Source organism: Conger conger, chromosome 5, assembly GCF_963514075.1.
Source record: "Conger conger chromosome 5, fConCon1.1, whole genome shotgun sequence".
NCBI lineage: Eukaryota > Metazoa > Chordata > Actinopteri > Anguilliformes > Congridae > Conger > Conger conger.
Window position 1 is genome coordinate 14,618,855 of NC_083764.1, and position 67,012 is coordinate 14,685,866.

The 67,012-nt window shown below is 38.1% G+C and overlaps 10 protein-coding genes across 10 annotated transcripts; all 10 read left to right on the forward strand.

The window, feature by feature from the left end:
• The first annotated feature begins 780 nt into the window (after nt 1–780).
• LOC133129381 (trace amine-associated receptor 1-like) lies at nt 781–1,803 on the forward strand. Its single transcript, XM_061243428.1, has one exon. The coding sequence runs from the start codon at nt 865–867 to the stop codon at nt 1,801–1,803; it is 939 nt and encodes a 312-aa protein (XP_061099412.1). The 5' UTR covers nt 781–864.
• A 4,372-nt stretch (nt 1,804–6,175) lies between these two features.
• On the forward strand, nt 6,176–7,207 carry LOC133128269 (trace amine-associated receptor 4-like). Its single transcript, XM_061241651.1, has one exon. It carries the CDS (start codon nt 6,269–6,271, stop codon nt 7,205–7,207), a length of 939 nt encoding a protein of 312 aa, XP_061097635.1. The 5' UTR covers nt 6,176–6,268.
• Nucleotides 7,208–10,993: 3,786 nt separating this feature from the next.
• LOC133128271 (trace amine-associated receptor 4-like) lies at nt 10,994–11,980 on the forward strand. The gene has a single exon (XM_061241652.1). It carries the CDS (start codon nt 11,045–11,047, stop codon nt 11,978–11,980), a length of 936 nt encoding a protein of 311 aa, XP_061097636.1. The 5' UTR covers nt 10,994–11,044.
• A 5,261-nt stretch (nt 11,981–17,241) lies between these two features.
• LOC133128272 (trace amine-associated receptor 4-like) lies at nt 17,242–18,237 on the forward strand. The gene has a single exon (XM_061241653.1). The coding sequence runs from the start codon at nt 17,299–17,301 to the stop codon at nt 18,235–18,237; it is 939 nt and encodes a 312-aa protein (XP_061097637.1). The 5' UTR covers nt 17,242–17,298.
• Nucleotides 18,238–26,314: 8,077 nt separating this feature from the next.
• LOC133129041 (trace amine-associated receptor 13c-like) lies at nt 26,315–27,352 on the forward strand. The gene has a single exon (XM_061242854.1). It carries the CDS (start codon nt 26,315–26,317, stop codon nt 27,350–27,352), a length of 1,038 nt encoding a protein of 345 aa, XP_061098838.1.
• Nucleotides 27,353–34,661: 7,309 nt separating this feature from the next.
• Nucleotides 34,662–35,702, forward strand: LOC133128275 (trace amine-associated receptor 13c-like). The gene is made up of 2 exons (XM_061241662.1): nt 34,662–34,730; nt 34,842–35,702. The coding sequence occupies exons 1-2, from the start codon at nt 34,662–34,664 to the stop codon at nt 35,700–35,702; spliced, it is 930 nt and encodes a 309-aa protein (XP_061097646.1).
• Nucleotides 35,703–41,235: 5,533 nt separating this feature from the next.
• Nucleotides 41,236–42,276, forward strand: LOC133128276 (trace amine-associated receptor 13c-like). The gene has a single exon (XM_061241663.1). The coding sequence runs from the start codon at nt 41,236–41,238 to the stop codon at nt 42,274–42,276; it is 1,041 nt and encodes a 346-aa protein (XP_061097647.1).
• A 5,988-nt stretch (nt 42,277–48,264) lies between these two features.
• On the forward strand, nt 48,265–49,305 carry LOC133128277 (trace amine-associated receptor 13c-like). The gene has a single exon (XM_061241664.1). The coding sequence runs from the start codon at nt 48,265–48,267 to the stop codon at nt 49,303–49,305; it is 1,041 nt and encodes a 346-aa protein (XP_061097648.1).
• Nucleotides 49,306–57,094: 7,789 nt separating this feature from the next.
• LOC133128278 (trace amine-associated receptor 13c-like) lies at nt 57,095–58,135 on the forward strand. Its single transcript, XM_061241666.1, has one exon. It carries the CDS (start codon nt 57,095–57,097, stop codon nt 58,133–58,135), a length of 1,041 nt encoding a protein of 346 aa, XP_061097650.1.
• A 4,591-nt stretch (nt 58,136–62,726) lies between these two features.
• Nucleotides 62,727–63,767, forward strand: LOC133128279 (trace amine-associated receptor 13c-like). The gene has a single exon (XM_061241667.1). The coding sequence runs from the start codon at nt 62,727–62,729 to the stop codon at nt 63,765–63,767; it is 1,041 nt and encodes a 346-aa protein (XP_061097651.1).
• The last annotated feature ends 3,245 nt before the right edge of the window (nt 63,768–67,012 follow it).

A 67,012-nucleotide genomic window follows, 5' to 3' on the forward strand; every position in this document is an offset into this window, starting at 1 on the left:
GACCTGAAGTATGTTAACCTTATATTTTATTATTTTATCAAAATCAAATTATGATTCCCAAATTCACAGTCAACAACAGTTCCCAGTTGACCAAATTATGCCAGTGATGTGGGTGTTACCTTTCACAGACAACTCAGAGATATAAGATGCAAGTTAGTAGGTCCTTTATACACATTATAGTTAACCTGAAATAATGGCATTTCATGTATTTCAAGTTATATAAGGTGATAGTGTGATTGGCAATAAAACAATTCTGTAGTGAACATATAAGTTACATATCTTATTTCATATATCATATTTCTACTCGCTGTGCCAGCTTATCAGGTTTGTATTAAATCATAGCATTAAAGGTAGTATCTGGTGAATAGGTTTATCAAGGTAATGTGACAAGTCTTTGTGCATGGAAATTCTTGCAATTGTGACCAGTGATATTACATGATACTGAAAAAATAGTAATTTGCTGTTAAACATGAAATCAAATGCCATTCAAAAAGTGCACCAGTCTCTGTTGGTAACTAAATCTGCTTTGTGATGTATAGTCTTGTTCTTTTCAAGTACTAAAACTGAAAGTAAGATGACATTATAAATATTGACAAAAGTGATAAAAGTGAGTTCAGGCAGGTGCTGCCACTTTTGAAATGTAATTGAGGGTGTCTTAAATATGGTGTGAAATTCAATTAATCTGTCTTAGTGTGAAATGTTTGGAAATGTTGACAATAAATGTTTATTTATTTATCTCCCTTGTTTTTCCTTCAGCCGTTGAGGATGAGTTTCTCAAACATCTCCAGCAACAGCATTGTTTCCACAGAAGCACATTTTTGCTATGAGTCCCTGAGTGGATCTTGTGGCAGGATAGTTCTACCCATGAGTCTCCAGTGTCTCATGGTCCTGTTCATGGGCTTGACCATAGTAGTAACAATGAGTGGGAACCTTCTGGTCATTAGCTCAATAGCACACTTTGAGCAGCTGCACACCTCCACAAACTACCTCATCCTCTCACTGGCGATGTGTGACTTCCTGCTGGGGGCATTTGTGATGCCCTGCAGTGCCGTACGGTCTGTCACAGGTTGTTGGTACATGGGTGACTTCCTGTGTAAACTCCACACCAGCACAGACATCATGCTGAGCACCTCCTCTATTTTCCATCTTTCATTCATCTCAGTCGACCGATACTTTGCCGTCTGTGACCCACTAATGTACAGGACCCTCATCAACTCTGCTGCGGTCCTAATCATGCTCACCATCAGTTGGCTGGTCCCAGCTATGTTTGCTTACGGGCTGATCTTCTCTGGGCTCAATGTAAAAGGCAGTGAGGACTTCTTTGAAGCACATGTGCACTGTTTTGGAGGCTGTCCAGTGTTTTTTAGCCGCGCTTCAGCAGTAGTCGCCTCTACATTCTCCTTTTTCATTCCCGGCCTGATCATACTTAGTATCTACTTGAAAATCTACGTGGTTGCCAGACATCAGGCAAGGTCTATTAAAGATATGACACGGAAGTTTCAGGCGGAGGGGGAAAATGCATCTAGGCAACGAGAAAGAAAAGGAGCAAAAACCCTTGCCATAGTGGTTGGAGTCTTCCTCATCTGCTGGGCCCCCTTTTTCCTGTGCAACATCATTGACCCCTTCATCGGTTATTCTATCCCCCCAGTGTTGGTTGATGCCCTGGTCTGGTTCGGTTACTTGAATTCAGCTTTTAACCCTGTGGTTTATGCTTTCTTTTACACCTGGTTCAGAAAAGCTCTTAAAATAATCATTTTTGGGAGATCAAAACGTAATACTCGGCAGATGCAGCTGTACTCTTAAGAGTCTTTATTGTTTTGCAATCACCTTAATCTAAGAACATTAGTGTAGCCTACATTTTAAATATAATAAACCCCAAATATCATTGACCATCAAAACTTAAAAAGCATCAAATAACCACCATGAACATTTCAACATAATCATTTCAACATATGTTTAACTTGTCTTGGTAGAGTGTGAAAGCAACATTACACAGATATAAGGGCACTACCACACATGTTTATCAACAAGTGCCTATATTACAGCAGATGAGCTTAGGCTGTGTTCAGACACATAGTTACATTCCAACTGGAATCTTCTAGAATTTGGAAGCTGGCCCAGTAGGCATCTACGCTTATTTTACGTATTTAATATCACACAAAATGTGGTATTTCACGTTTCTAACAAGTCAAGTTAAATACCTATTTTCTCAAGGTTTAACAATAAAAACTCAGTTTTTTGTGAGTGAAACATTTATTATGAATACATATTAAGTATGAAGTATGTATTGTGTATATCAGCAGTGTATGTACATTTACTATATATGTACAATAAATATAACAGTAATAAAACCAGGCTCTAATCATTTTTGAGGAAAAAAGCAAATACTATGAAATAGTTTTGCAATAAAATAACATTTCTCTTTGCTGACATTATATATATGGTATGGGCACCATATGGTTTTGCACAATTAGGCTTGATAATCTCAGTGATGTTTTACTCAACTGGAAAGTGTATTCAGCAGGGAGATTATTGGTGAAAAGAATGTTTTAAGCAGTGGCAGGAAACATTGACAGAATATAACGTATTTATAACTGTCAACTATCCGCAAACCTGGTACATATTGCTGCAGCATCTCAGGGTTAGGTCTGCAGTAGGTATTAGCATCCAAACAACAGATTCCCCTCTCCACACTCCTCAGTTTGACCTAAGACACTGGTTCAGCCTGCCACATTATAAAGAGAAAAACAATCTAGGAAACTCCATATCCATGTTACTAGGCAGCAAGAGATTTAGCTTCTTAGGTATAAATTGATTTCATAGTTAACTAACAGCAAGTTGAAGTTGAAAATTGATCGGGCATTACACTTAATACAGTGGATTTCTTTGTGACTCTCGTTGAAGTAAAGCATACGGAAACCTGAACCTGCTAATCTAGGTTTAAAGTATTCAGTTCCTCCTGCCACACAGAAGGGGTGATAAAAGCTTAAAACCTGCTTGACTGGGGTCAAGGACATTTTCTAGGGCCTGCAGTACCAACTAGAAAATCTTATAATGAAGACAAGTCTGAGAAGCCTGAGCAGCCTTACAGTCTGATGCAGCTGACTTTTGACCATGGCATCTAATGGCAAAAAGACCATTACATTTCACAGATTAATTTTAACTTGTTGATGTGGACAACTCTTTGTTCTTTCTGCCGGTACTCAAAGTACATTCATAAGTTCTGCACATCGTAAGAAAGCAAGGACACAAAAACACATATAAAATAGTATAAAGACTTAAAGATGAACCCTCAATCACTCCCCTCAAGGGAAGACATTTGCAGGAGAGCAAATGATTGCATCACTTAATGGGACTGATGCCTTAGATTAGCGGGATGCCATTGAGAGTATCATCATTAAAAGGCTAACCTCACATAGAGGTGATAACAGAGTCCCATGGTTCCTCCATTTTATGCAGGAAACATATTTGCCAAAATAGCACCTTAATTTGGCCGTCTGTGGTGCTGTCTCAGCAGATAAATAAAAATAGGTCTCATTGACATAATGAAGTAAATTGGTCTTGGAAAACATGCTGTTGTTTTTCGTTGAGGGACATGCTGGGAACTATTAATGGTCCTGCAGTGTAAAGCAAACTGTCTGCCTCCTGCATTCATATTGGCTTGCCCTTGCATTAAATATTTGTTTTTGGAAATAAGAAAAATATTAAGAAAAACATGATCACACTGAAATTGTTGACATTAAGAAAATACAGACACTGTAATTGTGCCATCATCCTAAAATTAATCAACGATCAACAACCATATAGATTGTTGCATCATGCCTTGAGCTTTGCAAGGATGATGCAAAACCTTTTACTTTTTAAGCAAATGTATAAGGAATGAAGAGTGTTTTGGTAATTTTTGGATTTTGGATTTTCATTCAGTAGCTCTGCTAGATTGTTTCCCCTCCGAGTAGGAATAACAGATTTTGCCTCGTTATGTAGGACTCCTTTAAAACAGATACACTTGACTGAGTATGCCATTGTTTACAATATTCGCTTCTGAACATTAGTCGATGTGCAGGTTAACTCTTCTTGAATGATTTTACACACTCATTTTTGGCAGTTGGCTCAAACTGTCAGAATTCCAAATGATAGTTAGGTCACTAGACAAGAAAACAGGGGAGGGGTCGGGTACATGCAAGTGTGATAGGTACAGAGGGGTGGGTGGTTGAGTGTATGTGGACCCTCATTGCCACAGTTGATACATGATATAAGTTGCATGTTGTCTTTAGTTTTACTGTAGTGGCCTGCAGTTATAATACACTTGAGGAGTGTAGGCCCTTCCCACGCAGTGCTCCTTCTGTATACAGTACATGACAAAATACACATATATAATTCTAATGATTATTGACACAAGTTAACTATGTGTGGCCCTCTGAGTGAGAACGTATTGTTTAAATGGAGAAATTACCACCAAATGGATGATAATATGGGAATTACAACAGGACAAAGCTTAAACTGAAATGCAGAGGGGAGGCTGCTTTCTGTTTTTATGCAACACACTTATGGAACTTCTTATCACAGTATATAGGCCTAATACCTAATTGTTGATCATGGTATTTAGTTAATTGTATAGTTGTTCAATAATGTGTTAGATTGCTATTCATCAATACAGCATTTACCTTTATTTTACATTCTTTGTTTCTCTTTTTTATGTTAAAATATTTTACATTATTGTATCAATGTTGATTAAACTGATAGTTCATAGTTATGTTGTTTACTCTTATGTTCTGTGAAGCACTTTGTGATGCATCCAATGTATAAAAGGTGTTATATACGTAAAGTTATTATTATGATTATACATATTATTATTAATTGCGACCATCAAAAAATATATTTATTTTCCAAACACATGGAGAGGGAGGAACGTAAACATGGGGGAATATCATGCAAAAAATGTCAGACTGGGTGCACAAGTTCCTGCCTGCCACATTGCACAGAGACAGATTTTATATATTCTCCAAAGCTTGCCATGTGTCCATACATAGACACACAAAACAATGGATTGACTGACAATTACTATAAAAAATGCCAATTATGGTCTTGTAGTATGGTAACAACAAGGGGGAATCATCAGGCTCAAGATGGGAACATAGATGTCATTTGTGATTTGGCTGATGGACTATTTTCAGTTCATCTGGTTCAGTTTGTTATTCCCATTTCCCACTAATTACTTGTTATGAATTCATCATTTTTGACAGGTGATGTAACTGTATAAATGTATAAAATACACAGATTGAAAAACATCAATACGGTCTAAAAATATGCATATGCCGCATATCTGTGGTAAAAAAAATAACTACACCTAATGCATCATCATCAACTAGAATCAAGACTAGATACTAGCAGGTCTTATAGCTGCACTAAGGAAGCACTCGAACAAAACTGACAAATCAGATATTTTTTCGTCCTGGAATGGTGGGGCTGAATGTATAAAAAGTGCTGTAATTTCTAGATGGTGAAAAATGTATAAAAATAAATGCTACTTATTTTATTAGACATTGATTACAGATGTAAAATTGAGGAATACAGAGCCAGGAAATGTATGTATGACACACTGCACATATCTGTATCTGTATTTTATTAATATAAGGAAACAAATTTAAGTAGAACAAAACTTTTTTAGAGGTGAGCAATATGCTGTTCCACATATAAACAACATCTAAATACGTCATACTTGTTATGTTATGTGGGTGTCGCCTTTTTTCATTTGGGGATATAAGCTATCAAAACAGGAAATACTGGTCATTGATGCACAGACAGATATTGTGGATGGCTCAAAATGATGGTGTAATCTTCATGAACATTAATGGTAATAATCAATTGCATCAATGTTTTTGTTTAACTGTACAGGAATAAAAATCACTTAAAGTACAGATCAATCATATTAACTGGAAACATTTATCAGGTAAGAATTCAAACACATTAACTCTATTGCATTAATTTATTGTTAATGCATTTTTAGAAAAAAATGCCCTGATAAATACCTTACTTTGTTATTTGGAATATAATGTTATTTGATGAAATTGATAAAACATGTTCTTATAAAATGTAAAAATTTGTAATACATATATTTATGTGGTGTAGGAAAAAATTGGAAGTGTCACCAGAGATGGAGAGCCTTGGTCTTAACTCGACAGGAGATTCAGCAGAAACACAATACTGTTTCCCACACCTGAAAGGATCCTGTCCACAAAGTCAAACACTGATCCTTATCAAAATAGCCATGTACATGTTCATGGTGTTCACCATTCTGATGACTGTCTGTGGAAACCTGCTGGTCATCATCTCCATCTCTCATTTCACACAACTCCATTCTCCAACAAACCTCCTCATCCTCTCTTTAGCATGCATTGACTGTTGCTTGGGGTCTTTTGTTATGCCATATAGTATGATCAGATCTGTGGAAAGCTGTTGGTATTTTGGAGAAATTGCATGCAAGATGCACTCTGCCTTTGACATGACATTGTCCATTGCGTCCATATTGCACCTCAGTCTCATTTCTGTTGACAGGTATTGTGCCATCTGTAAGCCTCTTTGGTACAGAAGCGCAGTAACCATGCTCAAGGTGGCCTGTCTTATTGCCATCACCTGGTTGTTTTCCTTTGGATTCAGTTTCGGAGTGGTTTTTTCAATGATTAATTTAGTCGGTATGGAGGAGTTAATTGCAGCAAACTCCTGTGAGGGGACCTGTCTTCTCATTTTCAATAAAGAATGGGGAGTCATTGCAGCTTTAGTGGCCTTCTTCATTCCAGGAACAGTCATGACATTACTGTATCTAAAAATTTTCTATGTTGCAAGAAGTCATGCCAGAAAGATCAATGACAGCCTAGCAGCACCAAGAGCAGTAAACGACAAAAAAACCCATTCATCTGAGCAAAGAGAGAAAAAAGCCGCAAAGACCCTTGCCTTCGTGATGGGGGTCTTTGTGCTGTGTTGGCTACCATTTTTTATAGCCCTTATTGTTGATCCTTTCATTAATTTTTCTACTCCTCTGAGTGTAGTCGATGCTCTTACATGGTTTGGGTACTTTAACTCTACTTGTAACCCGCTCATTTATGGATTTTTCTATCCCTGGTTCCAGAGGGTATTTAAAATTATTATATCAGGACAAGTTTTTAAAAATGGCTCTTCATTGATAAACCTTTATACAGAAAATGTGTAAAATTGGTGACTATGCCCTTTAAATTATTTATTTACTGCGATTCAGCTATTTCATTTGAAATGTGTTATTTCAGTCAGTAAATTAACACAATTAATGAATGTATTCATTTTTAATTAAATTAACTCACCAATCTTACGGAACTGAGGATCTCAAGCATAAAATGTTTTTAATTTTGTGATATTTAATAAACTGACCAGAATAAATTATATTTAATACAACATAGCATATGTGAACAAATTGAGAAAATGATATGATAGTCCCCTAACTGAATTCGTTGTAAACTGTAGACTGTAGACTGAGCTTATAACATCAAATGTCAAAAAACATTCAAAAAACCATATAGAACACCAAGCTAAAGTATTGGCCCTTGGTTCAGTGACTTGCTGCTAAGATTGCAATCAAAACCAGCCATTATTCCGGCTGGGGGCTCCAGGGTGAATTGCACAATTTCCTAGTGTTGCAAAGGGGAGGACAGTTTGAGTCAGCAAGTTATTTAGCAGCTCCTCAGGTAATATTTAGCTGCTCCCCCCAGACAATTGCAGTTCTCAGGGTCTATGGATTTCAACCCCCCAATTTTCCAACTAAAAGTTACTCCCTTGGAAACTCCATTGGAAACAAGTGTGACTCCTTAGGAGCACTGTCACACTTGTTTCAGTTGAGCTTATTTTTGAGCGTCAGTGTAGCCGTTTCCAAAATATGGGGCAAAACTTCTCAAAACAAACACATCCAGTGACATCACTGGACATGTTTGGCTTGAATCTCCAGCCTGTGTTTCCAAGAAGGTAATGGGAGGATTCATTGGAAGTATCCACAACCAACATTTTGATACAGCTTGTTAGCTAGATAGAGACTTACTCATCGCTTAGTTGCCCTCCTGGACCCCTTGGTTATGGATAACTCTTCCAATTAATCCTCCTATAGCTGCAGAAGAAGTTGGTAAGTACTGCAGGATGCAGCTTTGAACGCTTGTTACATCCTGTTGTACTTACCAACTTCTTCTGCAGCAAAACGTTTCACGTTGTCTTCGTAAATCTAGCTTTGTATGATTTTGTACAAATTTATATATAGCTAGCTAACTGATTGTACTGCATAGCTAGCATAAATCATCCAATAATAATAGCAATAATGATTACATTTACTTACATGAGCGTGAAGGCCATGGCATTGCAGTCTTGTCATTTTGCAACATGACAAACAGCGATCAAGCTTATCCCAGCAGCATTGTCAATTTGACCAGTCATGGTCCAAGTAAGTATATATATAGGTAGCCAATACCTACAGCACCCCTGGTTTAATACATGTCAAAGATGACAGCCATGAGTCGTTTATGAATAATTTGTGATATGGTTAGAGAACACATTTGGAGGGTTTTTCTTTACCATTCCTCCATGTAGAACTTTTCACAATCATTGATATCCATGTGATATCACCCTCTTCAGTTCAGACCACAGGTTTGTCATGGGATTTATGTCTCGAGAGTGAAATGACCATTGCAGAACATGGTTGTTTTTACTCTGCTGAACAATCTACCTACGACCAAGACTCAGCTTCCTCGCAGAGTCAACCAGAGTTTCTGCCAAAATGGTAAATGGTGCCCATGGACCACTTGCAACAAAACATCTCCAAAACATCAATGATTGACTGCCATACTTCACAGTAGGTATGAAGGGCTTCTCCTTGTATGCATTCTATTTTGAGGCTAAACATATTGATGGTGTGTGTGGTCAAAACGTTACATGTTGCTCTCATCTGACCAAAGCATTCTCTTCCAGTCATAATTCTAACGAGGTTTGGGAAACTCAAGATGCTTGTTTTTGTGCTCAATAAGGACCGTCTTTGTGCCACCTTCCCAAAGATTTTGCAGGTATGGAGCTGCCATTGCATGTTTTATTTAGACGTGGTGACCCCCAAGACACAACCAATCTCTGCAATGCTTAAACTGCGATCCTTGGGTTACTTATCGCCTCCCTACTGTCTTCCTTACTATTTGTGGAGATAATATGCACTTGCATCCTCTTCCTGGCAAGTTTGCAACCATTCCATATGTTTTTGACTTGTGATGGTCAATTACCATCCATCCATCCATCCATCCATTATCTGAACCCGCTTATCCTGATCAGGGTCGCAGGGGGGCTGGAGCCTATCCCAGCATACATTGGGCGAAAGGCAGGAATACACCCTGGACAGGTCGCCAGTCCATCGCAGGGCACACACACCATTCACTCACACACTCACACACTCATACCTACGGGCAATTTAGACTCTCCAATCAGCCTAACGTGCATGTCTTTGGACTGTGGGAGGAAACCGGAGTACCCGGAGGAAACCCACGCAGACACGGGGAGAACATGCAAACTCCGCACAGAGAGGCCCCGGCCGACGGGGATTCAAACCCAGGACCTCCTTGCTGTGAGGCGGCAGTGCTACCCACTGCACCATCCGTGCCGCCCCTCAATTACCATCTATCTTATGAATTGAAAGATTCATTTAGTTTTCCCCATGCTTTTTATACTTTCATGGCTGTAGAATGTTTTGCTGTAGAATAGTCCATAGACCCAACCTGGCGTGACATAATGCTAAATCAGGCTAGGTTCTCCCAGTTAGAATAATTCCAACTGTCAAGGAGACCGGCAGCAGATATGCACAGTAGTAGCCAGTCAGTCACACACACTGACTCAGTCTGAATGGCTAGCAGTCAATTAATGATAATGTCTTGGATCCAGTAAGGCAAGAGCAAAACCATGTAGCTAGCCAGGTTTAATTTTAGGTACTGTATTGTTTTATCTGTTCACTAGATAATTACAGCTGACATGATTAACATTATCTTTCTAGCTAATTCTGGCTCATTCTCATGTCTAGCTAGCTAGCTAAATGTCACTAATTTGGTATGGCTAGCACTAACGATGGATGTTAGTGGTGCATGGTTTGCTTTGTGTAATTATGATTTCAACATTTCATGCACAACTATACAATCTAAGACTTGTTTCAGGATGATATTTTGAATTATTTAGAAGAATAAGATCTAAATCATGAAATTTTACAAGCATATTTACAAGCACAATTATGGTCACATTTTTATTTCAATAAATGTACAATCACAGCTTTTATTACAAAATTGTATTTGCTTGTGGCGTCCAATAAAAACGAAAACACTCACTCAACAACTCTCCATATCATCTTCTTGGTGGCCCATGCCATACTTTCATTCAAGTCAGGAAGTGTAACAACCAAAAGAGATCCCTTCCACAGACCAAAACATTACATCACTTTCTCAATACATTATTCATGTCATGATGTGGGTGGCACCTTTGGATAAAGGATATAAACAGTCAGAACATAAAATATGTCCATACAGTAGCATCAAAGTAATCCTACCCATTGTAAACCATAAGCATAACAAGACTTCTTAATGTAAAAGAGGGGGAAAAAGTATCACTCAGTTTGACAGGTAAGTAGTAGAAATAAAAATTATTATTATTATTATTATTATTATTATTATTATTATTATTATTATTATTATTATTATTAGTAATAGTTTTCATTAGTATGTTGTGAGCCAATGCATTTGATTATTTTATTTAAGGTTTTATTTCATGCTGAAGTGGTATGAAATGAATACCAAAAAATGTCAGAAAGTAAAAAAGAATCAGTAATGTTCATTTCTGCAACTACAACATTATTTATTTTAATAATTTCTGTGATGTACAGGAGGAAGATGAAGAGATGAAGAGCCTGGGTATTAACTTGACAGGAGATTCTGCAGAAACGCAGTACTGTGTCCCACACCTGAAGGAATCCTGCCCACGAAGTCAAACATTGATCATTATTAAAGTGGCCATGTACATGTTCATGGTGTTCACCATTCTAATGACTGTCTGTGGAAACCTGCTGGTCATCATCTCCATCTCTCATTTCAGACAGCTCCATTCTCCAACAAACCTTCTCATCCTCTCTTTAGCATGCATTGACTGCTGCTTGGGGTCTTTTATTATGCCCTATAGCATGATCAGATCTGTGGAAAACTGTTGGTATTTTGGAGAAACTACATGCAAAATGCACTCCAGTCTTGACATGATGCTGTCCATTGCATCCATTTTGCATCTCTGTCTAATTTCTGTTGACAGATATTGGGCCATCTGTAAGCCTCTTCAGTACAGAGGCTTGGTATCCATGCAAAAGGTGGCCTATATCATTGCCATCACCTGGATTTTCTCTTTTGGATTTGGGTTTGGTGTGATTCTCTCAAAGATTCATTTAGTTGGCATGGAGGAGTTCATCATGATGAACTCCTGTACAGAGACCTGTCTTCTGATTCTCAACAAAGAATGGGGAGTTGTAGCAGCTTTAGTGGCCTTTTTCATTCCAGGAACAGTCATGACATCACTCTATCTAAAGGTTTTCTATGTTGCCAGAAGCCATGCCAGAAAAATCAATGACAGCTTGGCAGTGACAGGAGCAATAAATAACCACAAGAACCGCTTGTCTGAGCAACGAGAGAGAAAGGCTGCAAAGACACTTGGCTTCGTAATGGGAGTCTTTCTGTTGTGTTGGCTACCATTTTTTATAACCATTGTTATAGATCCTTTCATTAATTTTTCAACTCCTATTAGTGTATTTGATGGTTTTATGTGGCTGGGCTATTTTAATTCTACTTGTAACCCTCTCATTTATGGATTTTTCTATCCATGGTTCCAGAAAGTGTTTAAAATGATTATATCAGGACAGGTTTTTCAGAGTGGTTCTTCTTCATTTAATATTTGTTCAGAGAAATAACCTTTAATCACAGAATGGCAATTAAGAGGTTTTTGTAAGAAAAAAACAACACAACATATTAATTGAAACAATGAATTAATAAGTAAGGGATAATACCCTATGAATTAGTCAGTTATGAGGAAATAACTGCCCAACAGGGTTGTGCTATGTTTACCACCCTGAAGGAAAGTAATTTCCTCATAACTGACTCATTCATAGGGTATTATCCCTTACTTATACCACAGCTAGCATGCCAAAGTGATGTAGCTTTGGACAATTTATTTTTAGTTTAGAAACACATTTATTAATTGAAACACAATGGTACGGGAGAAAAAATTGTCCCTATTGCTGAGAATAAATAGCTTACAAAGCCTAAAGTTGTCTGCTGCAACTAAAAGCTAACTGCATCATTGCTGAGAAATGTTCACTTGCTCACCATCAGCAAAAGGAAATATAACGTTACTAACTAATGTTAGCTTGCAAAATAATGCCAAGCAATTTATGGAAATACATTGTATTCCAGACTTCAGCACCATGCAACTAAACAAAGTAGGCCATGGCTGGCCCTTCCCATTTTGAACTAAAGCATAGGAAGATCAGTATTTTGTTTTGCAAAACTGTAGCTGTCAAAATCAGCTGCCATGTCTCGTTCATGGAGCCAGTTCCGCAAAATGGCAATGACCCATGTCGTTTTTTCTTTTGTGTGTCTGCCATTTTCTATTTGGTGCCTGTTCTGTTGTTTGTGCTTCTTTCCACCTTATTTTAGTTTTTCGACTGTCTTGCCATTCTGCTGCGACCCATGCATCACAATTGCCATAATGTCCAAAAATATGACACTATTACGGACTTCATTCTATATGTAGTTTCTAGAGACTATCACTGTACTGGATATATTTTAGCCTCTCTGGGAATTCCGTGTGTAAGTATATTTGTCTGCGCTCGCAGCACTGTCTGTTGTTTTCCAAGTGATCACAGCCAGTAAAAGTCAGAGCATTCTCTCCTCACCCACCCATGTTGTGAGTTATTTTATTATTACTGCCTATGTTACAAAACTCGGTGACATTATGTTATTCTCCCATGGTTATCTTTGCAATTTCACTCAATGCAACGTAGTCTACAGTAACATATTTTTGTCACCAGGTAGGCTTGATATCCGGGCTACTTGCATCAATTAGAAATGCATTGTAGTGTATGTTTCTCGCATTGATATCTGTTGGATATTTTAGCTGCAAAAAAACACATACATACCTGTTTGTTCTGTTCTCATTAGCAAGGTTATACAAAATGAATCACCGCCCACGTGACACATCTCAGCCAATCAGAATGCTGTTTTTACCCTAGGTGGTCGGTTATTTTTCAGTGCCGTGGTATATTATCCATCCATCCATCCATCCATTATCTTAACCCGCTTATCCTGAACAGGGTCACAGGGGGCTGGAGCCTATCCCAGCATACATTGGGCGAAAGGCAGGAATACACCCTGGACAGGTCGCCAGTCCATCGCAGGGCACACACACCATTCACTCACACACTCATACCCACGGGCAATTTAGACTCTCCAATCAGCCTAACCTGCATGTCTTTGGACTGTGGGAGGAAACCGGAGTACCCGGAGGAAACCCACGCAGACACGGGGAGAACATGCAAACTCCGCACAGAGAGGCCCCGGCCGACGGGGATTCGAACCCAGGACCTCCTTGCTGTGAGGCGGCAGTGCTACCCACTGCACCATCCGTGCCGCCCGCCGTGGTATATTAGAATTATTTAATTATTTGATAATATAGAAAGAAATTTCTTTCAGTGTGCATGAATTCACATATAAGATATACACATTTCTGAGAAATATTTACTGTTGCTGGATATTGCAAAACATGAATATTAAAGATCAAAGTGACTTTTTTCATTTAAAAAAATTGTCGTACATATACATGTACTTTTTGTATCATTCTCCATTTGTGGGTGGTTTAAAAAACTGTCATCTTGGAGAAAAGCAAGATTCTGTGGCAGAGGCAAACTTAAATTGACTGTAAGGTGGCTTAAAATTTTTGAAATGGCCACAAATTATCATTGATGGATGTTTCCACTACACATCCACCAAATATCTATTCAATGTAATGTAAATAACTCTAATAACACACATTCCAAATCAGACATAAAATCTGTAATGAAAACAATTCTGGATTGTAGGGCCGTGGAGGTATGGAGACCACTCCACCTTCTTCCTCAATTCCTCCAAAAATGTACCACCCACAAATAAATTGTATTGGAGAAGGAGGGAGACTGGGAGAGGGATAGGGTTGGTAGAAAAAAATAGCAAAATGCAAACTCCAGTCAGGAATCAAACCAAGGATATTGTTGTGAGGTGAAGGTGTTATCCACTGCACCACTGTGCCACCACACAGCTCATGCTACAAATTTCTAGATACAAATCTCATGAAACCATGGGAGGAGAAATAGAATCAGACTAAAAAATGTATTGGCCATTAGGTAAGGGAATTCTTGAGGTCATGAAGGACCCTGACCAATTAGCTCAGAGTCTGGTAATAAATAGCACTGCACATGCCACACATACAGTACTGTGCAGAAGTCTTAGGTACCCTAGAATTTATTATTCATTCATTCATTCATTCATTCATTATCCTATTGACAATTGACTACTTTTTACATAAAAAACTTGCTCAAGGCTGTCTGAGATCAGGAGCAATAAGCCAACCAAAGTCTGCAGAAGAACTGTGGCAAGTTCTCCAACATGCTTGGAACAACCGCCCTGCTGATCGTCTTATAGAACTGCAGGACAGCGTTGGCTATCTCAGAGAAGTGATGCAGTTTTAACAGCAAAGGGTGGTCACAAAAAATATTGATTAGATTCCGTTTTTAACTATTCTGCCAAATTACTAAAATGTAATGTACAATGTATAGTACCATTATTTAGGACCTTTCACTGAATTCTTTTTGAAAGAATTGTATCTGTCCAGAATGTTATACAGACTTTTGCACAGTACTGTATATTTCACAAAATATTGTCTGTTTCATCACCAGCAGTCATAGACTGCCAGCTGAAAACACATAAAGAGCACTGATAATACACTGTACTACTTCAGAAACATGCTTACAAAAATGCTATCATTAGGATAGGCACTTCAAGCCATTCAATTGATAAAGATGATTGTTCAAGAAATGAAAGTGAATTACGCCACAATTTGTAATAGAAAAAAATAAAATAAAAATCACATGTGCTTAAAGTGCACATTGTCAGATTTTCGATTTCAGATTTGTTGCATATCCTTTGCATGTCATGACTTATTGATGCCTGTTCCATCCTACCTACCATCAGAGTTTGGATATCTTATGTTCAGGTTGCCCTACAAGCGATACTAAAACTCATTGCATTTCCATGGATCTCTATGGGAAATGGGGGGTGGGACTAGATTCAGCCTTAAATTATGCTGATACAGTATGGAACACATTTGTTGGCTAAATAGCTTTAAGTCATCAAGGGACCAAGGAATCAAATGAGCCTCAATCCACAGTGCTGCTGCCAGATATGCAGTAGATACAAAAGTGATTGTTTCTCCTGACAAATTTTTCTGTTTAACTCAATGAAAAAAATATTCAGGAGAAACAATTTATGCATCTAATGCATATCTGGCAGCAGCACAAAATGGGGGTTATGTATAAACAAAGTTGATGAAACTAAAATGTATAAAAAACCTGAAATCCCATTCTTATAATCTGAGCACTTTAACCTGCAGTTTCTGCAGAAACACATGGTTAGAATGTTAGTATTACCCAATCCTGATCTAAAGTTAGTACATTAGTAAGAAGACAAGGGAAATTGAAACAATTAGTAATGAATAATGAACGGAACATTACATGAAACAACATAAATCGTGACATAAGTTGATGACATGAATAAACTACATAACGTGGCAAGACAAGACTAACAATTAAATCATAACAACTAAACAAGAAACGTAACATGACATTAAAATGAAATGTAACAAGAAATAAAGCATAACAACATGGCGAGACTAGACTAACATAATACGTGACATGACAATAACGTAACTAAGACAATGACTAAACATGAAACATGACGTGACAAACATGAAACGTGACAATGTCTTTTTTATTACAAATCTTTTATTACAAATTGTCAAAGACAGGGCCAGGGCCTACACATGAAGCGACTAAAACCCTGTTAACATTGATTGACTGGCATTTGGCGGGTAAAATGGCAAAATTATTTCTCAGACTCACATTTCTGTCTTTATTCCACTAAAATGAGAAGTTAAGCAGTCATGTGCTTCTGTGGATGTGTCACTCAGAAATGCAATGGCAATGATTGAACCATGAGACATGAATGTTTTGGGCCAGTGGGCCAATTTATTGACAGAAATTTTAATGCTGCAACTTTAATTATGGATTCTTTTTACCACATTGTTTTATAATCTGCTGGTATTGATAATGCAAAAATGCATTGGAGTCATTCTTTTTTCTAGAATATGTTTTACTACCATAAATCACATTTTTACAATAAATATACCATACATATAAACTATATTGTACAATTACAGCTTTCATCTGTAGTTCATAATAGATTTGCAAATAATATAAAAATGAATGAGAACCAAATTGTATTTGCTTCTGACATCATACTTAATCCAATAAAAACAATTACACACAGAAAAAAAAAAAACTCAACAAATACACAACCAGAAGAGATAGCTTCCTCAAATTAACATATTACATCACTTTTCCTATACATTATTCATGCAAGTGAGGTGGGTCTCATCTTTGGTTGGTTCGAGGATATAAACAGTCAGAACATAAAATAGATCCATAGCATCAAAGAAATCATACCCATTCTAAATAATTCCAAGATAACTGAAGCATAATAAGTTAACGGAAGAGGCAGACTCATTAGCAAGTTGTTTTCTGGTGGTGGTAGTGAAAAAATACTTTCACTACCAGTCACTCCATTTGACAGGTAAGTAGTAAAAATGAGGCAGTGTAAATTTTTTTTTTTGAGGGAATGTATTTTCTTATTTAAAGTTTTGTCTAATACTGAAATAGGTTATATTTGTAAATAATACCAAAACTTCCTTTTGTAATTGATAATGATTCATATAATGCAAATAATGCAATAATGCAGGTGCTTATTTCTGCAAGAAGTGAATTTTAATATAATATCTATGATGTACAGGAGGAAGCATTTTAAAGTGTCTCCAGAGATGGGTATTAACTTGACAGGAGATTCTGCAGAAACACAGTACTGTTTCCCACACCTGAAAGAATCCTGCCCACGAAGTCAAACACAGATCATTATTAAAGTAGCCATGTACATGTTCATGGTGTTCACCATTCTGATGACTGTCTGTGGAAACCTGCTGGTCATCATCTCCATCTCTCATTTCAGACAGCTCCATTCTCCAACAAACCTCCTCGTCCTCTCTTTAGCATGCACTGACTGGTTCTTGGGGTCTTTCATTATGCCCTATAGTATGATCAGATCTGTGGAAAACTGTTGGTATTTTGGAGAAACTACATGCAAAATGCACTCTAGTTTTGACATGATGATGACCATTACATCCATTTTGCATCTCTGTCTAATTTCTGTTGACAGATATTGGGCCATCTGTAAGCCTCTTCAGTACAAAACCTTGGTATCCATGCAAAAGGTGGCCTGCCTCATTGTCATCACATGGATTTTCTCATTTGGATTTGTTTTTGGCGTGGTTCTCTCAAAGGTTCATTCGGTCGGCATGGAGGAGTTCATCATGATGAACTCCTGTGCAGGCACCTGTCTTCTGATTCTCAACAAAGAATGGGGAGTTGTAGCAGCTTTAGTGGCCTTTTTCATTCCAGGAACAGTAATGACATCACTCTATCTTAAGGTTTTCTATGTTGCCAGAAGCCATGCCAGAAAGATCAATGACAGCTTGGCAGTGACGGGAGAAATAAATAACCACAAGAACCGCTTGTCTGAGCAACGAGAGAAAAAGGCTGCAAAGACACTTGGCTTTGTGATGGGAGTCTTTCTGTTGTGTTGGCTACCATTTTTTATCACCATTGTTGTAGATCCTTTCATTAATTTTTCAACTCCGAGTAGTGTATTTGATGGTCTTATGTGGTTGGGGTATGTTAATTCTACTTGTAACCCTCTCATTTATGGATTTTTCTATCCCTGGTTTCAGAAAGTGTTTAAAATGATTATAACGGGGAAGGTTTTTCACAGTGGTTCTTCATCACTAAATATTTATTCATCGAAAATATAAGAAGTAATATTTTAACTGCAATTTAGATTTTTATTCCAAGAAATATGTGACATACTTAAAAAATTTGGTTTGTCAAACAATGAATTGATTCCTAAATGAAATGTCATATGTTCACACATAGATTAACAGAAGCTACAAATCAGAGAAATCTTGACATAAAATAACCATTGGGTGTTAACCATGTGTGGTTTTACTTGATGGGATGAATGAATATGATAATAAAATTGTAGTTAAGTAAATTTTTTCACTGGAGAGTCAAATACGTACATCTGAGCGCTTACTTGCAGAATTGCAATTACGTTCTCACGGGTATACTTTGCATGAGTTTCTAAATCAAATGTCCACTATGGGTGCTAAAGGGAAGCTTTAGACATAAAATTGGATGGGCTTGATGGTGCTCAATGTAGTAATTAGCATCAGTTTCTCTCTTTTGCGATCTGCATTTGAAAACCAATTTTTTTCAATAACATATCAAACTGCTTGGTGTAAATACAAGGAACAACATTAGATTGAAAGTAATCTAGCAGGAGGGTCTGGTGGATTTGAGGAAAGCAAATCGTAATAAAAATTAATTAATGTTAAAGTTAAGTCCAATAACGTAAAGAACAGTACAGTAAGACTCTGCTATAACACAATAAGTTGTATCTAAAAAATCTAATCTTGTAACCTGCAGGGTCACATTTGTGTGTAAATGACAAAATAATATTTAGTTTACCTTTTCAAACTCTACCTTAGTACCTTTTCAAACTCTACCTTAGTCCTCCCTCCTGATTTCCCCCGCCCCTCCTTTCTGATATCCCTATCCTTATCTAACCCCCCGCAAAAAAAAAAAAATGATGAAAAAAAACTTATGATGACGACTATATGTTTAGAACAGCATTCCATGTGTATTTTCCTAGTTCTGGATGTGATGCTTTGACTTGTGGTAGAACCTATGCACTTGTAAGTCGCTTTGGATTAAAAGCGTCTGCCAAATGACTAAAATGTAAAATGTAAAATGTTGTCACTCACTTAACCCCTTCGTGCAACCCAGCAACCTTCATCCATTTTTCTGTGTTCTACTTCGAGGCTTTATAACTTTAGAGTTGAGCATCACTGGTGTAATGTAAATAAAATAAAATAAAAATACATTTTGCAAAAAAATACTAAGAATCAGATACACTATGAAGCAAAATGTAAGCAGTGTACCCTGGTGTCCCGTAGTGTCTCCGAATCTATCCAAATAGATTATTTTATGATTTACCGAAATGCATAATTTAACATATGTTACAACAATTTTTTGTAGATAGTGCTATCTACAAACATGAATGGAGAAAAAGCAGGAAGTAAGAAAAGCGAGACCGGGAAGGAATCATGGGAAACCAGTAAATTCCAAAAACACCCGAATAGTGAATCACGCAGACAGGGTAGAGCTAAGAGCTACATAGAGACACAGACATCACAGGGGTAGACAAATGCAATAACTATAAATGTAAACAGAAAGAATATGGAAAAAATATTTTTTTTACAAGAATACAAAATTAACTTACAGACAGAATCCAGGTTCATAACATTTAGAAGACAATGTTCTGTTACCACCTCCTATAGTGTGGGCAAGGGGCATACATTTAATAGTGAAAGGTGAAAAAATACTCTAAAATTGTGAAAACTATTTACATAAGACACTGGGCTGCATGCTCAGTCCTTCACCCTGTTCATCTCCTCTGAATGTCATGCAACTCTGAAGCAGATGAGGGACATCGTAAGGACAACACCATTGCCACCTCCTCATCTTCCCCCTGCTAATGAACAAACACGGAACAAATTACATTATTCAAAAGCATAACACACCTTGGTATACACACCAACATATGTAATCATGGGCTCTGGTACTTTAATAAAACACCACTTTTGTGTTGTACTTTTCATGTATGTAATATTTTGTTCCGTTATTTTGACCGGGGCTTGTTGGTGCCAGACGGGTTGATTTGAGTGTTTTTGTAACTGCTGATCTTCTGGGATTTTTTTTTTTCCACACACAATTGCTCTAGACTAGTAGTATTGTGTTCGGAAATGAAAAAACAAAGTTGTAAAGCTTGTATTTGTGCTTTTATTATTCAATTCATTAATATTTTATTTTGATTTAATAAAGAGTGGCAAAATTATTGTCACTAATAAGATAATTGAATATTATAATTGTTCATCCCATAGAAAAATCTTAACTGGATTACTGCATTCACATGAGGAACTATGGGAGGATTTCCCATTGGCCATGTTCATGCCTAGCACATTGGTTAAGGTGGTTGATTGGGTCCTCAGCATTGTGTCAGCATTGTGTGTCAGCATCTATCAACACTGACACACAACAGGGAAAATGAATAAAGATATGCTTGATCTGATATATGACGTTTTACTTGTTGCATAGTGTGTGGAAATTGGAGAAAGAGTTTATAAGAGCTAAGCTATTTCTTGCCGGGCCTGGCTCTAGTCTTCCCCAACTCTGACAACCTACAGCTTGCACTATGGAATAAACTTATTTCGTATTTTTCCAGCTCTCTCTTTAAATAGCCTGCAATGATTGATACCATATATGGCATTTAGGGGCGTCAATCTATGCTAATCACAAATGATGTGCACACCCCTTTGGTTCATGATTACTTGGGATTTATCAACAACACCTGCTAATACAAAAAAAAAGGGTGTGTATACACGCGTTTGATAAATCCAGCGGAATTTGTTAGTACATATATTCAGAAATCAGGCCCATTGTATTTATTTAATTATACATTTGCCAACAAAGGGTGGTAATTTTAGTTTACTATGTTCACTCACTGACAAATGTTACAATAGCACCACGGTGTCTCAGCCACAACTAGGCCACACGACTGAAATTGGGCTGACAAGTCTAACCCAGGCATGTTGGGCCTCCCACTTTCCCTCTCCGGTACCCCAATCTCTCTCCCCCATTGTCTTGTTAGCTTGAAGGAATGAAGATGTGGAACTTTGGGGATGAAAATATGCAGTTGAAACATACTAGGCTGAACAGACAACAGGCACTCACAGAAATCAATGTGGGGTCAAAAGTCTTACTCAAAGGCCAAACGCTTCATGGATCTTATTGTGGCTACACCGGGACTTGATTGACCTTCCGTGTCCCAGTCATGGACCTCAACCACTAGGCTACAGGTCGCCCCATAGTTTATCAATTAAGGAACATGGAATAATAGATTTCATTATTTTTTTCATTTTTGATTTTATTTAGTATGAATCAGCATGTTTGGAATCTATTCACTTTCGTGTATTTTAGAAAACTAAGCCAGAAAACTGGTCTTTCAAAGACAATTACCTTTATTTATACCAAATACTTACAGTATACCTCATGTGACCAGTTGTTAAGGAAGCCAAGCTGTCTCACGGGGATATTCCCTATAAATAAAGTAATTCTCCTACAAGAAATACATTTGGTGGTCTAGCAAAGGAAGCTGTATTGGCAATGTACAATTGAACAGACTGATTTTTAATTGGTGCTTTCCTTCATTATACATTGAGTTACTTTGATTTCAGGAGTTTGAGGTGATGATAAGAGCTGGGTGAAAGAAAACAATGGATATTTTGAAACATCAAGAATTGGATCCACCACAATTCTGTTATCCATCAGCTAATGGATCTTGTATTAAACCCAATCAGACTTGGGCAGCTCAAGTTATATTGTATGTATTCTTTGTGACAGGAATTATCGTGACAATTCTTCAATTCTGGATTGTAGGGCTGTGGAGGTGTGGAGACCACTCAACCTTCCTCCTCAATTCCTCCAAAAATGTACCCCCCACAAATAAATTGTATTGGAGAAGGAGGGAGACTGGGAGAGATAGGGTTGGTAGAGGGATTAAGAAAAAATGGCAAAATGCAAACTCCAGTCAGGAATCAAACCAAGGATATTGTTGTGAGGTGAAGGTGTTATCCACTGCACCACTGTGCCACCACACAGCTCATGCTACTCATTTCTATATACAAATCTCATGAAACCTTGAGAGGAGAAATAGAATCAGACTAAAAAATGTATTGGCCATTAGGTCAGGGAATTCTTGAGGTCATGAAGGACCCTGACCAATTAGCTCAGAATCTGGGAATAAATAGCACTGCACATGCCACACATACAATACTGTGCAGAAGTCTTAGGTACCCTTGAATTTATTATTCTATAACCAAGGCTGTCTGAGATCAGAAGCAAGAAGCCAACCAAAGTCTGCAGAAGAACTGTGGCAAGTTCTCCAACAACCGCCCTGCTGATCGTTTTATAGAACTGCAGGACAGCGTTGGCTATCTCAGAGAAGTGATGCAGTTTTAACATCAAAGGGTGGTCACAAAAAATATTGATTAGATTCAGTTTTTAACTATTCTGCCAAATTACTAAAATGTAATGTACAATGTATCGTACGATTATTTAGGACCTTTCACTGAATTATTTTTGAAAGAATCGTATCTGTCCAGAATGTTATGCAGGTGCCTAAGACTTTTGCACAGTACTGTATATTTCACAAAATATTGTCTGTTTCATCACCAGCAGTCATAGACTGCCAGCTGAAAACACATAAAGAGCACTGATAATACATTGTACTACTTCAGGAACATGCTTCCAAGAATGCTATCATTAGGATAGGCACTTCAGGCCATTCAATTGATAAAGATGATTGTTCAAGAAATGAAAGTGAATTACTCTACAATTTGTAATAGAAAAAAATAAAATAAAAATCACATGTTCTTAAAGTGCACATTGGCAGATTTTCGATTTCAGATTTGTTGCATATCCTTTGCATGTCATGACTTATTGATGCCTGTTCCATCCTACCTACCATCAGAGTTTGGATATCTTATGTTCAGGTTGCCCTACAAGCGATACTAAAACTCATTTTATTTCCATGGATCTCTATGGGAATTGGGGGTGGGACTAGATTCAGCCTTAAATTATGCTGATACAGTATGGAACACATTTGTTGGCTAAATAGCTTTAAGTCATCAAGGGATCAAGGAATCAAATGAGCCTCAATCCACAGTGCTGCTGCCAGATATGCAGTAGATACAAAAGTGATTGTTTCTCCTGACAAATTTTTCTGTTTAACTCAATGGAAAAAATATTCAGGAGAAACAATTTATGCATCTACTGCATATCTGGCAGCAGCACAAAATGGGGGTTATGTATAAACAATGTTGATGAAACTAAAATGTATAAGAAACCTGAAATCCCTTTCTTAAAATCTGAGAATGTGCACTTTAACCTGCAGTTTCTGCAGAAACACATGGTTAGAAAGTTAGTATTACCCAATCCTGATCTAAAGTTAGTAGATTAGTAAGAAGACAAGGGAAATTGAAACAATTAGGGACGCGTGAGTGACAGAAAGGGAGAGAGAGAAAAAGCATGAATGCAAGGTTTACAGAAAGACATGAAAAAGTGTATGCTAAATAATGAACGGAACATAACATGAAACAACATAAATCGTGACATAACAAGTTTGCGAAATGTGACATGAATAAACTACATAACGTGGCAAGACAAGACTAACAATTAAATCATAACAACTGAACATGAAATGTAACATGACATGAAAACTAAATGTAAGAAGAAATAAAGCATAACAACTTGGCGAGACTAGACTAATATAATACGTGACATGACAATAAAGTAACTAAGACAATGACTAAACATGAAACATGACGTGACAAACATGAAATGTGACAATGTTTTTTTTTATTACAAATCTTTGATTACAAATTGTGGAGCACAGAGTGAAAGACAGGGCCATGGCCTTTAGTCGCTTCACGTGTAGTTAAACTGACCCAGTCATGTGTTTCTGTGGATGTGTCACTCAGAAATGTAATGGCAACGATTGAACCATGAGACATGAATTTTTTGGGCCAGTGGGCCAATTTATTGACAGAAATTTTAATGCTGCAACTTTAATTATGGATTCTTTTTACCACATTCATTTATAATCTGCTGGTATTGATAATGCAAAAATGCATTGGAGTCATTATTTTTTCTAGAATATGTTTTACTACCATAAATCATATTTTTACAATAAATATACCATACATATAAACTATATTGTACAATTACAGCTTTCATCTGTAGTTCATAATAGATTTGCAAATAATATAAAAATGAATGAGAACCAAATTGTATTTGCTTCTGACATCATACTTAGTCCAATAAAAACAATTACACACAGAAAAAGAAAAAAAACTCAACAAATACACAACCAGAAGAGATAGCTTCCTCAAATTAAAATATTACATCACTTTTCCTATACATTATTCATGCAAGTGAGGTGGGTCACCTTCTTTGGTTGGTTCGAGGATATAAACAGTCAGAACATAAAATAGATCCATAGCATCAAAGAAATCATACCCATTGTAAATAATTTCAAGATACCTGAAGCATAATAAGTTAACGGAAGAGACATACTCATTAGCAAGTTGTTTTGTGGTGGTGGTAGTGAAAAAATACTTTCACTACCAGTCACTCCATTTGACAGGTGTATTTGTGCTTTTATTATTCAATTCATTAATATTTTATTTTATTTTGATTTAATAAAGAGTGGCAAAATTATTGTCACTAATAAGCCAATTGAATATTATAATTGTTCATGCCATAGAAAAATCTTAACTGGATTACTGCATTCACTTCAGGAACTATGGGAGGATTTCCCATTGGTCATGTTCATGCCTAGCACATTGGTTAAGGTGGATTTGATTGGGTTCTAAAACAGTTGTGTGTCAGCATCTATCAACACTGACACACAACAGGGAAAATGAATAAAGATATGCTTGATCTGATATATGACGTTTTACTTGTTGCATAGTGTGTGGAAATTGGAGAAAGAGTTTATAAGAGCTAAGCTATTTCTTGCCGGGCCTGGCTCTAGTCTTCCCCAACTCTGACAACCTACAGCTTGCACTATGGAATAAAATCAGTTTTTCATTGTTCTTCCATGAACTTCAATCTACACCTCAGATAAGTGTTTTTCTTTCGTATTTTTCCAGCTCTCTCTTTAAATAGCCTGCAATGATTGATACCATATATAGCATTTTAGGGACGTCAATCTATGCTAATCACAAATGATGTGCACACCCCTTTGGTTCATGATTACTTGGGATTTATCAACAACACCTGCTAATACAAAAAAAAAGGGTGTGTATACACGCGTTTGATAAATCCAGCGGAATATGTTAGTACATATATTCAGAAATCAGGCCCATTGTATTTATTTAATTATACATTTGCCAACAAAGGGTGGTAATCTTAGTTTCCTATGTTCACTCACTGACAAATGTTACAATAGCACCACGGTGTCTCAGCCACAACGAGGCCACACAACTGAAATTGGGCTGACAAGTCTAAACCAGGCATGTTGGGCCTCCCACTTTCCCTCTCCGGTACCCCAATCTCTCTCCCCCATTGTCTTGTTAGCTTGAAGGAATGAAGATGTGGAACTTTGGGGATGAAAATATGCAGTTGAAACATACTAGGCTGAACAGACAACAGGCACTCACAGAAATCAATGTGGGGTCAAAAGTCTTACTCAAAGGCCAAACGCTTCATGGATCTTATTGTGGCTACACCGGGACTTGATTGACCTTCCGTGTCCCAGTCATGGACCTCAACCACTAGGCTACAGGTCGCCCCATAGTTTATCAATTAAGGAGCATGGAATAATAGATTTCATTATTTTTTTCATTTTTGATTTTATTTAGTATGAATCAGAATGTTTGGAATCTATTCACTTTCGTGTATTTTAGAAAACTAAGCCAGAAAACTGGTCTTTCAAAGACAATTACCTTTATTTGTACCAAATACTTACAGTATACCTCATGTGACCAGTTGTTAAGGAAGCCAAGCTGTCTCACGGGGATATTCCCTTATAAATAAAGTAATTCTCCTACAAGAAATACATTTGGTGGTCTAGCATGCAAAGGAAGCTGTATTGGCAATGTACAATTGAACACACTGATTTTTAATTGGTACTTTCCTTCATTATACATTGAGTTACTTTGATTTCAGGAGTTTGAGGTGATGATAAGAGCTGGGTGAAAGAAAACAATGGATATTTTGAAACATCAAGAATTGGATCCACCACAATTTTGTTATCCATCAGCTAATGGATCCTGTATTAAACTCAATCAGACTTGGGCAGCTCAGGTTATCTTGTATATATTCTTTGTGACAGGAATGATCGTGACAATTCTTGGGAACTTGGTTGTTATCATCTCCATTGCGCACTTTAAACAGCTCCATACACCAACAAATGTACTGTTGAGATCTTTGGCAGTGGCAGATCTGCTACTTGGAATGATTGTGATGCCCTTCAGCATGATTAGATCTGTCGAGGGCTGCTGGTACTTTGGGGATGTTTTCTGTTTATTGCACTCAAGTTTTGACATGTTCCTCACCTGTGTATCAATTTTTCATCTTATTTTCATTGCCATAGACCGCTATCAGGCAGTGTGCAATCCACTCCATTATTCCAGAAGAATAACCATCCCTGTTGCATGGCTTATGAGTGCTCTGAGTTGGGTCGTTGCAGGTATATACTCGTATGGTCTTATTTATTCAAAAGCTAATATAAAGGGGCTGGAGGAATACATTGCATCTATATATTGTTTGGGTAGTTGTATTCTGCTGTTTAATTCTTTGTGGGGTGTCCTGGACACTTTAATTGCATTTTTTCTGCCTTGCTCTATTATGATTGGATTTTATGCCAAAATATTTGTTGTGGCTAGGGAGCATGTAAGAAGGATTGGAGAAATGAATCAGAAACATTTGAATGAAGAAAATAAGAACAAACTGTCTCAAAGTTCTGAGCGCAAGGCAGCAAAGACACTGGGCATTGTGGTGGGGGTCTTCATTCTTTGCTGGATGCCTTTCTTTGTGAACATGATTATTGATCCCTACACTAACTTTTCCACTCCTTTAATCATCTTTGATGTGCTTGTTTGGCTAGGTTACTTTAATTCTACTTTAAATCCAATAATCTATGGTTTATTTTATCCTTGGTTTCAAAAAACATTTAAACTTATTGTCTCTTTGAAAATATTCACTCCACATTCTTCAAATATAAATATATTTAATGAAAGATAATTTTATAAAAGCTTCATGTCTTGAATTTTTTTTTATTAGTTTGATTACGATTGTGAATCTCTGTTCCAATCATGAGTCAACCAATATTCGTGCCTTGTTTTAATCTCTTAATATAGCCAATTTTTTCTGTTATATTATTGAAATATTCATTCATTCATTATCCTAACCCACTTATCCTGAACAGGGTCCTAGGGGGGCTGGAGCCTATCCCAGCATACATTGGGCGAAAGGCAGGAATACACCCTGGACAGGTCGCCAGTCCATCGCAGGGCACACACACCATTCACTCACACACTCATACCTACAGGCAATTTCGACTCTCCAATCAGCCTAACCTGCATGTCTTTGGACTGTGGGAGGAAACCGGAGTACCTGGAGGAATCCCACGCAGACACGGGGAGAACATGCAAACTCCGCACAGAGAGGCCCCAGCCGACAGGGATTTGAACCCAGAACCTCCTTGCTGTGAGGCGGCAGTGCTACCCACTGCACCATCCGTGCCACCCCATAATTGAAATATAAGATTACCTATTATAACTATCATAATACATATTCAAAGAAATGTGCCTTACTTTTTCAGCTTGAATGTCACAGTGTAGAGAGACAGAAAGAATAGGGATTGATGGGGAGAGACATGCAACAGGTCATATGGTCAGATTTGAACCGCCAACGTCAGATCTTGAATTGAACATGTGGATAGTGCAAACAATCCTTAAAAAAATAAATAAACTATGTTTCTAGTTTTCATATTCTAATTTTACTAATAATTACTTTCCACAATACACGGTCATGTGGTTGGGACAAAGATATACAGTGCAGTGCGTAAATATTTGGACAGTGGTACAATTTCTGTTCCTCCTGGCTCTGTACTCCAGCACATTGGATTTGAAATGAAACAATTAATATGAGGTTAATATACAGTCACCTTTAATTTGAGGGTATTTACATTTCTGGGAATAGCATCCCTTTTTATGCATAGTCCCTCAACTTTAGGGGACAAAAAGTAATTGGACAGTTGGCTTCTCAGCTGTTTCTGATTAGTCAGAAAAACTATACTCTTCACATTGAAATATCACCTTTTTTTAAGTCAATGCCGTTTTTCTTATTTTTATGAATTGTGGATAACAGAGTCCAAAATGCTGCGACCTCCGGTGGTCATACCACGAAAGTGCCAGGGGTAAGGGGTTAAACGCGTATTCAGGAACGTAATTACATTACAGTACAGTACAGTACAGTAATTACAGCACAGATTGACGGGGCTTTAATTTGACCTTTTTAAACTCTGTTTATGCAACTATTTGCAGTGTAGCACAATAATCACAATATGAACATTAGACTTTTATTCTTTGAGACATAAATAACTATTTTGGACATAATGTGGCTTAAATGAAAATAATATCAAGAAAAATGGCACAAGCTTTTTCAAATTTAGGAATAGCGAGTGTGGTTGGAATGAAATCCAGCATACACAGAACCGAGTGTGAGAACCATTTGGGTGTTGGGTTTTTTTCTTTACATCACAAAAATGTAGAGCATTTTCCAACATGCATTTTTACTTTAATTTCTTGAAAAATGTAGGGAACTTGTGGTTCATGCCTGTACTCAAGTACCCTGTACTCTACCTATGCATTAGGATTGATCCATTCAGATGTTCTGTACATCGTAAGAAAGTAGGGGCACAAAAACATATATTTAAAATAGGATAAAGACTTATAAAATAAAAAAGGAAAACAATTCAGTAGCTCCATCATTCCCCTCAAGGGAAGACATTTGCAGGAGAGCAAATGATAACATCATTTAATGGGACTGACACCTTAGGTTAGCCGGATGCCTTTGAGAGTTAATCATCATTAAAAGGCTAACCTCACATAGAGGTGCTAACAGAGTCCCATGGTCCCATTGTTAAGATGGACAAAACAGCACCATTATGTGGATGTTTGTACTGCTGTCTCAGCAGATTAATTCAAATAGATCCAATTGACGTGATCATGTGAAGGGACCTTGGAAAACATGGTGTAGTTTTCCATTGAGAGGCATACAGGGAACCATTAACTGTCCTATAGTCTGAGGTGTGAATGCTCCTAAAACAAATTGTCTGCTTCCTGCATGTGTAACTTTTAAATTAATATAAGTTGTAATGGCAGTTGGTTCAAGTTTGAACTGTCTGAATTATAAATGATGTCAGTTTTATTAAGTATTTGTCAATACTTAAATAGTTGAAGCAGTTGATAATATTTCACATTGAAAGGGTAAACAATTGCAAAAACATTGCCTTCTCCTTTGGCCTTGGTTTTGCCAAAGTGGCGTTACCCAAAAAATGAGACCTGTTGTCAGTTGTTAGAACTATAATTGTTTAGGGGTGTGAATTAGGAAGTACCAGACATATCTATTTCTGGAAACCCCAGGATGTCTTATTTGGCTGCAAGATGAATGTAGGACCTGCAAGAATTGCTGTCATAAAAAGCAGTATTTATGCAATGAAATGTTGTTGTAATTTCATGTACCAGTAGCGGGCAATGCAAGGCAAAGCATTAGGTGACTGAAGTAAGGAAACAAAGAAGAAGCAAGAAATTGGGTTTTTAGTAGTGCTGGGAAGTTTGATTAATTCAAATGAATCAGTACATTCAAGTCAATACATCAAAATGAATCAAACTTTAAAATGTTTTTCAAGTTTCCAGCTCTTCCAGTAGAGTAGGCTATTTGTATTCACACATAGTTCAATAACTATCAATACAAAAGGCGAAGTTAAGAACAGTTACTAAAGTTATAGTTACTACTATAAATCATGCACATTTGAGCATCTATAACAATTAATTTTTTCCGCAATATCTCTGGGAAATAGTGTATTGACATAAATATGAAAGGCTATGTTGTGAACAGGCAGTACGGATGGCGCAGAGGGTAGCACTGCCGCCTCACAGCAAGGAGGTCCTGGGTTCGAATCCCCGTCGGCCGGGGCCTCTCTGTGCGGAGTTTGCATGTTCTCCCCGTGTTTGCGTGGGTTTCCTCCGGGTACTCCGGTTTCCTCCCACAGTCCAAAGACATGCAGGTTAGGCTGATTGGAGAGTCTAAATTGCCTGTAGGTATGAGTGTGTGAGTGAATGGTGTGTGTGCCCTGCGATGGACTGGCGACCTGTCCAGGGTGTATTCCTGCCTTTTGCCCAATGTATGCTGGGATAGGCTCCAGCCCCGCTACAACCCTATCCAGGATAAGCGGGTTAAGATAATGGATGGATGGATGGATGGATAGTGGATGTTGTGAACAATGATAAAACAACTGTGCCATCAAAGCATATTTTTCCAAAAGCAGGACAATTTGTTTAGACAACATGGTCTTCTTGATTGCCAATTTGCAATAAATTGTTCAGTATTTAAAATAGGCTACACCCAGTGAGCACCTATTAGGAACACCCATACAGCTACCTATTCATGTGATTACCTAATCAGCCAAACATGTGGTTGCAGTGCAATGCATAAAATCATGCAGATACGGGTCAGGAGTTAATGTTCACATTGTGGAATGATTGTTGCGAAAAACAAAAAACATCCAGTGAGCAGCAGTTCAATGGGCAGAAATGCCTTGCTAATAAGATAGGTCTGAGGAGAATAGGCAGACTGGTCAAACCTGACAGGAATTGACAGTAACGCAAATAACCACACATTACAACAGCGGTATGCAGAATAGCATCTCTGAGCACACAACATATCAAACCTCTAAGTGGAGACCTCTAAGTAGGCTACAGCAGCAGAAGACTTAATAAGTCTAAAAAAGAAGTCTAATGAATACCTAATAAAGTGCTCACTGAGTGTATGATGTAGCGTACATGTATTAGTATAACCAAGACCCAGAGGGGTTTTGTATTTTTATTTCATTTATTTTCCTATTCATATAATATCACTATTCTTATTCTTTATTCACATTATTGTTATTATTAGTTTTGCATTTGTTGATTTCATGTGCTACCTTTATAATATTTTCCACTATGATTTGAACCATATTTTATATTCATATTTCTATTTCGCTTGATTTGTTGGCAATTTTTTCAGTGAAGCATAGCATCATTCCGGCTAGTTGCTTTATATTAAATCAGTCAAATGTAATTGCTACAATTGGTTCATATTATGTAATTAAGGACAATGCAACCCCATTTATAAACGGGAAATAATAGCCTGCTATGCTCCACTGGGTTCAGTTTTGATAAATAGCTAATATGTATGTGCGGTCTCCGATATAATATCGGGTCCTTGCAAGTATTGGTGATAAATCATTTTAGAACTAGTAGCCCCAATGAATAGAACCGTGATCAAGGGTTCAGAAACAAAGGGAATGTTCTAAAATGAATAAGGTGGGAGTCACTTTTGGAATGAACAGCACGGGGTGGCTGTAGTTTAAAAAGAGGAAGTTAAATTTGCGCCTGAGGCCTTTGTTAGGACAACCAGTTGCGTAATTCTGGGTCTTACCATATTGGTAATTTGTCCATTTGAATTTACAGTGAGAGGCGGCGCGGAGTGTGTCATCAATGACGTAGACGGAGGCATTTCCCTGTTTGAAAATTGTTGGTCAAGAGTTCATTCACGGTACAGACTGGCAGCATCTGGGCAAAGATTACAGACTGTTGGCATCTGGGCAGTTATAGCACTGGGTGAGGTGTTGGGAGTTATTGCCCCTTTCACTCAACACAGTCTTCTGCAGTGCTGGGTGAAAGAGGAAGAACACCACAGGGCTTACTTTTAAAGCAGGGATGGGTCAGGGATTTTGGTAAGGGATCAATCTTAGTGTGTAAGGTTGATGGGATAAGGGGAAGGGATTCACCCACTCAGGCTATTCACTGAGGAGCTTGTGTCTAAACTAACCATGTTAGCAGCCAATTGACAACAATTTAAATTGAAATGGAAAACAATGACCCAATTGCAGAAGCTGCAGTTGACAGCTCCCCTAGGAATCTCTTCTGATGCATTGTCCCCCCCAGTTCTTCTTCGGTTACTAGGAATTTTTAACTGTTCCAAGATGTGGACAGTAGCCAGACGAGCATGTTCCAGGGTTGTCCGGGGTTTACTGTTCAGATATCTCCCATCGGAGGGGAGCTCCTTAGGCGCATTCATATGCTTCTGGTCAACATCCCAGGGGTCAAGGTGGACATACACTCTTTGGGGGTAAAGGTGACAATTGATTAAGAGAAGTCCAGGAGAATCCGATGAGGAGTTGATCTGATGGCCATTAGCACCAAAGGGAGTTTCTCATCCCAAACTTTAGCATTAGCCTTCACAGCATACCAATGATGGTATGGTTGGCTCGCTCAACCTGTCCTGATAACTAAGGGTGGTAGGTAACGTGGAACTTTGCCTCGACACCCAGCATTTCCCACAATGCAGTCATTACGGTGGCCGTGAAGTGAGTGCCCGGGTCAGAGCTGATAGACAAGGGAAGGCCCCAACGGCTGAAGACGTGGTTGACCAGCAATATAGCAGTGGTTTCAGCCGTGTCATTAGTAGCGGGGAGACACTCGACTCATTTGGTGAATGCACAGGTCACTGTGAGGAGATGCTTGTTACCCTTTAAGGATTCCCCTCTTCTGCAGAGGAGCTCGGTGTAGGGGTTGTGATGGCTGAAACTGGCAGCAGAGTAAACAACCTTTTACATACTCTGTGATGTCCTTAGCCATGAATGCCCCGTACGCCACCTGGTTTTATATGTGGCTTTGGAACCTATATGACCCCCACAAGGTACATCATGGGCATGTACGATCATCACCCCCCTATGCTCAGCTTGAACGACCCATCGGGATGGTTCCTGATCATTTGGGGTGTACACCAACAGCCCTTTTTCTTCAGGTGTTCTCTGAGATTACACAATGATCATTGGATTGTTCCAATGATTCTACTGAGATAGTGTCTTTTTGAGGGTCAGATATAAACCGGTAAATAGTTTTGATCTTTCTTTTGCATGGCGACCAGGTCGTGTCACCAAGCCTCCTACCCAAACACAAGTACGTGTGAGTGCCGTCTTGTTGGTCTCAATCATTCTGAGCCTGTCTGGGGGTGATGGCATTCACTAAGCAGGTGTTCACTGCTGGGAGCCACTCTTCTTGGAACTGCCAAGGGGTGCCTTCGAATGTGCCAGATTTGGCTGACCAATCTGCTTCATCATTGTCATCCTTGTCCGGGCCCGGGACTTGAGAGTGCCCCCTGACCTTTCTCCAGTATATACTTATGCATTGATCACTGACCAATTTGTGACCAATTTGTGACCAAGTTCTGAGTGTTTCACAGCCTTTCCTCTGGCATTGTTCATACCATTCTGTTTCCATAATGGGAAGTGGGAGACACTGGGAAGTGGGAGTCTGAGCAGATCACCAACTCTGTAATGTTAGACCAAGCAGCCTGTTGTAGGACAATAAGCACACGGGCTATCTCCGCATACTGGCTAGTCTTTGACCCAAGTAAACTCAGGGGGGATAAATGTAATCCTGTCCAAATTGAAAACTTGATTTGAAACTTGTGAGTTGTATACATTTTTGTATATAAGTTTTGGCTGCTATCGGGTACCGTAAGATCTTTTATTATTATTATCATCCTACAGTGTGCTGATACAAACTGCTTCAACAGTCTGTTGGATATCATGTAAGTTTTTAAACAATCTTTTGTCGATTTCTCTAGCATGGGTATGAAACTGGGTTCACTAGCATAAAAAACACTGCTGTTATAATTCCTGATGAGAAACCATAGTCATTAAAAATGTAAATCAGTGAAAAGAGAGCAATCCTGCTAAATGTTCAGATTGGCCACACTATTGTCATCTTTCACATTGTTTGTCACTGTCATTTTTACACATCTGTTTGTCCCCAATAGGTCTCTATCCATTGGCACTACAGTAAATTGACACAATCATCACAATTAACCAGTTATCCCACACTTTCTTTGCGTTGTAATTATGTTGTTGTTATGCTGTTATTCTTCACATTAACTTTAACCATTTACAGAGCTGTCCTATGCGTTTTCTTCATGTGAATTCCCCATGTACAATCGACAACCACCCCATGCCAATTGCATCAGCATACTTTAGGTGTAATACTATACGATTACTTGCAATCTACGGCTAACCGGGAATTAGCTGTCTCATAGGAGAGGTCCCCCGAAGAAGAATACAAATATGCTTCCAGAAAGACCAAGAAGCTCCATTTTGCAAGCAAACCTTGTAGAGATACACTACAATATATGAGCCAAACAATATAGAACAACAAAAATAATTTGGCATCTCTTATTCATTTAATTTTTCAGGATTTTGAGTAGGGAGCAGAGACATGAGAGGATGGATATTTCAACACACCAGGAATTTGATGCACAGCAGTACTGTTATCCATTAGTTAACACATCCTGCATTAAAGGAAGGCGAGCTGTGGCAACTAGGATTTTTTTATACATGCTATTTGTGACAGGAATGACTTTAACAATTCTTGGTAACTTATTTGTCATCATCTCCATTGGCCACTTTAAACAGCTCCACACACCAACAAACATGCTTGTGATGTCTTTAGCAGTGGCAGACCTGGAGCTTGGAGTGTTTATGTTTCCTTTGAAGATGATCTCATATGTGGAAGGCTGCTGGTACTTTGGAGATATGATCTGTTCGATACACTCCAGTTTTGACATGTTCCTCACAACTGTCTCAATTTTTCATCTGATTTTCATTGCTTTAGACAGATATCAGGCAGTGTGCAATCCACTCCATTATTCCACAAGAATAACAATCCCCATTGCATGGCTTATGAGTGCCGTGAGTTGGTTCATCCCAGGTTTCTATGGATTTGGCCTACTTTATTCACAGGCAAACATAAAGGGAATGGAAGAATACATTTCCTCAGTTAAATGTTTGGGTAGCTGTTTTATTTTTTTCAGCCCTCTGTGGGGGATTATGGATGCAGTGATTTCATTTTTTGTGCCCTGTTTTGTTATGATGGGGTTTTATAGCAAAATATTTTTGGTGGCCAGGGAGCATTTGAGAAGGATTGGAGATATGAATAATAAAATACGTGTAACTGACGAAAGTCAGAGCAAACTGTCTCAAAGTTCTGAGCGAAAAGCAGCGAAAACACTGGCCATTGTTATGGGGGTCTTCATTTTTTGCTGGATGCCTTTCTTTCTGCTTTCGATAATAGAACCCTTCACTAACTATGCCACTCCTGTTGTTGTCTTTGATTTCTTTCTGTGGCTAGGTTACATTAATTCAACTTTAAATCCTATGATTTATGCATTATTTTATCCATGGTTTAGAAAAACATTTAAGCTCATTGTCTTTTTTAAAATATTCACTCCTAATTCCTCAAATATAAAGGTATATCCTGAAAGGTAATTTGAAATGAGGCTTTCATTTTGTAATAAAATCAAGACCCATTACATTTTAAATGAATTTAAAAAAATGATTTGCTTTGTCTGTAGGAAATGAACTAAACGGTCGGCTACAGGTCTTTAAATGAGCACAAAATGTAGTCATATTGTGTCTTAAATAATCATGAAAATAATGTCATTAAGAAATGTTACAAGCTTTTTAAAATATAGGAATAGCAATTGTGGTTGGAATGAAAACCAGCATACACAGTAGAGTTTAAGAACCACTTGGGTGTGACAACAGCCATTTCTTGGAAATTTTATGGAAGCATTATTTTCTTTATATCACAAAAATGTAGAGCATTTTCCATCACACAGTTTTCCTTTAATTTATTGATAAATGTATGCAAGTTCTGGTTTATTCCTGTACTCATGTAACCTGTACTCGACCTATGCATTAGGATCATAAGAAAGCAAGGGCACAAAAATATACATTTAATAAAGGATAAAGACAAAAAAAAGTCAGTACCTCCACCATTCCCCTCAAGGGAAGACATTTGCAGGAGAGAAAATGATAACATTTTGAAAACTTCGGGCTGCCTTTGAGAGTTAATCAACATTAATAGGCTAACCTCACATAGAGGTGCTAACAGAGTCCCATGGTTCCATAGTTTGAGATGGGCAAAACAGCACCATTATGTGGATGTTTGTACTGCTGTCTCAGCAGATTAATGAAAATAGATCCAATTGACATAATCATGCGAAGGGACCTTGGAAAACATGGCATAGTTTTCCATTGAGAGGCACACAGGGCACCATTAACTGTCCTACAGTCTGAGGTGCTAATGCTCCTAAAACAAATTGTCTGCCTCCTGCATTCATATTAACATTACCCTTACAAATAGTAAATAACAACAATATTAACACTGAAATCTTTGACATTCAGAAAAACTGTACTGTAATTATCAATTACATTGATTACTGTAATAATCAATTATTTGTGCAGTCATTTGAATATGCTAATGTTCCTACAATTAATCAATGAGACAATATACAGTAGTGTTGCATCATACTTGCTTAATATGTAACCACGTGTAACTGTTCTTGGATGATTTTACACTCATTTTGGCATATTTGAGTTTGAACTTTTTTTTTGATAAATCCTGCCTATTAAGTCTCAAACTATTGGTTAATACCAAAGCTGAAAGGGTTTTTAACATTTCAGGCTCTGATCATGTTAACCATGACATTCATGCAGTTAAGTTCAGGTAGCAAGTAAAACAATGGCAAAAAGATTTCCTTGGAATCCTGTGAAATTTTGCCAGTGTGGCATTACCCAAAAAAAATTAATTTGAGTCCTGTTTTCTGTTGTTACAATGTCAGTTCACTACCCTGCTGTAAAATCCAGCTATGCCAGTTGACCATCTTAAATAAAGCTGGTCTAGCTGGGTATGTGATGGTCAACCAGCTAGCTTGTCTGAACTGGTGGCTGTTTTAAAACCTAGCTTGAGCTGTTTTTTCAGCAGAGTAATAATTGTTTTCAAGGGGTGTGAATTAGGCATGCAGTGCTTTAATGAATTAGACATGCAGATATAAGTTAATTTATACTGTTAGACATGTCTATTTTTCTATTGGGGATTAGGGCTGAAACGTGCAGTTATTTATCTGCAAGACGAATGGTGGACTTGCAAAAAATTCTGTCATAAAAACAGTATTTCTGCAACGAAATGTTGTAGCAGTTGCATATATATAACTAGACAGGAAAGCACGCCCTCAGCCAACCTAAGCAGTGAAGCACCCGGAAGTATGGCTGCTGATGCAAAACATTGTGCCTCCCATTGATAGAGAATGGGGAATATGACATGGAATTAAACTTCACTTCAGGTATTTTGAAACTCGATTAACAGTTGATACGTTTCATATGAAAAGCGATATATATTTTCCCTTTATAAGGTATATGTGCCGTAATGCCTAGGCCTAGAAATGGCTGTCCCAGATTGGCAAACCTGCTTTTTAGCAAACACCTCATTGGCCCATCGATCAGCTCAACTGTCAAAGCACGAATATCCCTCCAATACATATTCAACTTTGCGCCATATTTCATTGCATTCTAGGTAGTTCTATGACAGAGAAAGGAGTGTAAGAGCTAGCCAGCTAATTAAAATGCTCTTAATATAGGTTGCAAGCAAAAACACCTTGAAGTAAGCCATAACACAAAGCTCAAGTCATATAAGTTATGCATTTATAGCTACTAGGCAAGCAAGCTTCAACTGGAAAAGTTGCCCAAATAAAATTATAAAGTTGCTTCGCTAAAAAATGATTTTCTTCAAGCAGCCTCAAGTTCAGGTTGGTTAATGTTAGCTTACCGTTTACGTTTGCTAATGTTAACTGCTGCAAGATTCAATGGCCTATTGTTGATATAGTAGCCTATATCCATCATCTACTGCTGTATATTCCATAATAATATTACTGCTATACATACATATATTACTATTATGCTTTATCTACCATATACACATTGTAATAGCCACATGTTGGCTGTGATTAATATGTTACTACTGCCATTAATAATAATTTATATAATGATCTTGATGTAATCACACACAAAAAAACCTAATATAGTATATATTACCCATTTATGGTACGGACATTTCAATAAAATTGGTTTCACATTCATTCGTAGTCAGCCTACACTGGCAAATTGTATGCCACCTGCTAATTACCTGTATCAATCAATATTACAACTAATACGATACTACTATTTAATATTAACTAGCTTGCGGTTTCCCTTATCCAATGTGATTTTTGTGATGTGAACTTTATAGTTGCATAAAAGTACATTTTCTTTATATTTTCTTTTAGTTCTCTAAATACATTTCCTTTTGAATGTACATTATGTATATAATAATTTTAAAATAAATATCCTGATGATTCTCAGTGACAAAAGGCATGTTCATTTTATAGCACAGATTATAAATTCACTGAGTAAATGTCTAAGGAAATCCTGTCATATTTGACAAATAGCCTACTTAATCACACCCAGTAATCCTACATGACCCATAAATTGTAGACAGTATGACACAAAGCATTTTTAATAGACAGTTTTGGTAACGTTAATGCTGTGAATAGATTTCTCAGACCTAACATTGAATATTCTGTCTTTATTCAACTAAAATGTCAAGCATGCTGTTCATGTATCCTTAAGAAAAGCTAACGTAAAACTGAACCAGAGACAAAAGGGATAGTTCTGACAGGTAATTTATTTAAATGCATTCACACAAATGTATGGAGAATCCCCATAACTCTCACGCGAGGGAATGGTTAATCGTTCATTAAACAAGGTAGGGTGATGAATGCCATTGCATTAGTTAACTGGCTAAGCTAATTGAAATGATCAGTCTATCTTCAATACTCAGAACAGAGAAATCAGCTAATAAGTAAAATGAACAAAGGTTAGTTTTAACTTTGCGTGTCTTCTAACTGCAAGAAACGAGATAGCTAGCTAGCTGAACATTCATTAATAACAATCATACTAAAAAGTAAAGTGGTATTGTAGTAATGTGCCATGTCCAGGCCTTAATGCAGCTACCTAGCAAATGCATGTTTATAATATTACTTTTATGTTGCTAGCTGCATTGCATGACCAATTGTACAACCAATAAACTTTAAAATCTATCTTTGAAGTGATGTGCTTACGATTACGACCTTGGCTATGTATTTAGCCAACCAGCTAGAAAACACATGCAGAAAGAAACGTGTTGTGACCAATGGCATATAGATATAGACAAGAGATAGGAGACAGTGCTCCATAGACTTTCTGTTATAAAAAGGCATTAAAATGTAATATTTTCCTAAAGCCTCTGCACCAAAACAATTGTCTCACAAAGAGCTATGCATAATGAAGTGTATTGCTGAAAAGAATTGACTGATTAGGTTTTCTTTGGTTGTTAAATCAGCTTGGATTTTTATATTGAAGTCAATGGGCAGAAAGTTATTTTGCACTCAGCAGACATTATTCTGGGTGCATTACTGCCTGGACCCTCCCACCCTCTCCAGTTACTATGTACGCTCTATGTATTTTTGCTGCGTTGGGAAGTTTGATTCGTTCAAATGAATTAGTACGTTGAAGTCATCATCAAAATGACTCAAACTTTCAAGTTTTTTTTTCATTACATTAATGGCATTTGTCAGACGCTCTTATCCAGAGCGATGTACAACAAAATGCATACCCATAACCAGGGATAATTGCGCTGAAAGACCCTAGAGGGAAGTACAATTTCAACTGCTACCTGTACAACAAAGATAAGGACCAGGGCCTTTTTTTTCTTTTTTTTTTCTTTTTTAACGAACAAATAAACAAACAACAAAGCAAAAGTGACCAAACTTAACTGTCCAAATACTGCTTACCAAGCCAACTAAAAATACCGATACACAAAGTAAATCACAAAGACAACAATTAAGGTTCACAGGGAGGTAGGGAGGGACGGCTAGAGGTGCAGCTTGAATAGGTTTTGAGTAGGCTATTTGTAATCACACACATAGTGACTACAATTCACCCAGAAGGCATATACAGAAGGCGCTGTTAAACACACGTCATTACTACTATAAACCATGCACATTTTAGCAGCTATAACATTTATTGTACAATATGTAAAATATGTAAAAACCAAGCATTTTATTTGAAAAGGTTGTTTGAATATCTCAGAAACTACTGATCTCCTGGGATTTTCACGCACACTAGTCTGTAGAGTTTGCGAAGAACTAAAAAAAAAGTTCTGCAGACAGAAACGCCTCGTTAATGAAAGAGGTCAGAGGAGAACGGCCAGACTGGTCAAAGCTGACAGGAAGGTGACAGTAACGCAAATAACCACACATTACAACAGTGGTATGCTGAAGAGTGGCTCTGAACACACAACGCATCATAACTCTTAAGTGGATAGGCTACAGCAGTAGAAGTCTAAAAAATAAGTCTAATAAATACCTAATAAAGTGCTATACATACTCAGTGAGCACTTTATTTGGAACAACTGTACACCAACACATTCATGAAATTATCTAATCTGCCAATGATGTGGCAGCAGTGCAATGCATAACATCATGCAGATACGGGTCAGGAGCTTTAGTTAATGTTCACATTAACCATCAGTATGGGAAAAAATGAGACTTTTCTGCATTGTAATTATGTTGTCGGTATGTTGTTATACTTGACAGTAACCATTTACAGAGGTGTCCTGTGTGTTTTCTTCATGTGAATTCCCCACGTACAATTGACAACCACCCCATGCCAATTGCATCAGCATACTTTAGGTGTAATACGATTACTAGCAACCCATGTTTAACCAAGAATTAGCTGTCTCATAGGAGAGGTCCCCCGATTAAGAATATAAATATTCTTCCAGAAAGACCAAGACGCTCCATTTCGCCAGCAAAACCATTAGAGATGAACTACAATATACTGAATGAGCCAAACTATATAGAACAACAAAAATAGTTTGGCGTATATTATTCATTAATTGACTTTCTTCAGAATTTTGAGGAGGGAGCGGAGACATGAGAGGATGGATATTTCAACACACCTGGAATTTGATGCACAGCAGTACTGTTATCCATTAGTTAACACATCCTGCATTAAAGGAAGGCGAGCTGTGGCAACTAGGATTTTTTTATACATGCTATTTGTGATAGGAATGACTTTAACAATTCTTGGGAACTTATTTGTCATCATTTCCATTGGCCACTTTAAACAGCTCCACACACCAACCAACATGCTTGTGATGTCTTTAGCAGTGGCAGACCTGGAGCTTGGAGTGGTTATGTTTCCTTTGAAGATGATCTCATATGTGGAAGGCTGCTGGTACTTTGGAGATATGATCTGTTCGATACACTCCAGTTTTGACATGTTCCTCACAACTGTCTCAATTTTTCATCTGATTTTCATTGCTTTAGACAGATATCAGGCAGTGTGCAATCCACTCACTTATTACACAAGAATAACAATCCCCATTGCATGGCTTATGAGTGCCGTGAGTTGGTTAATCCCAGGTTTATATGCCTTTGGCCTTCTTTATTCACAGGCAAATGTAAAGGGAATGGAAGAATTCCTTTCCTCAATTAATTGTTTTGGTAGCTGTTTTATTTTTCTCAACCCTCTGTGGGGGATTATGGATGCAGTGTTTTCATTTTTTGTGCCATGTTTTGTTATGATGGGGTTTTACACCAAAATATTTTTGGTGGCCAGGGAGCATTTGAGAAGGATTGGAGATATGAATAATAAAACACATGTAACTGACGAAAGTCAGAGCAAACTGTCTCAAGGTTCTGAGCGAAAAGCAGCAAAAACATTGGGCATTGTTATGGGGGTCTTTGTTTTTTGCTGGATGCCTTTCTTTCTGCTTTCGATAATTGATACCTTCACTAACTATGCCACTCCTGTTGTTGTTTTTCAGTTCTTTATGTGGCTAGGTTACATTAATTCAACTTTAAATCCTATGATCTATGCATTATTTTATCCATGGTTTAGAAAAACATTTAAGCTCATTGTCTTTTTAAAAATATTCACTCCTAATTCCTCAAATATAAAGGTATATCCTGAAAGATAATTTGAAATGAGGCTTGCATTTTGTAATGAAATCGAGACTCATTACATTTCAAATTTATTTGCTTTTCACAAAATTTACCAATATTTGAGTCTGCTTTGCTAGATTTCATTTTATGTGTCTGCAACTACATTGCAAGATTAAAAAGTGTTATCCAAGCTATTGGATATCGAGCTAAATAAATCAATATAATTTTGCCTGCTTGGATGAGCATTTCTCCTCTTTAATAATTCATGTAGCCTCAAACAGAATACAAAGAGAAAAGGTCTTACTTTTCAAATATAATTCATGCAGCTGGAATCAATACAGGTTAATTATATTACTCATAGATCCAGTCAGCAAGAGCGCAAAAGCCCACAAAAAAATCATAATCTATCCAGGCTCACTCCCTGAGGGGGAAAGTTTGGCAGTTTCCATAGGAAATTAACAAAGCGGTCGGTCTTTAAATGAGCACAAAAAGGAGTCATATATAAAAATTATAGCCATTTACAAAAATGCCAGAAAGCTACTATGTGCCTTACTGCACAGAAACTGGGGTTATAATGCAGATTTGCACTTATTTCATTGCCAAGAGGCCCGTGGCTAACAGCTTTATGGCATTAGCCTACAAAATGAGATTGTGAACACTGCTTCTGCAAAGTGATGTTATGATCATGATCAACTGATCAGTCTGGTAAGACTAGCTAGTTAGTATACTTTTATTTATATGTGTATATGTACAGTAGATACAGAAATATATAGATTTATATAAATTATAAATGTATAGAACACCTGCATATATATATGGCTTATTTATAAGAGGTTGCTATGCATTTGCAAAACCCGAAATATGAAACCCTTTGAAGCCAAAGCCTCTCCTGCCTCACCACAAAGGTACAGTGAGCCTGTTTTGTTGTTTAATGCAGCGGTTCTCAAAACCAGTTCTGGGGGACCCCTGTGTACTTTCTGCTGGTTTTTGTTTCAGCCATGTCTTGCTCAGTTAAGGTTGTTGAACACATGTAACTTACACATGTTCAACAACCTTAATATCATAATTTGTCCTTATACTTGTTAACACTTGATTCACTGGCTTTTCTGTTGAATGCTTTTTTTTGTTTGTTTACTTGTCTTTATGTGTTAATTTGCAATATAGCACAATTTGAATCTGAGACAACTGGCTGCTTTAGTGGCCTTTTTGTCCCAGGAACAGTCATGACATCACTCTACCTATTATGACAGCAGAGAAAAAAGGCCCTTGGTGTTGTAATGGGGGTATTTGTGTTCTGTTGGTTACCATTATTGTTGGTCGTTTTATCAATGTTTCTACTCCTCTCACTGTACCTAATGCTCTTATATGGTTGGGGTACTTTAATTCTACTTGTCACCCCCTGAATAATGGATTTTTCTATCCCTGGTTCCAGAGGGTGTTATTATATCATAAAATTCTTTCAAAATGGCTGTTCATTGATAAACATTTACTAAGAAAATGTATTAAAATTAAAAATCTCACTACCCACTTTCAATACTGATTCTGATTCTATGTTCAGTGATCCAGTTATTTCACAGTGTAATTATACATTTGTCAAGCCGTACATTTACAGCTTTCTTTTATTCATTAATTTTAGCAATTGAGAGGATATGATTTAAAAAAAGCATGAATGGTGTTCATATAAAACAGCATGTCTGAACAAATTCCAATGATTCCTTAATGTTCCCTGAACTGAATTGGTCCTACACTCATCAGAATGTAATATATATATATATATATATATATATATATATATATATATATATATATATATATATATATATATATATATATATATTACACATCAGTGAGCAGGTATGGTGAAGGTGTGACAATATCCTACACAATCAGAATGCTCTCCAGATTCTCTCCTGATATAAAGGATTGCATTATTTACAATTTTTTCTGTGTCTTTGTAACAGTGTGTTAAACATCCTCATTTGATTGACACTTCACACACAGTTTTACAGGTTTAACTGTCTGTTCTACCAGGTCTGACATTTCATTCATTTTTGAGCATGCTCTTGGCTTACCATTATGTAAACAGCACCCACCCAACTGAGGCCCTTTTCAGTATCGCCTCCAAATATAAACACTGTTTTTTATCTTGCGTTTACATTTCTTTTTAAAATACAAATAATAATGTAAAATGAAAATAATGTGTTCTTAATACTATTGCGCTGAATGACATGACACAAATAAACAAATAAGGCTTATGGAAAAACAACCCATACATTAGCAATGATTGCAAACCTCCCCAATTTCACAATTTATGAATATAAAATCAGGGTTCATTTCAATTTAGTTTCAAGGCCTCTGAATCTGTACTGCACTGGGTTCAACCTGTGGACAGCCTCTGTGAATACCTGTATTGTTTCACATTATGGGTTCTTAATTATTGCAGGTGGTTAGCTAATCACTCAGATGGAAAAGGAAAAACTTTGCAGGCCAGCAAGCCATTACACCACTTAGCACAACATTCTGTACTGACTAGGGTTGGACTATTATGAAAGGCGAATCTCAAGGTGCTATGAGGGCTTTTGTTTCTGTAGACGTCTTGGTAAATTAATGGAACCTAATTACATGACCAGATGAGGTTTGGAAGACATTGAAAATGTGTCTTTATTTTAGAAATAAAGGACACAGGAATGTTTGTGCATTAGTCTTCCTGCAAGTACTTGTAGAATTATATGCATTGGCCTAGTTCTCGAACAAAAATAAAGAAAATGTAACGTTAAAATATCATGAATTACATTTACATTTACATTCTAGTCATTTGGCAGACGCTTTTAATCCAAAGCGACTTACAAGTGCATAGGTTCTACCATAAGTCAGAGCATCACATCCAGAAACTAGCAAAATACACAGGAAATGCTGTTCTAAACATAGTTGTCATTTATTTTTTTTATTTTTTTTGGGGGGGGGGTTAGACAAGGATAGGGATATCAGAAAGGAGGGGCAGGGGAAATCAGGAGGGGGGACTAAGGTAGAGTTTGAAAAGGTGGGTTTTGAGTCTGCGTCGAAATAGGGGGAGGGATTCTGCTGTTCTGACAGTGGTAGGCAAGTCATTCCACCACTGAGGAACCAGAACGGAAAACAGGCGTGAACGTGCAGCTCGACCGCCAGGTGCACGTAGAGAGGGAACCGTAAGGCGACCAGAGCTGGCAGACCGGAGTGGTCTAGCTGGGGAGTAGGGAGTGATCAGGGATTGTATGTAAGGTGGAGCAGTCCCCTTAGCAGCCTGAAATGCCAACACTAGGGCCTTGAAACGGATGCGTGCGGCAGTTCTTGCATGACGTACATCTTGCATGACGTACATCATACATGAATCATAAGTGGCCAATGTGGAATAGTTTTAGTGTGACACACCGGCAGTTTTTAAATATAGGGCAATGCTTCTAAAACTCCCTGTATGCTGGTTTTGTTCCAACCACAACTGCAATTGTAGAATTTTAACAAACTATTATTATTTTTTAATTTCATGTAGGTGCTTTTCATTGTGTTGAAAGGGATTACTTACCCTCTTGAAACATATTGGGTCAGAAATAGCTATGCATTAAAGGATTATGCATACACATCCAAACAGATGCTGACAAAAAACCCATGCACAAAACTGCATTTTTCAATTTACTATTAAACAGACAATGGACGTCATGCAAGAACCACTCATACAAAGATATTTGTTCTTAAATCGCTTGTACGTGTGATTTAAGAGAACTTGGGCACATATGGGGCGGCCTCCAGCCTAGCTGGAGCTACATTCAGCAAGCACTTTATTAGGAACATTTTTACTTTATAATACCTACTTATTCATGTGATTATCTAATCAGCCAATTGTGTGGCAGCAGTGCAATATGAACAATCATGTAGGTACGGGTCAGGAGCTTCAGTTAATGTTCAATGTGGGGCGACATGGCTCAGGCAGTAAGAGCAGTCGTCTGGCAGTTGGAGGGTTGCCGGTTCGATCCCCCGCCTGGGCTGTGTCGAAGTGTCCCTGAGCAAGACACCTAACCCCCAAATGCTCCTGACGAGCTGGTCGGCACTTTGCATGGCAGCCAATCGCCGTCAGTGTGTGAGTGTGTGAGTGTGTGCATGAATGGGTGAATGAGAAGCATCGATTGTACAGCGCTTTGGATAAAGGCGCTATATAAATGCCAACCATTTACCATTTACCATTACATCAACCATCAGAATGAGGGAATAATGTGATCTAAGTTACTTTGACCATGGGATGGATGATTGTTGGTGGCAGACAGGGTGATTTGAGTATCTCAAACTGCTGATCTCCTGGGATTTTCACGCACACTAGTCTCTCGAGTTTGCAAAGAATGGTGCAAAAATCCAGTGAGCAGCAGTTCTGCAGACAGAAATGCCTTGTTAATGAGAGAGGTCAGAGGAGAATGGCCAAACTGGTTAAAGCTGACAGGAAGGTGACAGTAACGCTAATAACCACACATTACAACAGTGGTATGCAGAAGAGCATCTCTGAGCACACAACACAACATAACTCTAAGTGGATAGGCTACAGCAGTAGAGGTTTAAAAATAAGTCTAAAAATACCTAATTAAGTACTTGGTGAGTGTGTAACAGGGCGATAAAACAGTCAATACTTCAAAATGGCCTGAATTTTGTGAATTAGCCTACTTAAACAGGTGAAAATGTACAGCCCTACTTTAAAAATACGCTTGACATGGGCATAAGCAGCATATATTTTAAAAACCTTTATGTATTACGTTCATGCTCCTGTTAATGACTGACCTAAGATCTCTGTCAAGGTTGCATAAACATAATGTTGAAAACTATATTGTTATCAAAATGATTTAATTAACTCCATAACTATCTAAAGGGTGGGCGTGATCATGGAAGATTCTTTCTGGAACCTGCCTCTGATTCAGCACTATCAGAGGAAACGTTGTATTTGCAAAGCCAAAATTGTTTCTTTGAGAGGTCTGTAGTCGTCGCAGTTTTATTTGCAATTCAGAAAGGATGCGTTAAATGTGTGTAATGACATGTCAAGTGTGACATCTAGTGCTAAGAGGGGGAATAAAGATGGGGTTGTTGAATAAAGATGGCTGAATAGAACATATCGCTTGGTGACACGTTCATACTTTGAAATCGTAACAACGCGCTTTGATAAGATATTGCAATCTGCAAATCACTTTCATGAAACGAGCCCCTGATTCTGCCCCCAAAACAGAATAACCAGTAAATGTAACTCACTTATTGGCTCTTATGTAGTGTATGCTACAGACCACAGTAAATGCCATGTAAATGGCTGGCATTTATATAGCACCTTTATCCAAAGCGCTGTAGAATTGATGCTTCTCATTCACCCATTCACACACTCACACACACCAACGGTGATTGGCTGCCATGCAAGGCACCAACCAGCTCGTCGGGAGCATTTGGGGGTTAGGTGTCTTGCTCTGGGACACTTTGACACAGCCCAGGCGGGAGATTGAACCGGCAACCCTCCGACTGCCAGACGACTGCTCTTACCACCTGAGCCAATGTTGCCCCGACTTTGCAGCGATGGGCTGGACCAGCAGTCACAATGCAGTCATTCAAAATTGCACAAGAACATCAAAAATATTCATTTAAAGCTCAATAACTCTGACTGATATGCAGTTAATGAATAATAAGAAAATAACAATAGGTGTTTCTTCCTATGTTTTGCTTTGCTGCATGTTCCATATGCACTGCAACTAACCATTCTCATTACATCAGCATAATTTCATATTCATTATTGATCAATAGCATGTGACCATTTGTGAAAGGAGATGTAGTTGTCTCATAGGGGATGTTCCTGGAACAAAGGTATAAATAGCACCTTTCTTCTATGAAGAATGCATTCAATGCTGGAGCCAAGTCAAACTACAGATGACAAGACATGAAATATGAGCAACAAGATTAAACCGAATAAATATTTACTGAAGAAATTGAGTCTTTTTTAAGAATTGGAGAGGGTTAGGAAACACAGGTGGATGGATGATTCATTCCACCTGGAATCTGAAAAACAGCAGTACTGTTATCCATCAACTAATGGATCCTGTATTAAAGGCAATCAAACCATGGCAGCTCAGGTCATCTTGTATATTTTGTTTGTGACAGGAATGATTTTCACAGTTCTTGGGAATTTGGTTGTCATCATCTCCATTGCGCATTTTAAACAGCTCCATACACCAACGAACATACTGGTAATGTCTTTGGCAGTGGCAGATCTGCTACTTGGAATGGTTGTGATGCCCTTCAGCATGATTAGATCTGTCGAGGGCTGCTGGTACTTTGGGGATGTTTTCTGTTTACTGCACTCCAGTTTTGATATGTTCCTTACATCAGTCTCCATTTTTCATTTGATTTTCATTGCCATAGACCGCTATCAGGCAGTGTGCAGTCCACTCCATTATTCCACCAGAATAACCATCCCGATTGCATGGCTTATGAGTGTTCTGAGTTGGGTCATTGCCAGCATATACTCCTTTGGTCTTCTTTATTCAAAAGCTAATGTAAGGGGACTGGAGGAATATATTGCATCTATATATTGCTTGGGTAGTTGTGTTCTTTTGTTCAATGCCTTATGGGGTGCTTTGGACACTTTAATTGCATTTTCTCTGCCTTGTTTTGCTATGATGGGTTTGTATGCAAAAATATTTTTGGTGGCCAGGGAGCATGTAAGAAAGATTGAAGACATGAATCATAAACTATCTGTGAATGAGGAAAACAAGAACAAAGTGTCTCAACGTTCTGAGCAAAAAGCAGCAAAGACTCTGGGCATTGTTGTGAGTGTCTTCATCCTCTGCTGGATGCCTTTCTTTGTAAATTCAATAATTGACCCCTACACTAACTTTGCCACTCCTGCCATTGTTTTTGATGTATTTGTTTGGTTAGGTTACTTTAATTCTACTTTAAATCCGATCATCTATGCATTATTTTATCCTTGGTTCCAAAAAACATTGAAGCTTATTATCACATTTAAAATATTCTCTCCACATTCCTCACATCTCAATGTATTTTCTGAAAGATGATTGTCTGTCTGTGAGGTGGTCTTCCAAACAACGTTTACAGTATGTCTACAAAATTAAGCACAAGTGGAATTCTAAAGCCAGCTTTGAATTACTAATTGGGTCTAGTTTACACAAGTCCAATGTATGGGATTCAAATGTATGAGATGCTATTTCTTTTGCAATCTGAAATAAATGTAAATCATAATATCCTCCAAGTTAGTTAGGACCCTCTAATTAGTTTCTTAGTTTTAATGGGGTGATTGCAGGTATGCATTATGTAAGATCATAGTATACATCCTGTCATTTATATTCTCAAGATCTTGGTTTACAGTATATAATGATGTTACCTTTCAGAAACTCGTTTTTACAGTTGATTAATGACAACTAATATGAATTCTTCACTTCTGCCAATTCAAGTAACTACACAAACCAATGTATACCTTTGTACATGTGGAAAGTTATTAATTTATCAAATAGTTACCGGACAATATGTCACAAAAGGTTTGTTTTTGTAGTTTGCTGTATTTTTGTAAAATTGGGTTCAATCAATGAATGTTGTTTTGTGTTGCCTTCTGATGAACATACTTAATAAAATGAATTATGCATACATTTCTAGACTGGTGCTTATATTTTCTGTACAAACTGTAATTCCATATTGTGTTGCTTTTCTTGTGTCTGCATATTCTATCATTAAGCATGTCAGATTATGTTTTTCTTGACAAGGTCTTCATGTTCTTTATTTTATGGCATTGAAACTCACAATACCTTGGTACAATAATACTTTCTGAAGCTATATGTTAAGGCATTGACAGAATTCACTGCCTCAATCTTCACAGTTAATAATTAAATTATACACAGGGATTTCCACTCTGATTTTGGAAGGCCCATGCAGGTGAACACAGTAAATGCCATGTAAATGGCTGGCATTTATATAGCACCTTTTTCCAAAGCGCTGTACAATTGATGCTACACACACACACACACACACACACACACACACACACACACACACACACACACACACACACACACACACACACACACACACACACACACACACACACACACACACACAAACGGTGATTGGCTGCCATGCAAGGCACCAACCAGCTCGTCAGGAGCATTTGGGGGTTAGGTGTCTTGTTCTGGGACACTTTGACACAGCCCGGGCGGGGGATCGAACCGGCAACCCTCCGACTGCCAGACAACTGCTCTTACTGCCTGAGCCATGTCGCCCCTCTAATATTAGCCACAGTAAGATCCTGTAAGGGAGTGGGGTCGGAGGAGCAAACATGACCGAGCTGGGATTTAGTAGTTACCCACAAGATGTGAGAAAACCACAGATATTTTCTGAGGACATCCCTAGAAACAAGGGATGCACCCAAGGGGAGGAAGGGGTAAACAAGAAAGGGAATAAATAACTCCCCGGTAATTAGCCAACCAATAAAACAACCTTTCAAAATGGTTGAGAAGTCTAATCTGACTCAAGTGAGGAAATAACAAATGGCAGAGAAACACAGAGAAACTCACGCCCTACTGATTACGGTGGTAGTCAAAGATGAGACAAATAATAACTAGGTACGAGTACAGCGCCAGCTCCCAACTTCGCTCTAGCCTACCTAGAACTGGGAACAGCAAAGTGATAACAAAAGACAAAGATAATCCCGTGTCCAAAACCCCTGATGAAGCAGGAATACTAGCCCTAAAACTAGCATACTGTAAAAACATCAACAATCCAATTCAGCTGACAAAACAGGATTACTTATACATACAGTGCATCCGGAAAGTATTCACAGCGCTTCACTTTTCCCACATGTTGTTATGTTACAGCCTTATTCCAAAATGGAATAAATTACATTTTTTCCTCAAAATTCTACACACAAAACCCCATAATGACAACATGAAAGAAGTTTGAAATTTTTGCAAATTTATTCAAAATAAAAAACTAAGAAATCACATGTACATACGTATTCACAGCCTTTGCTCAAGGATGCACCTTTGACAGCAATTACAGCCTCAAGTCTTTTTGAATATGATGCCACAAGCTTGGCACACCTATCTTTGGGCAGTTTCGCCCATTCCTCTTTGCAGCACTTCTCAAGCTCCGACAGGTTGGATGGTTTTCATCCAGGATGTCTCTATACATTGCTGCATTCATCTTTCCCTCAATCCTGACTAGTCTCCCAGTTCCTGCCACTGAAAAACATCCCCACAGCATGATGCTGCCACCAACATGCTTCACTGTAGGGATGGTATTGGCCAGGTGATGAGCGGTGCCTGGTTTCCTCCAAACATGACACCTGGCATTCACGCCAAAGAGTTCAATCTTTGTCTCATCAGACCAAAGAATTTTGTTCTTCAGGTGCCTTTTGGCAAACTCCAGGCGGGCTGCCATGTGCCTTTTACTAAGGAGTGGCTTCCGTCTGGCCAGTCTACCATACCGGCTTGATTGGTGGATTGCTGCAGAGATGGTTGTCCTTCTGGAAGGTTCTCCTCTCTCCACAGAGGAACGCTGGAGCTCTGACAGAGTGACCATTGGGTTCTTGGTCACCTCCCTGACTAAGGCCCTTCTCCCCTAATTGCTCAGTTTAGACGGGTGGCCAGCTCTAGGAAGAGTCCTGGTGGTTCCGAACTTCTTCCATTTACGGATGATGGAGGCCACTGTGCTCATTGGGACCTTCAAAGCAGCAGAAATCTTTCTGTACCCTTCCCCAGATTTGTGCCTCAAGACAATCCTGTCTCGGCAGTCTACAGACAATTCCTTTGACTTCATGCTTGGTTTGTGCTCCAACATGCACTGTCAACTGTGGGACCTTATATAGACAGGTGTGTGCCTTTCCAAATCATGTCCAATCAACTGAATTTACCACAGGTGGACTCAAGGTTGATCAGTGGAAACAGGATGCACCTGAGCTCAATTTTGAGCTTCATGGCAAAGGCTGTGAATACTTATGTACATGTGATTTTTAATAAATTTGCAAAAATTTCTAAAAAACTTCTTTCATGTTGTCATTGTAGTGTGTTGTATGTAGAATTTTGAGGAAAAAAATTAATTTATTCCATTTTGGAATAAGGCTGTAACATAACAAAATGTGGGAAAAGTGAAGCGCTGTGAATACTTTCTGGATGCACTGTACATGAGAAGTGTACACAGACAGCAACAGGGTTCTCAGACACAGAACCCTCAACTATCAGGAGTTTGCAAGCTCTACACTAAGAGGGCGACAAATCCAACGACCGTGCATTTAGAACTAGTGAAATGCATAAAATATTTACAAACATGGAGTAAGAAGAAAACGAAGACAGTCAATGCCTTAGCTCCACTCTCAATGCAGAATTACTAACACTAGAATACACAAAAAACATCAACAATCCCTGACGAAACAAAAAGAGTCGGGAGTACATGAAACACATTAACCTTTTAATTTAACTGACGAAACAGGAATACTAAATACAGAGGTAAGAAGTGTACACAAACAGCGATGGGGTTCTCAGACAAAGTCAGCAACCACGGATAAGTCAGCAACCACGGATATTCACCAGAAGCTCACCTCGGCTCATCTGACTATGCAGGAGACTTACAGATGTGGCAACTAAATGCACCTACTGCACCAAGAGTTATTCAACAAAGACCCTTGGGCGGTCAGCCAGTCCTGGAAGGCCCTTAAATAAGAGGGGTGGTCTCCCACGACCATGCATTTAGTCTCTGTGAAACCCCACACTTTGTAGCAAACACACAGTAACACTGACAGAACTACAATACGCTTCTCGGCTCCGCCGCCAGTCTGGGACTCGCAAGAAGAAATTAGATAAATATACAGACAGTCACAAAGATCTCCCAGAAAGAACTCCAGGCTATTGGAGATTCACTAAACTTCCACTGGGAGGAGTGACAACTTACAACAAACAAACCTGCACTAAGAAGGCAATGAAGAGGATAAGTATCTTGTGCATGAAACCTATGTGGAAGAAACCTAAATACACAATCTGCCACGGAGATCTGCCACCACAGATCCCCAGACCATCAGAGGTGTGCAAGACTCTAAAAGGATGTCTTCTCCGACAACAGCATCTTGAGCCTTAGTGCTATACACAAATACACACAACAGACATACAGACACAATGATGACAACAACGAAAATAATGAGTATGAAAAGTGACCAAAAGAAACACCTCGCAATACTAAAGTTACCGCAATGCGGCTGTCAAACTTAGAAACAGCACGCCACGGGAACCGGACACACAGCAGCACCAAGAATAACTTTCACATACAGATAGCGAAACATTGACTTATCCCTTACACTTGATCAAAGCTGGAAATAGTCTGAGCCAGTCTTAGCCACTGACAGAGGGCCTCAGTACTCCTAACTCCTCCTAAAGGTAGCTTTCTGACAAGGCAGAAATAAATTAAGTGGACAAACAGCCAATGAGCCAAGCATTTGAAACAGGGTGCAATAAACACAAAATCCCAACACTTGACTAAGATTGAAGGAAGCTGCTAATGGGGTCTCAATTCCCAGGGGAATCCTGTCTTCCAATTGTCATGTGTTTGACATTTGTGCATAAAACAAAATGAAAATGCTGGTGAAAGTGTGCCAGACTGTCCTCACTCCCCTAAGGTGACGGAGAGTTGCTGTGTGTTCAGCTCCCCATAAACTCCGTCACAGCAGTTAAATGAGAATCGTCAGTCACATACCTCACATAATGCATAAATGCTAAATAAAACAATGTGAAATGGAAAATTTAACAAAGAAGCACCGATTCAGTGAGAAACAGGACTTAAATAGAAAGACACGCAGCTGACCTTAATTAGTAATCAGACCACAAGTGGAAGACAATTGGAATCAGTCGTCAGCAAAAGGGAACTGATTACCTAATCACCATGCATTACCAAAGTTAAATGAATTACCAAATTGGCAGAAATGCAACAAGGACGGCCTCTAGCAGAAATGGAAATGCATCAGAAAATAAGCTCAGAATCATCACAGTTCTGTACCGCGGTTGGGCCCTTGAGCAAGGCCCTTAACCCTGCATTGCTCCAGGGGGCATTGTCCCCTGTTTATTCAAATCAAATCAAAAGTCACTTTGGAGGAGAAGAAAGCTGTTCTGGGTTTTACTCAGTGCACCTATCCAGCTAACTGTGTAGATAGATAATTACATTTACTTGTGCTTTTCTAGACACTCAAAACACTTTATAGTAATGAGGGGGAAAATCACCCCGAGCACCACCAATGTGTATCACCCATCTGGATAATGCATGGCTGCCATTTTGTGCCAGAAAGCTCACCACACACCAGCTGAGGTGGAAATGAAGAGAAATCCAAAGTATTAAGATCAGATATGGTATCAATTGATTGGGGAGTTTAAAAGATACACATATTTGGGCAGATGCAGAAACAATTTAACATTAGCATTATATTTTAGTAGCGGTTATTAATTGTGTAGCCTCATAATACAGTAATAATAATTTGCTATTTTGCTCACACTTTTATCCATAGCGACTTACAGCTGATTAGAATTAAGCAGGGGAAAATCTCCCCTTTGACGATGTCAGTCATGTACCTTAGTTACTAGGCTACATGCTGCCCTGTATGATGACTATGTACAAAATATGTGCAACAAGATTAATTACTGAGAATCTGACAGCAGTACTGTTACTCATCAAATATTGGATCCTGTATTAAATGCCATGGCAGCTCAATTCATCATATTTTCACAATTCTTGGGAACTTGGTTGTCATCATCTCCATTGCACACTTTAAACAGTTCCATACAGGAAATAAGCAGGGTGATGATTCGGCATCATGAGGCATCATGAGTTCAGATAGATAGCCAAGTTAGATATCTACTGTGAGTTTTATCATGTTACGGGTATGGTGCTATAAATTGGTAACTTAGCTAATTTTATTGCAATGTTAATGTTTTGGGATTGCTTCTGATGATATTGCTTGTCGGTCACTCATTTGTCTTGCAATATCTGAATACATGCACTGTAGCAGTCAAAAGTTAGTAGCCCTGTACAGCCCTGCTAGCAAGTCAAAACTTTAAACGACATTCACTAACTACCTATCAGGTCATTATAAGTTGGGCTAATACAGGTGTTCTTATCTTTTTCTTGCTTTGTGCATATTTACTTGTGTCATAACATAGGCGACACTTGATATTTTGGAGGATACATGGGATTTGCAGTGTGCAATTCTGCTGTAATTACCACCTCCCAACACAGATGTCACTAAAACAAACAAAAACGAGAGTCTTACATGTCCCTAAAACAAAATATCCAATAGCTGTACCCCATCATTGTTTCTTGTGTAGTGTATTCTACACACGACTGTACTTCAGGGTTTCAGAGTTAAAAGTAGCCACTTATGGTTGGTGTTGAGAAGTCCAGGGATGCAGAAGCTTGTGTAGACCTGAAATGACAGAGGACCTTCCAGTGATAGGCTGCGCCAGCAGTTTCAATGCAGGCATTCAAATTTGCAGAAGAACATAAAAATAAATAAGTTGAAAGTACTCAATAACCCTGACTGACAAGCACTTACATTACATTACATTACATTATTGGCATTTGGCAGACGCTCTTATCCAGAGCGACGTAAAACAAAGTGCATACCCATAACCAGGGGTAAGTGCGCTGAAAGACCCAAGAGGGAAGTACAATTTCAATTGCTACCCGTACAACAAAGATAAGGACCAGGGCTTATTTTTTTATTTTTTTATTTTTTTTTAAATCAACAAATAAACAAACAAACAACAAAGCAAAAGTGACCAAACTTAACTATCCAAATACTGCTTACCTAGCCAACAAAAATTACGAAACACTATGTAAATCACAAAGACAACAACTAAGGTTCACAGGGAGGTAGGGAGGGATGGGGAGAGGTGCTGCTTGAAGAGGTGCGTCTTCAGTTTGCGTTTGAAGGTGGGGAGAGATTCTACAGTTCTGACATCAACGGGGAGTTCATTCCACCACCGTGGAGCCAGAACAGACAGTAGTCGTGAGCGTGAGGTGGAGGTTCGGAGAGGGGAAGGTGCCAAGCGGCCTGTGGAGGCTGAACAAAGAGGTCTGGCAGGGGTGTAGGGTCTGATGATTTTTTGTAGGTAAGCTGGGGAAGACCCCTTAACTGCTTGGAAGGCTAGCACCAATGTTTTGAATTTGATGCGAGCCATGACAGGCAGCCAGTGGAGGGGAAGTAAGCAGGGGGGTGACGTGTGAGTCTTTGGGAAGGTTGAAGACCAGACGAGCTGCTGCATTCTGGATAAGTTGGAGGGGTCTGATGGCGGATGCTGGGAGGCCAGCCAAGAGGGAATTGCAGTAGTCCAGGCGGGACAGAACCATCGCTTGGACCAGGAGCTGGGTCGAGTAGGGGGTGAGAAAGGGGCGGATTCTCCGTATGTTGTATAGGAAGAACCTGCATGACCGGGTCACCGCCGCAATGTTGTCGGAAAGTTAATGAGTAATAAGCAATGAACAATATAAGTTTCTACCTATGCATTAGATTCTATGTAAGTTCAACATGCACTAAAAATAACCCTCCCAGTTTAATTGCATCAGCATAACTTCATATGCATTATTGATCAATATCACGTGACCCTTTTGTTAAAAGGAGATTTAGCTGACTCATAGGGGATGTTCCTGGAACAAAGGTATATATAGCACTTTTCTTCTATGAAGAATGCATTCAATGCTGGAGCCAAGGCAAACTACAGATGACAAGATACGAAATATGAGCAACAAGATTAAACTGAGTAAAGATTTACTGAGGGAATTTAGACTTTAGAATTGGAGACAGTGAGGAAACACAGGTGGATGGAAGAATCAGTACACCAGGAATCTGAAACACAGCAGTACTGTTATCCATCAAGTAATGGATCCTGTATTAAAGGCAGTCAAACCATGGCGGCTCAGGTCATCTTGTATATTTTCTTTGTGACAGGAATGATTTTAACAATTCTTGGGAACTTGGTTGTCATCATCTCCATTGCGCTGTTTAAACAGCTCCATACACCAACGAACATACTGGTAATGTCTTTGGCAGTGGCAGATCTGCTACTTGGAGTGGTTGTGATGCCCATCAGCATGATTAGATCTGTTGAGGGCTGCTGGTACTTTGGGGATGTTTTCTGTTTACTGCACTTTAGTTTTGACATGTTCCTCACCTGTGTATCAATTTTTCATCTTATTTTCATTGCCATAGACCGCTATCAGGCAGTGTGCAATCCACTCCATTATTCCACAAGAATAACCATCCCAATTGCATGGCTTATGAGTGTTTTCAGTTGGGTCATCGCCAGCATATACTGCTATAGTCTTCTTTATTCAAAAGCTAATGTAAGGGGACTGGAGGAATACGTTGCATCTATATATTGTTTGGGGAGTTGTGTTATTTTGTTCAATGCCTTATGGGGTGCTCTGGACACTTTAATAGCATTTTCTCTCCCTTGTTTTGCTATGATGGGTTTATATGCAAAAATATTTTTGGTGGCCCGGGAGCATGTAAGAAAGATTGAAGAAATGAATCATAAAATATCTGTGAATGAGGAAAACAAGAACAAAGTGTCTCAACGTTCTGAGCAAAAAGCAGCAAAGACTCTGGGCATTGTTATGAGTGTCTTCATTCTGTGCTGGATGCCTTTCTTTGTAAATTCAATAATTGACCCTTACACTAACTTTGCCACTCCTGCCATTGTTTTTGATGTATTTATGTGGTTAGGTTACTTTAATTCTACTTTAAATCCGATCATCTATGCATTATTTTATCCTTGGTTCCAAAATACATTGAAGCTTATTATCACATTTAAAATATTCTCTCCGCGTTCCTCACATATCAATGTATTTTCTGAAAGATGATCGTCTGTGAGGTATTCTTCCAAATAACGTTTACTGTATGTCTACAAAATTAAGCACAAACAAAATGCTATCTTTTCATCAGCTTCCCTTTATGTTGTGTTTTTTAATGAGAGTGACTCATTCTTAAGGCCAGCTTTGAATTACTAATTGGTTCTAGTTTACACAAGTCCAATATACAGGATTTAAATGTACCAGACGCAATTTCTTTACCAACCTGGAACATATGTACATCATAATATCCTCCAAGTAAGTTAGGACCCTCTAATTAGTTTCTTTATTTTAATGGGGTGATTGCAGGTGGGAGTTATGAAAGATCATAGTATACATCATGTCATTCATATTCCCAAGATGTTGGTTTACAGTATATAATGATGTTACCTTTCAGAAACTGTTTGTTTTTACAGTTGATTAATGACAACTAATATGAATTATTCACCTCTGCGGATTCAAGTAACTACACAAACCAATGTATACCTTTGTACACCTGGAAAGTTATCAATTTACCAAATATTTACCAGACAATATGTCACAAAAGGTTTGTTTTTGTAGTTTGCTGTATTTTAGTAAGGTTGGGTTCAATCAATGAATGTTGTTTTGTGTTGCCTTCTGATGAACACACTGAATAAAATGAATTATGCATACATTTCTAGACTGGTGCTTATATTTTCTGTATGAACTGTAATTCCATATTGTGTTGCTGTTTTTGTGTCTGCATATTCTATCAATGAGCATGTCAGATTATGTTTTTCTTGGCAAGGTCTTCATGTTCTTTATTTTATGGCATTGAAACTCACAATACCTTGGTACAATAATACTTTCTGAAACTATATGTTCAGGCAATGACAGAATTCACTGCCTCAATCTCCACAGTTAATAATTAAATTATACACAGGGATTATACACAGACTCAGGAAGGCCCATGCAGGTGAAGATGTGTTTGTATGACTGCATAGAATTCATTAGACATTTCATTGCATTGTAACCATTGCAAACACAAACATGTTAACATGAAAACCTGTAGTTATCTACCTGCCATCATACTAGCTGCCAACTACCAAATGGAGGCTTTGGCTGAAAACAAATTAAATGTTTCTTTCACCAGATCCAGTGAACTATAAGTGTGTGACACTGCAGGAGGGAAGAACTGCCACAACTGGATGCAAGAACTTTGATGGAGATCTTGTACTTGTAGGCACTGCCCCTAAAAGGAGATTTGTGGTACTGTGGTTTGATCATTTGTTTTGGAATGAAGTTTTTTATTCTGAAAAATTACAAAATAATCAGGTATTACAAATGACAAATGAGCAGTGGCAAATGCATGTTTTAGTGGTGCAGCAATATACTCATCTATTCAACTAAATAGTTCTATGTGACCCTCCAGGTTTATCATCTTCCAACGCACACACACATAGCGATTTACAGTAAATCATGTTCTGTCTCATCATGTACAGACATTAGTTTGGTGCTGGTTTCAGTTTTCTGACGATATGCTTTTGTCCAAGTACACAGAATGTTCTTAGCCCAGCCAACCAGCTTTCCTGTCTGCCCTAGCCTTATACCCATATTATATGCAAGTTTCATATTTCCTGCTTAAAAGCCTTCTACACATCACAGAATATTGTCATGATATTTACACAAATACTATAGGGCTCTTTTATCACATGTACATCATGTTTAATATTAGCCACAATAAGTTCCGCACTGCTGTTTGACTCTTGAGCAAGACCCTTAACCCAGAATTCCATGATAGGTTGGCCCTTAAAATGTCACAGCGGGCCTGTTTAAATAAAATATATGAATAAAAATAAATAAATGACAATTATATGCATACACACGTTATACATTGGCTTTTGTAAATAACGCATTGAGGCCAACAGTAAACCTAAAGCCAAATTAATATTTTTACATATATATATATATATATATATATATATATATATATATATATATATATATATATATATGTTATTGTTTATAATCAGCCTATGTAAATCCATTCATTTAGCCTAAATGTTTACAGAAATGTGGTACATTACTCAATTAAAAGACTGCCTACCTGTTGCTGATTTTCACGAAAGGAGGCTGCAGGGCTTGGTTTTCAAATGCAGTGTATTTTTTAACAAAGATAGAAATCTACAGAAACCCTGGCCCAATGGCATTGCCCTTAACCATGCATTGCTCCAGGGGGCATAGTCAAATCAGCTGTAAGTCACTTTGGATGAGAAGAATGCTGTTTTGGATTTTACTCAGTGCTGCTATCCAGCTAACTCAGTAGATAGATCATGATATTGACTTGTGCTTTTCTAGACACTCAAAGCACTTTACAGTGATGAGAATGAAACTCACCCCAACCACCACTAATGTGTACCCCCCACCAGGGTAATGACTAATTACTGAGAATCTGATACACAGCAGTGCTGTTACTTATCAAATAATGGATCCTGTATTGAAAGCAATAAAACCATGGCAGCTGAAGTCATCTTATTTTCACAATTCTTTTGAAATTTGTTGTCATCATCTCCATTGCACACTTTAAACAGCTCCATACACCAACAAGCATGCTGATGATTCGGCATCATGATGCATCATGAGTTCAGATAGATAGCCAAGTTAGATAGCTACTGTGAGTTTAATGGTGTTACTGGTACAGTGCTATAAATTGTTAACTTAAGTAACTTATTGCAAGTTAATGTTTTGTGTTGCGTTTCTCGGCTCTATACTGAATAATTTCCGGGCACTACATTTTTGCACTGCTAGAGGGCATGCTGGTCGTATTTTTCCCAATTTGGTGATTAGTTCACTTTGGCTATTAGGTAATCAATATCCTCGTGCCGACTGCTGATTCTACTTGTCTGCCACATGTGGTCTGATTGCCGATGAGGGTCAGCTGCGTGCCTTTCTATTTAAGTCCTGCATCTTGGTTAATCGGCACAGGTTTGTCACTTCTTGATCACTGTTAGACTTTTAATTTGTTTTATGCAATAATATGAGATGTCGACAGACTAGCATCATTTACCCATGGTGCTGATGGTCAAAGGTGCTGAACACACAGCAGTCCGTCATCATCTTTGGGGAATGAGTATGGTCCGCCTCATCTGCATGTTCATGTTTTTCTTTTTAGCGCACAAATGGCAGACACATGACAGTTGGAGGACTGGATTCCTTTGGGAATGGAGACCCCGTCAGATTCTTCCCTCTGTCTAGACCAAGTCTTTGGGTTTGTGTCACGCCGGGGGGACAGATGCAAGATTCGAAGGAAGGTTGAACCCCGGAACTACCGTAAACACCTGAATAGTGGAGCGACTCGGGCACTTAGAAAACAGGAAATGACAAACTAGCCAGGTGTAACTGAAAAGGACAGGTATAAATACACAGAGGAATGAGACAACTAGGCGGGGCATGGGAGTGAGGACGGTCTAACAAATAAACTTCAGGTGAGACACATGAAAGGGTAATAGCACAATAACGAGGGGGAAACAAAAATGCGGACTGGATTCACAAAGACACACATGTAATACAAATGACTCCGAACTAGGGAGTAGACAATTGCACAGAATCAGGAGCTGTAGAGATATGGAAAGACAGGTGTGAACACTTCGCTGAAACTAAGCAAGTAATCAGTGATAGAATAGGGAGGCGGAATTACAGAACAGAATTGAAACTGGAGATGTGTTAGTAAGTTAGTTAAGTGATAAAATTACAAATACCTAAAACTAGTGAATGTTAGTTTGTTAGTTTGACAAACATATTAGTGTGTTAGTATAATTAGTACTGTATAAATTCTATGTTAGTTGGGATTAGTATATTAGTGCTATCTATAAATATGAAATGGAGAGAAAGCAGGAAGTAAGAAATGCAAGATTGGAAGGAAGGTTGAACCCCAGAACTACCGTAAACACCTGAATAGTGGAGCGACTCGGGCTAGTAAACATTCAGACTCAGACATCACAGGGGAAGACAAGTGCAAAGACTAATGAATATAAACAAAACACTACATTACATTACGTTACATAATGTAACAAAACACTAGACATGAACATGAAAAATAATAAATGACAAGAATAACGATGATAAACAATGATAAACTAACAGACAGAACTGAGGAACATAAAAATTTTAGTTGTATTGCACCCTTTGCTATATGCAGTTATAATACAGGCATTTGAAATTGCAGAAAAACATGAAAAGAAGTAAGTTGAAAGTGCTCAATAATCCTGATTGATAAGCACTTATTGATTAATAGGCAATTAACAATATATGTTTCTAGCTATGTATTTGATTCTGTGCAAATTCCACATTCACTACAAATAACCCTCCCATTTTCATGGCATCAGCATTACTTCATATGGATTATTGATCAATAGCATGTGACCCTTTGTTAAAGGAGATTTAGCTGTCTCATAGGGGATGTTCCTGGAACAAAGGTATATATAGCACCTTTCTTCTATGAAGAATGCATTCAATGCTGGAGCCAAGTCAAACTACAGATGACAAGGTACAAAATATGAGCAACGAGATTAAACTGAATAAAGATTTGCTGAAGAAATTTCGACTTTTTTGAGAATTGGAGAGGGCGAGGAAACACAGGTGGATGGATTATTCAGTACACCAGGAATCTGAGAAACAGCAGTACTGTTATCCATCAAGTAATGGATCCTGTATTAAAGGCAATCAAATCATGGCAGCTCGGGTCATATTTTATATTTTCTTTGTGACAGGAATTATTGTAACAATTCTTGGGAACTTGGTTGTCATCATCTCCATTGCGCTCTTTAAACAGCTCCATACACCAACGAACATAATGATAATGTCTTTGGCAGTGGCAGATCTGCTAATTGGAGTGGTTGTGATGCCCTTCAGCATGACCTATTCTGTCGAGGGCTGCTGGTACTTTGGGGATGTTTTCTGTTTACTGCACTTCAGTACTTATATGTTCCTTACATCAGTCTCCATTTTTCATTTGATTTTTATTGCCATAGACCGCTATCAGGCAGTGTGCAATCCACTCCATTATTCCACCAGAATAACCATCCCGATTGCATGGCTTATGAGTGTTTTCAGTTGGGTCATCGCCAGCATATACTGTTATAGTCTTTTTTATTCAAAAGCTAATGTAAGGGGACTGGAGGAATACATTGCATCGATATATTGTTTGGGTACTTGTATTAATTTGTTCAATGCCTTATGGGGTGCTCTGGACAGTTTGATTGGATTTTCTCTCCCTTGTTTTGCTATGATAGGTTTGTATGCAAAAATATTTTTGGTGGCCAGGGTGCATGTCAGAAAGATTGAAGAAATTAATAATAAAATATCTGTGAATGAGGAAAACAAGAACAAAGTGTCTCAACGTTCTGAGCAAAAAGCAGCAAAGACTCTGGGCATTGTTATGAGTGTCTTCATTCTGTGCTGGATGCCTTCCTTTGTAAATTCAATAATTGACGCCTACATTAACTTTGCTACTCCTCCCATACTTTTTGATCTATTTATGTGGTTAGGTTACTTTAATTCTACTTTAAATCCTATAATCTATGCATTATTTTATCCTTGGTTCCAAAAAACATTGAAGCTCATTATCACATTAAAAATATTCACTCCGCATTCTTCAAATATCAATGTATTTTCTGAAAGATGATTGCCTGTGAGGTGGTCTTCCAAACTAAATGATCAATATGTCTACAGAAATAGGGAAATATTAAATGAAATATTATCATAGGCCTGTCTCTTTATCTTGTATTGCTTCATGTAATGCCAGATTTCAATTAATTACCAAATGCTCCTGCGTTACACAAGTACTATGTATGGGATTTTCATTAATATATGTCTAAGACACTATATTACCTGAAAATTTATGAGATACAAATATTTTTGCCACTTTCATTATTAGCTTATTTGTTTTAAAGGGAAGATTGCATATTAAAACTTTACCAATGTAACTTATTGGGATTGTCTTGGCTATCAAATAGTAATCAAATGTCTTCCAGATATCCAGAAAAAAGCACCCAAATTAAGTGTTGACTTACACAATCAGTGATTGGTGTATGGCAATAGCAGACCACTCAAAATAAAGCTTTACCATGCTGAAGTTTTGAAACAGTTAGTTGCTGGTTGAGCAGTTGAGACCCACTCCCAGGTTGACATGGTTTGACCAGCTCAAAATATGTTTTTAAATGGTATACAAAAGCTGAATTTTAGAGCAGGGCACACAAGCTACAACTATTAACCAGTGTGAATATTATAAGTTGGAATGGCACGTAAATGGTAAATGTCTGAATTTATATTGCGCCTTTAGCAAAAGAACTGTACAAATGATGCTTCTCTTTCACACCAGCGATTGGCTGCCATGCAAGGCACCAATCAGCTCGTCAGGAGCAGTTGGGGGTTAGGTGTCTCCCTTAGTTGGCAGTGGTTTCCACCTTGCTTCTCATTAATCCCTTCCTTGCCCAGTCTCTTTCTTAGTCTCGAGTCATCAACATTGATATAGCTGAGGCAAGAGAGGCCTGCAGGTGATTTCACTGTGCCTTTTGAGGAATGTTGGCATGCCAGCCACTTTGTGGTTCAGTGGAGTCCCAGAGCCTTCAAAATTGCTTTGTAACTCTTTCCTCACTGATATACTGTATTTCATTACATGCTACAAGGGGACAATCCCCCCGGAGCAATGTTGGGTTAATGGCCTTGCTCAAGCTGTGTTTGTATGACTGCATAGGATTCATTAGACATTTCATTTTATGGTAACCACCGCAAAATGTTAACATGAAAACCTGTAGTTATCTACCTGCCATACTAGCTGCCAACTACAAAATTGAGGCTTTGGCTGAAAACAAATGAAATGTTTCTTTCACCAGCATCTGAGATCCAGTGAACTGTAAGTGTATGACACTGCAGGAGGGAAGAACTGCCACTAATGGATGCAAGAACTTAGATGGAGATCATGTACTTGTAGGCACTGCCCCTAATAGGAGATTTGTGGTACTGTGGTTTGATCACTTGTTTTGGAATGAGGTTTTTTATTCTGAAAAATTGCAAAATAACCAGTTATTACAAATTACAAATGAGCAGTGACAAATTACTGCATCATGCATGTTTTAGTGGTGCTGCAATATACTCATCTATTCAACTAAATAGTTCTATGTGACCCTCCAGGTTTATCATCTTCCAACGCACACACACACACATAGTGATTTACAGTAAATCATGTTCTGTCTCACCATGTACAGACATTATTTTGGTGCTGGTTTCAGTTTTCTGACAATATGCTTTTGTACAAGTACACAGAATGTTCTTAGCCCAGCCAACCAGCTTTCCTGTCTGCCCTAGCCTTATACCCATATTATATGCAAGTTTCATATTTCCTGCTTAAAAGCCCCCTACACATCACAGAATATCGTCATGATATTTACACAAGTACTATAGGGCTTTCTTATCACATGTACATCATGTTTAATATTAGCGACAATAAGTTCCGCACAGCTGTTTGGTCCTTGAGCAAGACCCGTAACCAGTAGCAGCACCAGAATTCCATGATAGGATGGCCCTTAAAATGTCACAGCGGACCTGTTTTAAAAAGAATTTGAAATAAAAATAAATAAATGACAATCACATGCATACACACATTATACATTGGTTTTTGTAAATAATGCAATGAGGCTAATAGTAAACCTAAAGCCTAATCATATATTTTGTTATATATATATACAGTAGTGTGCAGTGATGATTATACACTTAACACAATGAAGATAAATCAGAAACCAAGTACTATTCAAGTATTTATTTAATGTAATATTGGTTCATGTTGATGAAAATAAGTAAATAGGTAACAATATATTGTGAAAACAAAAATAATAGTCTCTTTTGGAGAAAAAAGTCACTATCTAGTGTGGCTACTCACACTAGATAGTTTTGATGTTACAAAAGATTTATTTATCTTGGTATCCAGCAAATCCCAGATTTGCTCAATCGGATTAAGATCTAGACTTTGAGTGGGCCAAGTCATAACTTTTATGTCACCAGATGATTATTTTCAAGTGATGAACCGGCATCATGTAAGGCTACAATGCGGCTAAGAACAATCTCAGAGAGCTCCTTCCGTTGTGCCATGCCATCGTGTTTAACAATGTGACACTGCTCAAAGTTTGCGTTACCTTAAATACTGGAACAACTGACCATCAGAAGTAATTTTGCTGAATAATGTTGCTTCAAACCAGTTTAAACAAATTGTTTAGCATCAAAAATCATGGAATGAGCCTTCAAACATGCATTCATGTTATGCAAAACTAAAAAAATTAAATTTTAAATTTTTCCAAAAAAAATTATGTTTTCAGTGTTTCTGTTTATTAGCCATAATTTTACCCCAATGTAATTGTGGGAATTATTTTTTTTGTTCTCATCGCCTACAGTAGTATTGTTCAATACATTTTCACCCAAAAATTTTAAAGAAGTAATATATTAGGACACCTTTTAGTCAAACGTGGTGGTGTATAATCATGACTGCACGCTATTGTATATATTTATATTTTTATATATATATATATATATATATATATATATATATATATATATATATATAAAGATAAAATCTACAGAAATCCTGGCCCAATGGCAGCACTACCATTGTCCTTAACCCTGCATTGCTCCAGGGGGCATTGTCCCCTGTTTAGTCAAATCAGCTGTAAGTCACTTTGGATGAGAAGAATGCTGTTTTGGGTTTTACTCAGTGCAGCTATCCAGCTAACTCAGTAGATAGATCATGATATTGACTTGTGCTTTTCTAGACACTCAAAGCACTTCACATTGATGAGAATGAAACTCACCCCAACCACCACTAATGTATACCCCCCCACCTGGGTAATGACTAATTACTGAGAATCTGATACACAGTAG

Coding starts and splice junctions, on each gene's coding strand:
- LOC133129381 (XM_061243428.1), top strand. CDS start 865: ATGAGTCTCCAGTGTCTCATGGTCCTGTTCATGGGCTTGACCATAGTA.
- LOC133128269 (XM_061241651.1), top strand. CDS start 6,269: ATGTACATGTTCATGGTGTTCACCATTCTGATGACTGTCTGTGGAAAC.
- LOC133128271 (XM_061241652.1), top strand. CDS start 11,045: ATGTACATGTTCATGGTGTTCACCATTCTAATGACTGTCTGTGGAAAC.
- LOC133128272 (XM_061241653.1), top strand. CDS start 17,299: ATGTACATGTTCATGGTGTTCACCATTCTGATGACTGTCTGTGGAAAC.
- LOC133129041 (XM_061242854.1), top strand. CDS start 26,315: ATGGATATTTTGAAACATCAAGAATTGGATCCACCACAATTTTGTTAT.
- LOC133128275 (XM_061241662.1), top strand. CDS start 34,662: ATGGATATTTCAACACACCAGGAATTTGATGCACAGCAGTACTGTTAT. Junction 34,731..34,841: donor CATTAGTTAACACATCCTGC/ATTAAAGGAAGG, acceptor TCCATTGGCCAC/TTTAAACAGCTCCACACACC.
- LOC133128276 (XM_061241663.1), top strand. CDS start 41,236: ATGGATATTTCAACACACCTGGAATTTGATGCACAGCAGTACTGTTAT.
- LOC133128277 (XM_061241664.1), top strand. CDS start 48,265: ATGGATGATTCATTCCACCTGGAATCTGAAAAACAGCAGTACTGTTAT.
- LOC133128278 (XM_061241666.1), top strand. CDS start 57,095: ATGGAAGAATCAGTACACCAGGAATCTGAAACACAGCAGTACTGTTAT.
- LOC133128279 (XM_061241667.1), top strand. CDS start 62,727: ATGGATTATTCAGTACACCAGGAATCTGAGAAACAGCAGTACTGTTAT.